Here is a 72,089-nt window from a genome sequence, read left to right as displayed (position 1 = left end):
GTATTAAAGTATTGACACTCTGAGCTCATTGATGAATATATGTTTCTGATATTGTCTTGTTTTTCAATTTATGTATGCATGCAAGTATATGTGATGATATTGAAAATATTTGTGGTCCGTTATGAAGACATTATTGTTGGACATAATGTGTACTTCCTATTAAAGTATCATGTTAGGAAGAAGAGTCAATATAGTAGTACATGGAAGGGACTATGCCGACTTGATAGCATACAACCGCCATGACTCATGTTGATTTTATTTCTAATAATGAATTATGATGACGTCAATGTATGGAACCTTTAGCCTAGTAAATGCGCATTATAGTGAATTTTAATTAAATCATGAAGGGACACCTTATGACATGAGCCAAGTGGGAGAATGTAAAACTATTTGTGTCTCATGTGTAACGTGTGTCAATCGGTTTAATTAAATAATAAAAGAGGCTTTATGGTAATTGACGTTTCGCATTAATGGTAATTGACGTTTTGACGTTTTGCATTATGGTAACGTTTTACATTAATGGTAATTGACGTTTTGACGTTTCGCATTAATGGGAAGTTACAGGGAGTTATTTGAAACTCCGTAACTGGTGACATGGTTCAGTTATATAAAGAGAAAAATGGTGAGTCTCTGTGATTTTATCTCTCAGAATTCTCTCCTTCATGGTCTGCCCATAAAAGTTGTATCAGATCCCTGTCATAGACGATACAAGGAAAGCAGAGGGTAAAGACTCTGAGAAACAATCTTCCATCATCAAAGTTCTTCATCAGAGTTCTTCCGCACTAATGGAGAAAGGTACGCTCTTATGTGAAAATCATGAATTCTAAAGATCCTGTATCATGTTCTTGAATGATCATTGTTGAACATGTATTAATGAATTACTGATGAATAGCTTACAATTTTTTGTCAAAAATTTGATTACTATTTTGGACAAAATATTTTCTATATATAAAATCTATGGGTATTTTGGAGTTTTCTAGCAGTGTCACATTTAAAAAATGATTCACACTTATGTAATTTATAGTTATACATTTAAATGCTAAGGGTATATAAGTAATTTCTAATATTTTCTACCTCAAACCCCCCAAGTTGGGGAACTTTAATTTTAAGAGTGAGAGGATTTTTGAAGTATTTTACAAAAATTCCTAATTCCTTTATCCCATTTTTTTTAAACTTACAAATAAGAGAATATATAAATAAAACCCTCTCCTTTTTTTTTTTTTCTCTCTCTCTCAAAAGTGACTCAACAAGCCCTTAGAAAAAAGTGGAAGACGAGCATGAGTTGAAAAAATTCATCTCACAGCTCTTGAAGATGAAAGTTTGGGGTAAAAGGAAAGATATATAAAAAATTAATAAAATAAAATAGAATATATGTGATCTCAAGTCTTCTTCATATCGTAAAATTTTATTTTAATGTTTTTGTGTTACATATATTTTGGGTCTCCTATTCCTATACCTCCACTTACCCAAGTTTGACCATCTATTAATTTGCGTGATTTTGGGAAAAATGTCCTTTTTATAAAATGAGGAGGGATATTCTAACTACCAAAATTTTCCACTACCAACTTACTATTTATCTAATCACCATTAGATTAACATTTTCTCTATCTTCAAAAACTTTTTAACATTCACTCTCTTTGATCCAATGGTGATGTGATGGGTAGTAAATTAGTAGTAAGAGTTTTTGGTAGTTAGAATATCCTTACTCTTATAAAATTTATACTTCCTCGTAAGAGATAAAGTTTGTCTACATGGTGACTCTAGAAACCAAGTTATACTTAATGAATTTTGAGCTATACCTAATTTAGCAAATGGCATGAAGGTGATCATCGTTGTTATTTAAAAATTGTGTGCTCTATTACAGCAAAAATATAAAGCCTTGGTATTTTTTTTTAAAGTAATTGAACATTTTAAATTCTTGCTATATTAAAAAAATAAAATGTTGAACTAAAATTTTTTATGCAATAAAAACAAAATGTATAAAATTTGATAGTAAAATACATCGGAGATATCCCTCTTACTAAATTAGCTAGCAAGCACCACATTTTAAGAGTTTGTTATAATAATTTAGGGATTAATGTTTTTCAGGAGATAATTTTATTTTTTTGCAAACACATAAAAATGCGTGGGACCCTGTGAAAAGAAAAAAGAGATAAAGAAAATATGGGTCCCACAAAATTTTTATGTATATGTAAAAGATAAAATTATCTCATAGGACATGAGAAATACTAATTCTTATATTTTAACTCAAAATCTTAAAACATTATACTCACAAATCTTTTATTTATATGAACAGTATTGAGTCAATGCCTTTGTAATGTGAAACTTATTTTATTCACAACTGAATTTCTAATCAAAATTAAAAAAAAAATAAAGTTATGTAATAAAAGATTGGAACTGTGTATTTAGTTTTTTTTTTTTTTTTCCAACACTAATAGTCAATAATGTTTGGACCTATATGGTTTAAAGTCAAATAAGCAGGAACAACAGTAATGGTAAGTACCTCTGTCATCTATGGAACCCTTCATAGAATTGGAACCTAGGTCCAGCAGTTCCAACTGTCTATAATTGAAAAAATCTGTGGCAAGGAAACATAAAAAGAAAATGATAATAATAAAATAAAAAATAAAAAATAAAAAGATAGGAAAAAAAGGAAAAATAGAGAGAATAAAATACCCTTTATCATATAGGAAAACAGTCAAGTACTGTGATCCATCGTTGGTAATCACAATAAAAAAATAAAAAATAATAGACTTAAAGATACATGCCTTTAAAATCATCAATATTGTTGTAACCGAGCTTCAAAGTTCTTAGCAATGTCAATCTATTCAAACTTGGCAAGATGCTGTTATTCAGAGAGTTTCCTGAAAGGTCTAGGGTCTCCAAATTGTTCAATCTTGGAAATCCTTCAAAAGAAACAAGGTGTTAGAAATTCAAACATGGTAACAAACATGCTGCGTGATACCCAATCTTTTTCTGCACAACATTTTGTGAAAAAAAATAAAATGTTTCTTTTATTTATTTTTAAATTTGCAATAAAGAAACCAATGTGAAGAAGTATATAAGTATAGAATGGCCCATAGGAAGAAGAAACCTTCATTGCCAATCCAGCCTTCCCAATCGTTGTTAGAGAAGTCGAGGCTGAGCAACTCTTCAAATGGTCCAAATATTGAAACGTTTAACATTCCAAAAGTGTGTAAGTTAGAAAAGTCGAGGTGTGTTACGTGACCAGTTGAGATGTTAGAGCATTTGACTCTGTTCCATTCGCAACAATTGCTGCCTCTGTTATCAACCCATGAATCCAATTCATTGTAATGATCCTGACTACCATGCGCTAGGATGTAGGCCTTGATATGGAGCAGCCCCATTCTCTCCTTCTCTAAGCAGCCGTGACATCTTTGATTTTGAATCAGCAATGCCACAAAATAGAAAAGGGAACTCAATACAAAAGCCAACCTCATTTCTCAGCTATATTAATAATTCAGTTCGGCTGTTATGTGAAGTCCTTAATTTCCTTCACTATTTATAAGTAAATATATGTGATAGAATTCATCTTGGTTTAGTGAAACCTTCAACTTGCGCCGAATACTAATTATCATATTTATTATGATAGGGACCCTATTGGAAGAAACTACTTTCCGAAGCGCAAGAACGACATCAAATGTCATTGGGTATGACTCATACTTTTCATACTGATGAGGGTCCTTGTTGGACGCGTAAACAAAAAGTCAACTAGAGTCTCGCTACCAGGTGAGCGGGTGGGGGTCTAGGGGAGCCATCCCGACAAGGGTGCAGGGGGCAGTGCCTCGGGCCCATAAATGTTTGGTACTGTTGTGGGCCTCTGACTTATTGTTGAGTCATTGTATTTATCTTTTTCTTAGTAGTTTGGGATTGGACCCATGAATAATTGTTAGAAATTTTCTAAATCCTATTTATATTTCATTATAAACCGAGTGACTTTTAACGAGTGTCGGTAAGACGAATATAGTACAGGCAAGCTGGACGTAGTCTACATTGAGTGAACAAGGTAAATCGTTGTGTTCAATTTCTCTTTTTTGTTTTGCAATTTGTGTGTGTCGATTTCCAACATGAAGTTGACTGGAAAATAGGATAAAGAAGTTTAACAAAGACTTGGCTAGAAATTGTTACCTTGGATACAATGCATTGAATTAATCACTTATCTTAAATTATCTATGAGTTGTTGAATTCTGACGAGGATTCATACAATAGCTCCAAGGGCTTTCAAAAATTATGGACTTTATTCATTATAAGGTAAATCCCAACCTTAAATCTAGGGTTGTAAAAAGGTGTTCGGCCCGGCAGGCCGAGTTTTATAACTTGCCAACCCGCTTAGCCCGCAAACCTGTCGGCCGAGATTTTGGGTTTTTGTTAAAAAAAATTTGTTTTTAATGTAAAACATATTCGAGCTGGTAGACAGAGTTTTTCAATATAATCTCAAAAGCAGGGCAGGCCATTCGCTTTGCCACCTCTTTAAACCTCTAAAACCCTAACCTCCCTGAATCATTGCATATAAATCACCCCATTCGATGAACCATTGATGATAAGGATGGGCATAGTTTAGTTCGATTTGATTTTCTTTTTCGAAATAAACTAAACTGGAAATAACAATCTAGTTTGGAGAATTGATATTTTTTTTTAAAGAGGTCAATATAGTTCAGAACTGGTTTTTAAAAATAGTTATGAACCGAAATGACAAGTAGGAAAAGGTTGAGGGAAAAAAGATTAAGAAACAAAAAATGATGAATAATATCAGAAATTAAAAATAAAGTTAAAATAAAAATAATTAATAAAAAAATATAGAAGAGAAAAAGGAAAAAAGTAAAAATAAAATAAAAAAAGATTATAGAAATTAAAATAAAGAAAATATTTAATAAATAAATATAAGAGAAAAAAATAGAGAAAAAAAAGAAAAGAGAAAAAAAAATCAGTTCGATTATTGAATTAATTTTTTACCAATTTAGTTGATGGTTTTTTAAAAAAAGTTAAGTTGAAGTTCAGTTCGTTAACTGGTTTATGCACAACCCTAACAATAGACATGGCTACTTCATAAATCCCATATTAATTAATATTTCTTGGATCCCAACAAATTCAATATTGCATCATAGTCAAATAATATTACAGTTAAAATTAAAGAAAAAAAATAAAATTCCACAGAGTTCTCTTTTTCTATTTTCTCTTTTTGCCCTTATAGGTTTACAGGTTTCCTGGCACAGCACTAAGTGGGTCATTGTGGTGTAATCATAATGTGATTACCATTTGTGAATTTGTGATGCAATGTACAAATTCAGAAGTCTCTTTGCCGTTATACACTCACTCAAAAGTCTGAAGTCATTGCCGTCACTCACGCTCGCGCTTACATATTTGATTTTTTCCGCTCAAACCACTTTACCCCATGCTCAAATGCATTATTCTTCAGTGTAACTAACACGGCTCCAAAAAGAAAATTGAGAAAACTACTCGTCAATCTCAAATGCATTCGAAACTCATTGATTTAGATACAAAAAACTCAGTAGGAAACTTGGGTTTTCAAAACCTTAACAAAATTATCACAATGATTCCAGATATGCCGTGCACAGAAAATTCCATAAAACAATATTTGTATAAACATCAATTAAAATCAATAATTTATATATGCTCAAGCATCTCAAAATTATTCACACAACCACCAATCTGTACCATCTTATATATTGAAGGAAATTCATTCCAATGGTTTCAATAATGTATCTTGATCCCTTCTAATAATTGCAAGATGAAACATTTATTCTAGGATTGTTGACTATGGCAAAGGCCTCAATTTATTTAATTCCTTGAGAAAGATTAATTTTAATACGGAAATAATACAAGAGGAAAAACTAGAACATACAGGAGTTGTTCTTCTAAGTTTAACAGCATGAAAGGAAGTCTGAACAGCTTGAGTTGTAGGGTTCGAAATTACATGAGGCTGGTCTTATTAGAAAGATAAGAGGTGTTAAAATTTTGAGCTAAAAATTTCATAATTTTTACTTAACTGTTTTGGTACCAGTTTTATTTTCAAAACAGGTTAGATTGTATAGAGTTTGGATTCTGAAAGCATGTATTGAAGGCCACAATCACCAAACTAACTTCCCTTCTTGACGGAGGGAAATGAAATGATGCAGAGGAGTGTTGAATAAATAAATAAACTTGATTTAATTAGTTTTTGGTCCATTGGACTTAGTTATTATTTGGCCCAACTTCTAGAATAATCTTTAGGAGTAGTTTAGCCCAAATTCTAGAGTAATCGACTCTAGATTACTCCATGGAAATATCTAGAATAGTTCAACCTAGAAACTACTATGGAAATATCTAGGCTAGGAAAATTGTGGAGAATTCTAGAGAATGATTTGTAGCCATTAGATAAGAATTGTGTTGGCATAATCCTAGCCATTGGTTAAGGAGGTGCCACTAGTATAAATAGATGTATCCTCCATCATTTTGTATCAAGCCAAAAAGCCAAAAAACAAAGAGAGTTGTGTAGTAATAAAAGTGTTCTCTTCCTCTATATCTTTTCAAACCTTTCCTTTTCTCAAATATCCTCCTCCCAACAAGGAGTTATCAAATCAAACTGCAGTGATTGCTTTGATTAGAAATGTTACTCAAGTTTTCTGATATTTGAGAAAGGATTAGTTATAATTCAGGACTTGTTGTATCTGTTTTCTTTGCCCAGTGATCCACTTGTCTAGGGGTGTAAATCAATTAGGCAGCTTGTCATGAGCCTAAAATCTGATTTGGCTTGACTTGTTTTAAGAATATATAATATAGGTTTGAGCTTGTTAAAAGATTTTTTTTAAAATAATTTATTTTAAAAGCCCTGATTTCTAAGCTTTCAACCTCGGCTTATTTTTTTTTTTAATATTATAAGTTGTAATATGTTTTTAATTATTGTTTTATTTTGACTTTCCATTAACTTAAACACATAAAAAAACACGATAGATAAAATAATCATAATGTATAATTTACAAAAAGTAATATATTATTTTTTGAAGGTTTGAGAGGTCAGCTCAAATGTTAAAATTTTTAAAAATAAATCAGGTCAATGCAGACAGTTATATGATAGTGGTACCAATTTTGGCTATCTTATTTTGTTCAATTACTTTATGACTTTCTTTGTTTGCTTTCCTTTTTATTTTTTCTGCACCACCATTCCTGCGGAAATGGCGAGAAGACTCGGAAGACTATGTTTGAGTAAGTCTTCCATGGCAAAGGTGCACGTTCGAGATCCCTTTGAAAATCTGGTGGCAAGTGCAAGTATGTTTGAAGACAAACATGGATCTATTTATATACGGGGTTATATTTTCTTAGAGAACATGAAGTATCTTTTGTTATGCTGCTGATATAAAGTCATGTAGGCCCCATCACTTAGGGAAAAAACAATAAAAAAATGAGAAGACACGTTTTTTTTATATATCAGAAGGAAAAATTTAGCTTCCTTAACAAGAGAGGCATATTACCCTTTATATACATACCTTAATGTAAAGTAAACTTTTAAATAAACTTTCAGATCGCATCAGATTTAAAAGAAGTCAAGTTAGGCCTCTAAAAAAGGGGTATTTCAGTAAATAAGATAGTCTTAAACTTTGTAATGATAAAACAAGTTAGACCCATTTATGGGAAAACATGGTGTAACAGCCCCAAACCCTGTAGCAGGATATTGTCCGTTTTGCCCCGCGCACAAGTACCGTCGAGCTCACGGTTTTACGTTTCGGGTTACCCCAAAAGGCCTCCTACAAGGAAAGGTATCCACACCCTTATATAAGGCATGCTTCGTTCCCTTCTCCAACCGATGTGGGACATTACATCCTCCCCCATTGGGAATACAGCGTCCCCGCTGTACACACCGGTCCAGGGCCAGGCTGTGATACCAAATGTAACAGCCCCAAACCCTGTAGCAGGATATTGTCCGCTTTGCCCCGCGCACAAGTACCGTCGAGCTCACGGTTTTACGTTTCGGGTTACCCCAAAAGGCCTCCTACAAGGAAAGGTATCCACACCCTTATATAAGGCATGCTTCGTTCCCCTCTCCAACCGATGTGGGACATTACATCCTCCCCCACTGGGAATACAGCGTCCCCGCTGTACATACCGGTCCAGGGCCAGGCTGTGATACCAAATGTAACAGCCCCAAATCCTGTAGCAGGATATTGTCCGCTTTGCCCCGCGCACAAGCACCGTCTAGCTCACGGTTTTACGTTTCGGGTTACCCCCAAAAGGCCTCCTACAAGGAAAGGTATCCACACCCTTATATAAGGCATGCTTCGTTCCCCTCTCCAACCGATGTGGGACATTACACATGGACTATTCGGTTTGCACTCCTAAATCACACATTATGACCAGCAGAACAAACAATGCCAAAACAGCAGTTCCTAACATGTAAATGTAGCACTTATATTTACATCATAGTCAAATGATGTTTACAGGTTTCTATGTCTGCCTAGCACATCACTTAGTGGGTCAATTTTCTTGTGATTATCATTTGTGAATTTGTGATGGGATATAGAAACTCACAAGTCTTTGGCGTTAGACTCCGCTACTTTGAAACTAAAATTTCGTTGCCGTTTTATATACTCATACTCAGTAAGCCTTTGCCGTTTTGGTAACACCTCGTTACGTACTGATATGTTATCATTATGTATGATATTAAGCCTAGTTACAATCACATTAGTTTAATTAAAAATATGACTAAATTTTTTCTTTTTAATATTGCTCAATACCAATTAAAATCAGCACCATATTTAAAATAAACCAAAACTGTAATTATAACTGAACGTTGCTGTCCTCAGCAATGTAATAGATTAAAGTCAGAAGCAAAGATTAACTCTGTGAAGAAAAACATGGAACATGAACATCTTAAGAAATCAGATTGCCATGTATGTATAACTCTCTATTAAAAACTTCAAACAATGCTTTTCAGTTGTATCAAGAATTCAGATCCTAACTTGAATATTCCTCACCAGATAAATATACTCTCATCTCTCTAGTGTTTGAGGGTTTCACACTCATTCTATCAGTGTAGCAGTAATTCCATAGGCTTGAATATATTCTCAAATTCCTAAGATTGAGGAACTCATTTGACATGCATAGACTGATCAAAAGGTCTTTGATAGGTTACAACTTGGCCTGGTTTGGGGATAGGAATCTTTTGGACAGAGGCTGATTAATTTGAGAGACTGAAATACAAAGATTTTTGACAATACTTCCTTCTCAATCTTTTAATTCTGCCATATTTCATCAATTCGGGATTCTCATTCCCTTTTTCGCTACCTTTTTCTTTCATTCCCTTGTTTGCAGATGTTTTCTTTCTTTTCTCTTTTGAGCTGCATTTTTGCAGGCTATTCTTCTTTTTCCTTTTCTCTTTTGAGCTGCATTTTTGCAGACTAAACTTCTTTTTCCTTTTCTCATTTGAGTTGCATTTTTGCAGACTAAACTTCTTTTTCCTTTTTAACTTACTTAACTTTTCCTTTTGAGAAGTACCTTGATTCTTTTTCATTGGATCAACATTTCAATCTGTCTCAAGGTGTGTTAAGAGAAACAGGGTTAAGTAATTTTCATCAGGTTTTTGAATAAATTGGTCTTAGGCTCAAAAGGGCTTAACAATGGAAATTCTTTCTAGGTAGGCTGTTTGGCTCTAAGTTAACAAGAACAAACATGCCTTTATCATGTCAGCAATGCATGCAAGCCAGAGAAACAGTTCAAGTTCTAGAAAACTGCTACAGTGAGGCCTCTCTGAAAAATTATTTATATTTAGGCTCAAATCCTCACAGTTATAATTCAAACTAGAATCTAATTTCAAAATTTCACATCAAGCATTATCTAAGAATTTTCACCAAAACAGTTATACAAACGAGCAGTCATCATGCTCCACGGATATTATGCTTCTTATAATTCAATCTAATTACTTACTGAGTAAGCTTTGCAAAATCTAAGAATGATTGTTCAGGAATTCATTATTTTTGTATTTTTTTTTGAAAATTTGAATAAAATTAATTGAATTAAAACAACAAAAAATTAAAATAAACTAAAAAAAATGAAGGTTAAAATATCTCCCCTTTTTTTTTACAGAAAAATTTCTGTTAGACGCCTCTCTATTGTGTAGTTCTGCAGTTAGCAGGTCTCGCATACAGTATGCGACCAATTTCCAGATTTAGAACGTTGTTGTCCTCAGCAACAGACTAAACTAGTCGAGTGAAGCTAATTCTGCGCAGGTGGAACACACACACACTTGTTAAACATCATCAGATAATCATAACTCAGCATATATAAATTAAGGAGACATAATTAAACCCAACTGTCATAACAAAATACTCAAAACATCAAAATAAAATGCTAAGTGAAAATAAAATGGTGAAATGGACTGCATAAAAATCAGGAATCCTCCATGGTGTCATCGGCATCATCAGCTGCAGCCGCTGCATGTGGCTCATCTTGCTCTGGAGGTGGTGAAAACTGCGTCCTATAGATGGTGGTATCAATCCCTCTGTCCAAGCAAATCTGCTCCATCATCCTCATAATATAGTCGTTCTGGACCATCATCCGCTGTGTCCGACGATCAAGTGTCTGGAGAAGGAGAGAATCTGCAGAGGGAACTACCGCTGCTGCTGGTGTTGGCTCATCGTCTGGCTCTGGTGCAACTGGTGGTGGTGGTGGTAGGGCTCCATCAGGTCCATGAGCTGCTTTCCATAGTGCATGCCTGATTGACTCATTCTTCATGGCAATAAAATGGCTCTGGGTCATTTCCTGCGTATACTTTACATCATGAGGCTCTTCTTCATATATCTCCACTCCAGCCCGCAAATATAGCTGCTCAATCAATGAGCTATGGGCTAGGCGAGCTTCCAGCTTGCCTTGAGTGATGACATATACTATCCTATCAGACAGGATAACACTAATGTTGAGATTCTCATCTCCCACGAGGGTATATAGCAATACCGCTCTCTTAACATTTACATCACTCAAATTGGTGGAGGCAATGACAGTAGAATTGATGAAGGTATGCCAGAAAATAGCTTATGGATTAAGATCTAGCCTATCCAGCTTTTCTGGCACGTCCGGTTGCCCACTCTTTGCCTTCCACGCAGAATGTGGATGAGTGATGGCAATCCAGACTCTCTCAGCTATACCCAGCATATCCTCCCAATAAAGGCCTCTTCCTTCAGAAGGTTGCATCCTGTTGAATGTCTGCTGAAATTGGCAGCTCCTGGTAGGGTCATAAGTGGTTTGAAGGAAGCTCTCAATTGCTGCAGCAGTAAAAGAGACTTCCTTCCCCTTTACCCAAGTCTTCCTGATCTCCGCCACAGTCTCCTTGTCAGCATTAGCACAAAACTCTTTTAATATTGTGCTGGAGCTGGGCTCAGGGAATGTCACCAGTGTCTTCCACTTTCTTCTCTCAATTGTTTGCCAGACTGGACCATCCTCATCTAAGGAATAACTTATTGGCCTTTCAGAGATAATCTTCTTGGGCAGGAACCATTTGAAATACCGGTCCTGGGTGTCAGGAACCTGGTACTGTCAAACTGAGAAGATGAAGAGGTCCTAGGCCTCTTTATGCTAGATGTGTTGCCAGTTTTCTTCCCTCATGTGGTCCCCTTCTTGGTATTTTTCACAAGTTCTTTTCCTTGCACACAGAAAAGTCCCAAATCAGAAAATTCAAGCAATGGCATTTATCAATGTGTATATAATACCCTACAGATAATTGGGAATAAAATTCCCAGATTTAATTTTTTTACACCAAGTCAGTTTATAGTGCATTCAACTAAGATATTTTCAATCAAATCAGAAGTGCAATAAAACAATTGAGTCATCTCAATATCATATGCTTACACAAAACACAATAAGCATTGATATGAAATCAATCATCATTTTTTCATCAGTCTTGAGTCTAGTATTCTTCAGTCAACCGTTGATTTATTCATTTATCAAAGAGTGAGGCAAATAGCATAGCAGGCATATGGTATGCAATCAATTTATCAAATAATGAATTTATAATCTTTACTGAATTGAAACTCGGTCTTCAGCACTTCCACACAAATCAATCAATTTATCCTCACAAATGGTCATTCATGGCCCTATATACTCTCTATGTGCCATATATCAACATGTGGTGTTTGCAAAACTCTCATCATAACAATGGACCACTGTATCTGCATTCTACTATGTCATTATAGTCACAATGCATCCAAAACAATTACATGTAAATTGACTGAGACATCATATCAAACAATTGGCATGCATGGTTACAAGTTGCCACCTCCCAAGTTTTATCCATAGCATTTAACCTCAGGTATCTAAATGTTGAGCAATATCAAGAAAACATGGATGTCAACACAATCAAGCAATTCATGTGAGCTAAGAAGACAGATTCCTAAAACATGGATGTCAACACAATCAAGCAATTTCATTCATCCAATTTCAGTTTTCTAATTGCCAACACAATTGAGCAAACAACTGAACCACATATTCATCAGCCTGTTTTAGGAACATAATCCTTTTATCTCTTTCAAGTCTCTAAATGCCAAGAAGATAGATTGCTGCATTCATCATAATTTAAACCACATATAGACTTAATGACTCTTCAAATATCAAAGAACAACCGTATATTAAACATTTTATATTCAATTCATGTTGTTTGATGCTCTATCAATCATGGATGTTGATGGGACAAAAATTCATTCCCATCTAAGCCCATTTTGATGGCAAAATACCATCTGTTCCCTCATCTGATGAGCAACTTTAGCACTAAAAGCACATGTTTAATATCTTTATGACAAAAACACAGTGGGGAACGGATGGTGACGTAAGTCTTTGGAAAATATATAAAAAGGGGAATGGATTAGGAACATTAAATACACCTGCTCCACTCATTTAATATTTCTGACCATTTTGCAGGAAATGTTGGAAAGAAGTTTCCATAAAGCACAAGCGGTGCAGCAATCAAGCAAGAGGAAACGTGCGCAACAGGGAATAAACGATTCTTATTGGCTAAAGAGGAAAGCAAGGCATGGGGATGATCAGAGGGAAAGACAAATCTCAACAATAACTGTCCCATCCAGCCACTTGCGCCCCTCAAAGCACTGTTCACACCGCCCCTTTCATTCAGTCAAGAAAACAACTCCAAGGGAATTACTCACTTTGCCATTCACTCTTCTGTCTATAAATAGGACGTTCCAGCATGAAGAACACATCAAATTCCTTAAGAAGAGATCACTTAGTTTAATTTGTAGTTTTTCTTTTGTATAGTTTTAGCTGTAGTTAAGTGACAACACTTCTTCTCTATTCTGTGTCACCCACTTGAGACTCCTCACGAGCAACAATCATATTCTCCACTTTCTATTTTGTTGTAACATAAGTTATTTCCATTCAAATATAAGTTTTATTTCTCTCCTTTCCACTCGTTATCTCTGAACTGAATCTCGGGTCTATGGGATTTCAGTTCAGAATAATTATGTTTAAAGTAGTAGCCATGGGCTAGACTATCTGTGGAACGAAAAAACTGCAAAGTTCTTAAAGACATATTCTCAAAACTTTCGAACTGAGCTTTTGTATTTCTCTGGTTAAGTAAGCTATATTCATTGTGTATCAATGGAAATTGAACACATACTGAGAAAGGAACTTTCATAAGGAAGGGATTTCAGTCAGCTTAACCAGAGGGGGAAGGTAGTGTTGTGGAAACAACACTGCTGGTTGCCTTAGGAATAAGGGACCACCTCGTTCATTTTAAGGTTCTGTGCTAAGTAACTGCTGGAGTCAAGGGAGCCATAGGAATATGCAAACTTGTGAGCCATTTAGTCCATAAGCTGAGGAATCAGACGTTGGCAGTGAAGAGACTGGAACAAAGACAAAAGTATTAAGTCTTGAGTAGAGAGAATAACTATTTAAGAATGGAACAGTGGATCCGTTCCTTCTGTTAAAACTGTTTCACACCATCCATACTGTTGTCTCTTAAATACTGTTATTACTATTGTTATTTTTCTTTTATTTATTCAATCTTGTATCCATAAATCTCCCATGAATATTGTTTTTCCTTCTCTCAACAAGAAGGGTATCATACATAACAAAGCGATGAACTGTTTGCTTCCAGATTGAACCTACTGTTCTTGAGAAACGTTGTCAAGACAGCAAAAAACGTTTGACCAAACAGGTCGATACTAAATTTTCTTTTCATTTTCATTCTTTATAAAATAGTTTAAGAAATTAATTAGAGTTCTATCCTCGTGGGAACGATAATCTGGGCACTAATAGTCCCTTTATTACTTGATGCGTGCACTTGCGCACTTGGGTTGAAAGTAAGAGAACACAAGTGTTTTCTCTTACTGAACTAGAACGTTCTCCATCATAATATATTTTTCACCCAACAGCTTTTGACCCAACAGATCTCATGAATTATTGCAAGAAAATATTAATACTCATCCATCATAAATTGTTCACAACAATAGGAATCGATTTCAAAACTGACCTTGTCTCCAGCCATGGTGCAATGTGAGCTAAGAATGCTAACTTGTACTGTATAATGAGATCCCCAAAATGATTTTGAACACTATTTTGTACCTACGCACACTGGAACCTTGAACAACTCACCCTTGGTGCAATGGTATGTTAGGGTTAAGGAAAGAGAATGGAAGAATGGAACCGGTGTGGTGGTTGGGTGAGATGAACGGTGATAGTCAAAGGTTTGGGAGAGGAAGAATGGTGGATGTCTGTGTGGAAGGAGGTTCTGGTCCTTAAGGGTGTGGTGAATGGTGGTTCGCGGTGGTGGACAGTTAGGTTTTGTGGTGTTAAGGTGATGGTCTATCGGTGAGGGTTTATGAGTGGAAGAAAGAGTGAGATGATAATGGTAGCTCGATTGTTGGTTCGCGGTGGGGGACGGTGAAGGTTGGCCGCGGTGGTTGATGGTGGCTTGTGTTTGAGAAGAAGAGGGAGAAAGTTTGAGAGAGAAGAAGGGGGGTGGGCTGCGTTAGAAAGCAATTTGGGGGGAGGGGGAAATCAAATTAGAGTTTAAATTTTAAAAATCTGATTTTGGGGGTGGCGCTGACAGCGAGGTTTTCCCGCTGTTAGCGCGAAGCTCTCTGTAAGTTTTGGACTCTTTGGCACTGTATAACACCTCACAATTTTAAATCAAGTAATTAAAATATTAAGTGAGCAATCAAGTGATGGATTAGTGAAAATCCAAAAGATTAGGCCAAAATACAAAGAAAGGGCAAAACGGTAATTAGCCAACACGCAACCCTAGGAAGATAAAAATTGAGTAGAAGGTCTCAGATGGTAAAAATAACCCTGGAAATGGGTTCAGAACGAAAAATTGAGTGGAAAGGCAAGTTTCAGAAAAATCAGTGAATAGTGTATTTCGCGGGTAAAAATACCGCGGTACGATTGCACCGTAAAATGTGCCGATTGAGTTTTGAGCTCTAGGTTTCAAATATGAGTTAAAAATGGTCTAATGAGTTAGGAAATATGATTTCTTATAATATTCGATGAAATTAAGACAGTTTGGGGAAGCGTGCCAATGGCGCGCATAATAGCTTACAACAGTGTTTTCTCCGAACGAATGGAGGACTCTTAATTCATCTGATCAAGCCTAATTAAAGGGGAATAGTTAATGTTAAAAATTTGAGTTTCTAAATAGGTTGTGAATTTACGGACGTTTAGTGGAATCGGAGGAAAATTCGGATTAGTTTTAAATCGCGTGAGGTGGCGGTGGGACCCACCCCACTTAAGTGACTTAAGCCACATGTGCTTGGCACTATTCATGCATCACTTTCCTCCCTCTTTTTGCTCAAACCGCAGCCACCATAGCCCTTCCCCTCCAAGATTTCATTTCACCATAACTTAGCCATTTCTTCACCAAATCCATTGATTCTTGTCTTGAAATTTGATGGAAATGGCCTTCTAAATCCATTGGTGGTACTCCCAAGCCTTGAAAGCCACTAGATTTTGAGAAAAAACCCTCCCCAAAGTTGCGGCCCTTTCCTTTAGATTTGTGAAAATGGTGTTGATTGATGCTCCAATGGTGGAGTATGTTTAGGAGGAGCCTTGTGCCAAGCTTTTGGGTGAGTTTCCTTGTGTTCCAATGGTTTAATTTTGTGGTTGAATTTATGAACCCTAAAGAGGGCTTGTTGGATTGATGTGTTTAGAGAGCTCAATTGGAAAATGTTTGTACATGAATGTGTCTTAGAATGATGTGTAGTAGCCATAAATGCAATAAAAATTATTGATGAAAAATGTGAATTTTTAACTTAGAAAATTTTGAGGTTGTCATGACTTTGAGTTTTGAAAATGTGTTAGGATTGGATTGATGAGTTGTTGTATGATTGTATGTTGATATAATAGGATTGTATGAGGTGTGGAATGATTAAAGTTGTATGGAAATTCCTTGGAATGCCATAGGGTAAAATTCGATTCTTTGAGGAAAGATTGAGGAATTGATGTTGAAAAATGATTTGGATGATGATTTGTGTAGTTATATGGTGCTTAGATGGGTTGTGTTGTGCTTGGAGAGTGTTTGAATCAATGGAAAAAAATGAATTGTGTTAGAGACCTAAATGAGCCCAGAATGAAATATTTCGCAAAACGATGCGTAAATGTCGGAAAACGGAAAAACGACGATTGAACTAGCCTCTAAACAACCTAAGGGAGTGTTATAAAATGAGAAAGAAAATTTAGGAAAATAAATCTCAAATTTACACCTATAATGGCCGAACCATCAAGGGAGGATGGGGAGGATTTTTGTGTTTTTGCGTTTTGATACTATTTGACGAGTACTGATGGATGTACGTTATTGTATAGGTTGCCGTACGTCGACCTGAATCCCGAATCTTGAATCAGTGAATTGTCCTTGGTCCGGGACCAAGTGGATTGAGGTAAGAAATTGGTTCATTGCATGTGTAATTATAAATTAACATGTATGGGTTGAACTGAGAGTGATTGGGAATGTCCTCTGTGTAGGCATTCCGCTGTGTACCGAGTTGAGGGATAAGCTGCTGCGGAGCTTGTGGAAACAATATTTCAGGTAACCTCTTGGTACTGGGGCTTGTTCCCCTTTTCTGTTCCACCTTGCCAGTTGATGGCAACGGTAGGAAGTGTGTATGAATAGTATAGAACACATGAGCATGCATGCATTATTGCTATGGGTACTGCAGTACCGAGTCTCTGGCCAGTAGACAGTTTTATTAGCCTTTGGGCATTTTCGGACTTCCGCTGGATAGGTCTCCAGGAGGGAGTTCCAGTTGACTGCGTGTCATGGTGTGTGATCCGGGTAGGAGCACACTAGGAATGTCTTTGGCGTTTTGGTTGGTTTGGGCATCATGGTTGTGGTTTCTGTGAACACACCTTGGATGATACTCATAGGCTTATATATGCCGAGGGCGTACGTGGAATTGGGGTTACCATCCCGTATCGTCGTATTTTGTTTTCTTTATATTCCCCATTCTCTAAATCCCTTGCTATATCCCGTTTTCAAAGTGGTTGTTGTTTTCTATTGATATGCATCGAAGTGAACCATTGGGTGGAGTTTTCTCCAGAACCTCTTGGTTACTGAGATATATTCGTATATCTCACCCCGTCTCGGGGCATTTATTTCAGGAGGTAGCAGTGGAGCAGGAGCCTCGGGCAAGAGGCCCGCAGAGTGAGCGATGGAGCGTTTCTTATTTTGCATTTTGTTGGCCGTGTGGCCTAGGCTAGACTTAAGGCATGAACATGTCATTTGTATTTATTAGTAGCTTCATTAGCATCTTGTTCATGCCATTTTGCCTAAGTCTAGTAGTGATGTATTTGGTTATATTGTCTTTTAATTAAGTTGAAATTTTAGAAGAATGTAATTTGAAGTTTTAGTTTCAAGTTGTAATTTGTAAAGCCATATTGTAATAGTATTGATGCATGTCTAACTATGATGGAAGGGCCTTAGGCCTGTTTTAGGTTATGATAATATGTATGATGGAAATATGCATGAAAAAGGTGTTAGTGATTGCAACTACTTAAGAATGATTAATATGGACTCTATGTTTAATAACTATAAACTGGATTGGGTTGTAAGTGCCCCAAGGCATTGTTGGTCCTTGTGTGTGCCACCCATTGGATTATTGCTGTATTATCATGTGTTTATTAGGTACAATTGAGGTTAAAGGATCTTTTACAACTTTGGGATTATTGGAAAAACAAAGGAAACTCTGGCGAATTTTCTGTAGAATTGGCAGATTTTAGGCGAACTTCGGGAGAGCATATCTCCCTCCATAGAGGTCCCCTAGGGACGTTCCATATGCCATTTTGAAGGTTGTGATGTCCTCTACCTTGTGTCACAATTTAAGAAAAATCTGGGTTGATCTTCGGCCTGAAACAAATAGAGAAACGCGGACTGCTCATGTGCCACTGCACCTGAGGCAGATTCTGGACCGGATTTGGGAAATTAATTCCCGCTTCGTTTCTCAGTCAAATTGAGTGTGTGATATATCAAAATGAAGTTTGAGATGTCTAGTTTGTAGGATAAAAATTTGAGAGTACTTGGTGGAGGGGATTGAGTGCAGTAATTCGAGCAATGTGAGTGGTTTGGAGCTGTTTTTGGGGTTGTTTGGGCTAATTGCTTATCCAACTTCAAACGGCGATAACCGGAGCAAATGAGCTCCGAATTGAGCGTATGTTAGCTTGTTAAAAAGGGAATTAAGTAACACAAAGATATAATCTGAGAAGAAGGGTTGGTTGCGATCGGTTTGGTCGCAGAAAAACTTAGAGTGAAACATGTTCGAATTGGTAAAAAACGTAAAGTTGGAAATTGGCTAAGTGAGTTTATGGGAACTCCTTAGTAACTTATAATAAGTAACGTAAGTGATAAAAATAGTTTAAATAAGTCTTCCGCAAGAGTTTACGGTTACGGTCACAGCTTTTAATTATTACGCCTTTTTATGTTTTAAATGCTCGCGTAATAATCGGAAAAAAATTTATTCGCGTTTTATAAATGAACTGCTGTGATTGTAACTGCGCTTAATATCATAATTAATGTTAACAATACCGGTACGTAACGGGCTGTTACATTTTATGGTATCAGAGCAGTTTTGTTAGGGAACTCTGATAATGTATATATAGTTGTGTTGTGTGTTGCATAGTTGTATGTAGATTCTTATCGATTACTGCATATGTGATTCCTTAGTGTGGGTCTGATCAACCCATTCCTTTGTGTTACATGCGTAGTCATCGTAAGAAGCCTACGTGGCAACTGTGGAGCACCAAATGTAAGTCTTTAGCCTGATGTTGTGGATGCAGTGTTGACTGCTTCATGGACAAGAGATGGCAGTAAGTAAAATATGAATATTATAGGACTTCAGGGAAACATACTTAAATGTTTTGTCTGACCTTGTAGATGAAATTTATAAAGCTGGATTGTAAGTGAAAGTTGTAAACAAATCTATGATATGTACGGTATTGCATGGATGAACCTTGTAGTACCATGAATAATAAAGATATATAATTGAGATGAGTCCATAGTATGGAAAAGGTATTGGTGAAGCTTCCAAGTATATGTGTTGTATAGTAAAAAACAATTATGTCCAGGTGGACGTGGTGGAGGGACTTCATCAAGGTGGAAGATTAGAACCTGTTGGGTTATTGAAAATGATGAACAGATATGCTTAGGCATGAGTTTGAATATTTTATGTTGACTAGAAGTTATAAGTCCTTGATGGATGATGTACACTTAAACAAATTGAGATGGTTCATGCAGAGAAATAAATAGAATAATTGATGATTAATCCTATGGGATTTGACCACTTGAAATTATAATGCTGGTCAATTGTTAAATTGAGATATATTGAAATATGGGATTTAAACTCATAAGGAGGTAGTGCTGATTAAACATAGGCGAGATGAATTAATTATGTATTATATGTATAAGGAAGAAGTTGAGAGAATCGCCATGGATGGCATTGAACAAGGTTCATTGAGAGTATGATTGTCTGTAACGGAATAATGGTCTAGCTTGACCGATATGCCATGAAGGAAACAAATATGATTATATGTGTGCATTAATGTGTGGAATTCTCCTTGGAAATGGCTACTATGTAGAGATTCAGGTGTTATGAAGCATAAGAGGATTGATCCATGATGGAGGTCCCTTGGAAATCTCAAAGAATGAATATCGTAATTTAAAATGGCCTAGTTACTTGTGGATGTTGTAATGCATTGTGAATAATACCTAATGGCCTGATGGCCAACATACCTATTCTGATGAATAAACGGATGATAATCCAGTGATGGCCTAAGTGCCAGTATACATATATATGTATGTACACCTTGTGATGGCCTGAGCGCCTAATTATCCGTGTTGAGATAAATTATTAAATTTTTTTGTAAAAGGACAATGAGGCCGAATGAAATCCCCGATGATGGGAAGTATCTGAAGAGATTGTATGATTAGAGAATGAGCTAATGTACAACCTGATGGGAAATCATGTGATTAGTGTATGAACTAAGTTACAATAAAGTGTGGAATTATGTGTTTAGCAAAAGAGCTAATGTGTAATGCCAAAACAAAAATGATAAGATTAGTTAATGAGTTGGGGTATAAGTGTTAGTGCAAGGATTGATATAATTTTCCAGTGCACGGATTGAGGTGAAATTAGTCCTCTGTGATAGGACGAATATGCTTAGAAGATCCCTGTGTGATGGGAAGTATATGTGAGATGTGTACAGAACTTTGAGAAAATTCTGGATTCATGGAATAGAGATTATGTTATGAACTATGCCAAGTGAATAGTCAAAGTAAAAGAGAAGATAATTTGTGAGAAGAATAAGCAAGGAAGAGATAATGGACTATGGATTTGAACAGTAACATGACAGAAGGGACTATTGAGAGTTAAGAAATGTGTACGAAATTACGAAGAGAATGTGAATTATTATAATAGTGACTTACATGTAAACTATCAGTGAGAAGAATGAAATGAGAGAGTAAAATGAATTGACTTATATATATAACAGGGGTATATTATACCATTATTACTATGGTTATGGGGATAGCCCCATGTGAATATACCAAAGATATTTTGCTGTTATATACAGAGGTGATACAAACACCAAATGGACTGGGTCCATGTGTGATCTGGAGTGTACGGAGTACCAGTTTTGCCGTTATATACAGATGTGATATAAATATGAACTCCTCTGTGCACTGGGTGCACGTTATGAGACTTGATATTACCATCTCTGTGCGGCCTATGTGCCCGGAGTGTGTAGCCATCTCCGTGCGGATTATGTTCCCGGAGACTATTATTATGTTATACGAGTAATATGAGATGAGGAAGTATCCCGCAGTGATGAGACTGCTATTATAGTTGAATTGATCTACATAAGTGCACAAATAAGAAACGTTGGGAATACTAATAGAACACAGTCAGCAGGTGGTAGGTTATCATTACTGCATGGATTATATGGGTGGATTCTCTGATCGGTGGGTCATTACATCTGGGGCCCTGAGGACAGCAAGAGCTCGAGCGGTTAAAACCTGTGAATGTTGTTACCCACTGTATTGAGAGAGTTCTTCCATGTGATTAACGCAAAAATGAGGTCAGATATTTGTAAATGGACAATAGTATGTCAGAATTGGATACAAGAGGTGAGGCATAGTGTGTAAATTTTTTTTTGAAGTGTGATAGTGAAACACTATTGTGGGTGTAAAGTAAGTTTGATGAAATAATTTCGGCTCCAAGTGAGGTAGTAAATTTGTTGGAATTCTCGTCTTATGATGAAAGAGATAATAACGAGATTGATGTTGACAGATTGAGTGAGTGTCCTTCTAGGAAGGCTGGTAATGATCAAGAGTTCAGGTTAAAACGGTGAATTATTAGCCCTTATAGAAGGTAAATTGTCATGGAATCAAGCGCGAATGTGTAATAATAGTTGGAAACTGGAATTGCGATCGGTTGCCTAAAAGTTGATAGCTTGGTTGTACTGATAGAGTGGATTGAGGAGTGTTATATATAATCGCATATGCCACTTATGGTGGAAAGTGTGTGGAAAATGCACAATGATAATATTGTTTTGGTTAAGTATTAATGAGGTATGACTGAGTGTTTGTGGTAGCTTTGAATATTCTGAGAGATTGAGATACCAATCGGTGGGGAATTGTATAAGTAGTGGCAAGGATGGATTTAGTTTTATGTGACTTGATAATTAAGTTTCAAAGATTCCTATAGAACGAGACTTGCATGTGAGAGACATGGCATTTTAAGGGTCCATCAGTTAGTAGTGAAATGGCTTGGTGTGGTTGATTGATTCGAACAACCAAGATGATTGGTGAAAGTTGGTGAAAACTGTAAGGTGATGTTATATTGAGTTTGACATTCAGGATTAAATGACGATGATTACGAAAAAGTGGTATAAATAAGTTGAACATATGGTTAAGTTGCAACGTCGGAGTGGAATAAAAGTTGAAAATAGTTAGTGGGAGAAAATATTAAGCATGAGGCCTTGATGTGGAGGTCATTGATGAGTGTTGTGTTTAGACTGTGAGAGGTCTAAGTATGGAGTTGAGCTGGTTGAGTTGGTAAAGTTGAGATGGTTAAGCTAATAAAGAGTTTAACAATGAGTGTAAATTATGAATATGAGTTTGTAGATGGAAAAATTTCATGAGTATTTGTGGTCGAAAGGCCTTATAGGGCTAATCGAAAATATAAACTAGTATGGGTATTGCTAGTTTCGTATCACAAAGAGAAAGATATAGTTGTGAGTGCCTAAAAAGAGGTGAAGACACGTGACAAGGAAAAATAAAGTATATGAGTATAGAATTTAATGTGAGTCGTAATTGTAGGACACGACAAAGTGCCTTTGAAACTAGAAAGTATGTGCTTGGGTGAAAGCCAAGAAAACAACGAAATGATAAGAGTAGTAACAGTAATAGAAAGAAATGGTTGTTGGGGTATTGTGAAAACAGTGAGGACAGCGAAAAGAGTTGAGTACTAAAGAACATGTGAGTTGGAAATACTCCAGGAATAACTAGTGAATGTGCATGAGAACGGTTAGAGCCTAGTATGAAAACGATTAGGTGCTTTTGAGAACGACCATGGGTCAGAAGGATGGATAAAGATGAGAATGAGGTAAATTGATACCGACAAATCCGTAATATGGTTATATTATTACCTACAAATCAGCGAAAGAGAAACGGTAAACCAGAGAAAGTTTAAAGTATTGGGAATTAAAATGTCACAGAACCATGAGAGACGAGTAATTATGAAGGATCAAAGGATAATGAGTATCATAAAAAGGAGATCATGCTTGTGATAAAAGTAATATGGTAAAGATACACACTTGAGGATGCTACTTGGGAGCGAGAGGATGAGATTCTCCGGCTGTGTCCTGAGTTAGCGGGTGAGTATGATTTAATTTTGCGGACAAAATTCTAAAGAGTTGGGGTGAATATAACACCTCACAATTTTAAATCAAGTAATTAAAATATTAAGTGAGCAATCAAGTGATGGATTAGTGAAAATCCAAAAGATTAGGCCAAAATACAAAGAAAGGGCAAAACGGTAATTAGCCAACACGCAACCCTAGGAAGATAAAAATTGAGTAGAATGTCTCAGATGGTAAAAATAACCCTGGAAATGGATTCAGAACGAAAAATTGAGTGGAAAGGCAAGTTTCAGAAAAATCAGTGAATAGTGTATTTCGCGGGTAAAAATACCGCGGTACGATTGCACCGTAAAATGTGCCGATTGAGTTTTGAGCTCTAGGTTTCAAATATGAGTTAAAAATGGTCTAATGAGTTAGGAAATATGATTTCTTATAATATTCGATGAAATTAAGACAGTTTGGGGAAGCGTGCCAATGGCGCGCATAATAGCTTAAAACAGTGTTTTCTCCGAACGAATGGAGGACTCTTAATTCATCTGATCAAGCCTAATTAAAGGGGAATAGTTAATGTTAAAAATTTGAGTTTCTAAATAGGTTGTGAATTTACGGACGTTTAGTGGAATCGGAGGAAAATTCGGATTAGTTTTAAATCGCGTGAGGTGGCGGTGGGACCCACCCCACTTAAGTGACTTAAGCCACATGTGCTTGGCACTATTCATGCATCACTTTCCTCCCTCTTTTTGCTCAAACCCGCAGCCACCATAGCCCTTCCCCTCCAAGATTTCATTTCACCATAACTTAGCCATTTCTTCACCAAATCCATTGATTCTTGTCTTGAAATTTGATGGAAATGGCCTTCTAAATCCATTGGTGGTACTCCCAAGCCTTGAAAGCCACTAGATTTTGAGAAAAACCCTCCCCAAAGCTGCGGCCCTTTCCTTTAGATTTGTGAAAATGGTGTTGATTGATGCTCCAATGGTGGAGTATGTTTAGGAGGAGCCTTGTGCCAAGCTTTTGGGTGAGTTTCCTTGTGTTCCAATGGTTTAATTTTGTGGTTGAATTTATGAACCCTAAAGAGGGCTTGTTGGATTGATGTGTTTAGAGAGCTCAATTGGAAAATGTTTGTACATGAATGTGTCTTAGAATGATGTGTAGTAGCCATAAATGCAATAAAAATTATTGATGAAAAATGTGAATTTTTAACTTAGAAAATTTTGAGGTTGTCATGACTTTGAGTTTTGAAAATGTGTTAGGATTGGATTGATGAGTTGTTGTATGATTGTATGTTGATATAATAGGATTGTATGAGGTGTGGAATGATTAAAGTTGTATGGAAATTCCTTGGAATGCCATAGGGTAAAATTCGATTCTTTGAGGAAAGATTGAGGAATTGATGTTGAAAAATGATTTGGATGATGATTTGTGTAGTTATATGGTGCTTAGATGGGTTGTGTTGTGCTTGGAGAGTGTTTGAATCAATGGAAAAAAATGAATTGTGTTAGAGACCTAAATGAGCCCAGAATGAAATATTTCGCAAAACGATGCGTAAATGTCGGAAAACGGAAAAACGACGATTGAACTAGCCTCTAAACAACCTAAGGGAGTGTTATAAAATGAGAAAGAAAATTTAGGAAAATAAATCTCAAATTTACACCTATAATGGCCGAACCATCAAGGGAGGATGGGGAGGATTTTTGTGTTTTTGAGTTTTGATACTATTTGACGAGTACTGATGGATGTACGTTATTGTATAAGTTGTCGTACGTTGACCTGAATCCCGAATCTTGAATCAGTGAATTGTCCTTGGTCCAGGACCAAGTGGATTGAGGTAAGAAATTGGTTCATTGCATGTGTAATTATAAATTAACATGTATGGGTTGAACTGAGAGTGATTGGGAATGTCCTCTGTGTAGGCATTCCGCTGTGTACCGAGTTGAGGGATAAGCTGCTGCGGAGCTTGTGGAAACAATATTTCAGGTAACCTCTTGGTACTGGGGCTTGTTCCCCTTTTCTAAATCCCTTGCTATATCCCGTTTTCAAAGTGGTTGTTGTATTCTATTGATATGCATCGAAGTGAACCATTGGGTGGAGTTTTCTCCAGAACCTCTTGGTTACTGAGATATATTCGTATATCTCACCCCGTCTCGGGGCATTTATTTCAGGAGGTAGCAGTGGAGCAGGAGCCTCGGGCAAGAGGCCCGCAGAGTGAGCGATGGAGCGTTTCTTATTTTGCATTTTGTTGGCCGTGTGGCCTAGGCTAGACTTAAGGCATGAACATGTCATTTGTATTTATTAGTAGCTTCATTAGCATCTTGTTCATGCCATTTTGCCTAAGTCTAGTAGTGATGTATTTGGTTATGTTGTCTTTTAATTAAGTTGAAATTTTAGAAGAATGTAATTTGAAGTTTTAGTTTCAAGTTGTAATTTGTAAAGCCATATTGTAATAGTATTGATGCATGTCTAACTATGATGGAAGGGCCTTAGGCCTGTTTTAGGTTATGATAATATGTATGATGGAAATATGCATGAAAAAGGTGTTAGTGATTGCAACTACTTAAGAATGATTAATATGGACTCTATGTTTAATAACTATAAACTGGATTGGGTTGTAAGTGCCCCAAGGCATTGTTGGTCCTTGTGTGTGCCACCCATTGGATTATTGCTGTATTATCATGTGTTTATTAGGTACAATTGAGGTTAAAGGATCTTTTACAACTTTGGGATTATTGAAAAAACAAAGGAAACTCTGGCGAATTTTCTGTAGAATTGGCAGATTTTAGGCGAACTTCGGGAGAGCATATCTCCCTCCATAGAGGTCCCCTAGGGACGTGCCATACGCCATTTTGAAGGTTGAGATGTCCTCTACGTTGTGTCAAAATTTAAGAAAAATCTGGGTTGATCTTCGGCCTGAAAAAAATAGAGAAACGCGGACTGCTCATGTGCCACTGCACCTGAGGCATATTCTGGACCGGATTTGGGAAATTAATTCCCGCTTCGTTTCTCAGTCAAATTGAGTGTGTGATATATCAAAATGAAGTTTGAGATGTCTAGTTTGTAGGATAAAAATTTGAGAGTACTTGGTTGAGGGGATTGAGTGCAGTAATTCGAGCAATGTGAGTGGTTTGGAGCTGTTTTTGGGGTTGTATGGGCTAATTGCTTATCCAACTTCAAACGGCGATAACCGGAGCAAATGAGCTCCGAATTGAGCGTATGTTAGCTTGTTAAAAAGGGAATTAAGTAACACAAAGATATAATCTGAGAAGAAGGGTTGGTTGCGATCGGTTTGGTCGCAGAAAAACTTAGAGTGAAACATGTTCGAATTGGTAAAAAACGTAAAGTTGGAAATTGGCTAAGTGAGTTTATGGGAACTCCTTAGTAACTTATAATAAGTAACGTAAGTGATAAAAATAGTTTAAATAAGTCTTCCGCAAGAGTTTACGGTTACGGTCACAGCTTTTAATTATTACGCCTTTTTATGTTTTAAATGCTCGCGTAATAATCGGAAAAAAATTTATTCGCGTTTTATAAATGAACTGCTGTGATTGTAACTGCGCTTAATATCATAATTAATGTTAACAATACCGGTACGTAACGGGCTGTTACAATTATCAATCAAACATAAATGCTTAAATCATCAATCAATTAATAATCCAATTAATTACAATTTATCATCTAATATGTATATATATATATATATATATTAATATTATGTTATTATAAATAATCTAAAGTATTACAAAGTATAAAAATTATTTTCCAATAAAACTCATATCGCACAAAATAATTATATCAAAAATAAAATTAATATTCTACTTTGTTATCTATCACCATAAAATTTATACATATATATATATATATATATTTTACTACTAATTTATAATTTATTATTATCATTATTATTATTATTATTTTATTAATAAAAATATGGGGCATTACATTCTACCCTCCTTAAAAGAAGTTTCGTCCTCGAAACTTAAAAGTTTGAGCTCCTCAAATTAACTAAAAGGCATAAGGTTAAAGTTAATAAAAATATGGGGTATTACATTCTACCCTCCTTAAAAGAAGTTTCATCCTCGAAACTTAATTAATTTCTTTTTAAAACCACCTTAAAAAAAAAAGTATGCAAACAACAAATAATCATGCATAACCAAGCAAACAAGACAACATAGAATACAATAAATTTAAAACACTACAAATTAATGAATTGTTAACTTTAACCAAGCTAAAAGAAAAAAGATTTGAAACTGAATATCTTCTTTAAACAAATAGAAATTTTTATTGCATCAGTTTAGATCCTAACCGTTGATTTCTGTCCATCAACGGTTAGAATTTATTGGGTCAAAATTATTAATTAATTAATAATAAATTTGGCCCATTAATTTATTGGATCAAAATTATTAATTAATTAATTAATAATTTATTAAATAATTAATTAATAGATTATAATCGTTGATGGATGAAAATCAACGGTTAGGATCTAAAATGATATAATGTTATATCCTTTGAAAGGATATATGTTTTTCCCGAAAATATATTAAAATTAAATTCTAATTTAAATCCTTCTGGTGATGTAAATTTTTTTAACAAATTGTAAGTGTATTGAAATTAAGTTTATTTTATTTTATTTTTTCAAATAGTTAAAATTAGAAATATATTCATAACAATGATTTTTTTTAAAAAAAATTGACATATTTAAAGATCATAAGTTGATTAAATCAACCTATTAAAATTGAATCTTTATTCAAAATTAGTTGAAAAATATAATACCTTAACGGGTACATAATTAGTTTATAATTTCACTAATTCAATTTCAATTTAATTTTTAAAGTATTGGTTCATAGTTGTTTATATCAATTGATTCAATTCCAATTTAATTTAAATATTTTCAATATTTTCGTTCATTAAAATCCTTTTTATTAAAAGAAGGGGAGGCATTTCCATAAGGGATATATTGGTCTTAGAGTGATTTTTTCTTGTGAATAAACCCTAAATCCGTGTTTTTGTTTACGCCGGTAATAATTCATTTAAACTATTGTATATACTGAATCAAACATGAATCTCTTATAGTTCACACTTCACATCCTTTACATTCTAATTTCTTTTTTTTGTTTAAAATTTCTGTGCTCAACATTTTATTCTATTTTTTATTAAACCACCAATGCTGAAAAAACAAATCTTATTCTTTTTGCATCTTTTAAATTGCAGCTCAAAAAACACAAACTTGATTCTATTTGAAATTCTTTGATAGATATTGTTTATTATATTACTGTAATTAATATTAAATATGTGTAATATTACGAAAGTAGTGTTAGAAATACACTTATTCAAAAGGAATTCTTAATAAATACAGTTTACTATAATCACTTAATTCATGACTTCGTCAAAAAATATGAAGTCTATAACTCTTGAGAGGTACGCGTTCATTGCATAACCGACCTAGGAATCTCTCAGAATAATAGAAGATTTATAATTGATTACCCAACTCTTTAATTTTTAACTAAATAATTCTAGCATTTTTTTTTTATAGAGTACAAATAAATATGCTACAAAAAAAAGTATTCTATAGGAGTGAGAAATTATATGCAGACATTTGTGCATAGAAATGCTTCAAGAAACTCAAAATATTTCGAGAATAAGAAACAAGTAAGAGAAGATAAGTTGGAAAGAGCACAATAAGAATGAACAAACAATTAATTGAAAATTATAAAACAAAATAAGAGCAACTAATTAGTTAATTAAAAAAATTAAAAAATAAAAAGTTTGAAAAATAAACATATCTCATTTTAAGAAGAAAATAAAAAAATCTCGACCACTGATAACTTTTAATTACAAATTTGTAACGGTCAATCATCTAAATGACTCATTTATTCTTCTCTGGTTTACAAGTACAATAATTAAAAACTATATATTTCATTAAGGTAAATCAAGCTTCTATGCAACTCTAACATGAGGATTGATTAATAATGAATGAATAAAATCTTCTCACACCAGAACATAGGTCAAATTCAGATACGAAAAAATTCATTTCCCCGCTTTCCCATAACCCATTAGGCCATTAGGGAGCCACAACGGAATCCACTAGAGAAGACTCCTCCACCAGAACCGCAACATAGGTCCAAAGCCTCACCAAAAATAAAAAATCACCGACATTATTTGATCCAATTTTGGATCATTCATTGATTCTCTACAAGCAACAGGATGGTCCCAGACCACATTCCTTAACCAGAGACCGTAAGTAGAAAAATAATGCCTTCCCCGAGAACAACACCAGGAGTTTTTCATGATTTGCAAGCCCCGAATATAAACAAGTGATGCAGTGCTTTATTATAAGCAGATCAATCTATGCTGAAGTCTAGGCATCAAAGAATAAAAGCAATTACATCCAACGGATACATCATTTTTCTGTCTTCTAATCCCACTAGATTGCTATAGTAGAACTCCAGACTAATGAAAAGGAACGCTCACCTATGATACGAATAAATCTTTGGTGCTACTGTTGCACCAAAGATTCAGTACATCCCACTAATAAAATTATTACATGTCAGCTAAAGTTTTTTTTCTCTGTCAAATTTTTTCTCTCTCCTATGATGTGTAATAATTTCATTGATGGGATGCACTGAATCTTGGTGCAGCAGTAGCACCAAAGATTTATTCCTATGATACATATATAGTGACAAAAAAAAAAAAACTGGACTACTCTTACATAATTCACATATTGACCCGAGAAACTCAACAAGAGTCACACAGCCGCCCGCTGTCTGCCACCATAACTAATTCTAGACTTAGATGGCAAACAAAGATGTTTACTGAAAATACCATTAAATTCTCCATGTTATCATCATCTAATCTTTTATGACAAATATCATAAACTAATTTTCATCTTCAATAATTGTTGTCACAAGTCCAACAGCAATTGTTCTTCTTAATGATCTTAAGGACACCCTTCCAAGTGCTTTGCAACTAGAGAACTCTACTACACAGACTGTCTCGTGCAAAATCACCTGAAATCGGAGACAATAAAAGTCATTTCAAGTTTTTTTGAGTCCGTGGCATCGAAGACGAACAAAATTTCGGGTAAGATTATTTAAAAAGCAAGTTTTGCATTGTTTATTTACCTCAATTACTGCACTTTGCTTTGCAGTAAGACAGCGTGGGGACTTTTTGGTTACCTTACCAGTCTTGGGATCAAGTACTGACAATATTTTTGAAACTCTAGCAGGTTCCTTTGCATGGTGTATATGAAACTCTAACTGCACGTATAGAAAAAGAAAATTGAATTTTTTTCCCCCAATGAATAGAAATTGGATAATAAACTGTAAGAATATCTCATACATATCGTACACACCTGAGAGCCCCCCAATAAGGGACTTGCACCATCCAAGAGAAGTACTTTCAACTCCAAATGCTTTGCAACTGTGACAGGAAAGTCAGGATGGGATAGTACACCTCCTGCCATTACACGACTTCCATCTACACCTAGCAATGTTACAGCTACGTTATCTCCCGCTCTTGCAACCTTGCAGGCATTAGAGTCACGCTCCAATGAGCGTACTGTCCCCACAACAGCTGAAGGCATAACTAAGACCTACAATATATAAATTGTAACACCCTTCCTTGTATGCATCCAAGAGAGTTGTTTGCTAAGCAGATTAGAGTTCTTTAATCATATTTTAGAGACTGAAAATCACTTTTACAATGCCAATTAAAAACTTATAATTGAAATCGGGTTCGTCACAAAAATCAGAGTATACTTTCAAAATTTCTCAACTACTGAAAATATAACTTTCCTGGCAGACCTTTCTGTCTTTAAAAATTCGTATAAAATTCACTTCAACAATTAAAAAAAATATTCTTTGTAATCTAGAAACTAGACCTTCGGGGCTTATAGTTCATATAAAATAATAGTAATTTGGAGGTCGTTTTCCCCTCGAAACATAACTTGTAAGGCGAGAGTTAAAATCAGTGAATTTATATCAAACGACCTGACTTGCAAAAATCATAATAAATCGAGATTTCAGAATTTCGTTGAAAGGTTTATATGTAATGAAACTAGACACCTGGGGCTACGCGTGCATATAAATTATAAGAAAATCAGAGGTCCGTAGCCCCGGGACGCCAACCTACAAAATGCTCGCACAAACAGTTTTAACTTAGCTCTCAAAACGTCATGAATCAGTTTTCGTAAAAACGGTTCTGAAATTCGTTTCAAAACACTTGTTGTTCTTAAAAGTCTTAAAACAGAATGCAAACATAGTTCACTAATAATTTAAACATCCACAATTAGTACAGTCATCCATTAAAATAATTGATTCTCGGTGTTTGACAGTTTGATACTACCGTGTTACCGGAGAATGTGTTGGCCAGACCCATTCCCAGTCACAGCTGGAGTATCATCTCATCAGACACTGGGAATCGTCAAATTCCATACTTCGTTATTTATTCTTCCTTTAGGCAGTACTCAATTACAACCTACTACACATCAGACTTCTCTCTTGAGGAGGTTTCCGTGTCTCATAAATACTAATTCTACTTTCGTAATGTCAAGCAGCGAGTGGATCCAACTCACTACATGACATTCACGACAGTAATCTCAAGATTGAGGCATGGTTCCCACTTCAAGGCAGAATCTCAAACAATCAATTACACATCATACAATTCAAACAACTTAATTCAACTGCAACATAACATAATCAAACAATCCATGTGCACTTTAGTAACAGTAACTATTCAAGTCAAATATTTCAATACATAATACGAACAACACAACCAAACATAGCAGAGAATAAAACAGTACATAGTATTCAACTACTCGAACCACACCTATAAACTCAACTGCAAGGAAGATCAATTCAATTTAACATATCAAGTTCAATTATTTAGCCAGATTACACTTATCATTGAATAACCGAGCTCTACATAACAAGTCAACAACAAGGTAAATCTATACAATACAATCTAGTACATCAGATAATCAAACACTACATCATACCATCATCAAGAATCAAATTGCTCCAAATAAGTTAATTTCAACGGCTGAGCGTAAATAATACCACAAGGGGAGTGCAGTGCATGTCAGGATAATTCTAATATTTCAATTATACTAACTTTCACCATTTAACAGAATAATTCAGCACCTGTCAATCATTATTCAGACAGTTCCTTAATTTAATTCTGACATCCGGCATCCAACAAACAGTTCAACACATGTCACTCATAATTCAAGCAACTCAGGAAATTAATTCTAGTATGCAGCAACCTTCGCAGTTCCATAGCTACTTTCAACAGCAATCAGTTCAGCACTTATTGAACAATTCAACCGTTAAATTTGAACAGCAATGATCACACAACATATACAAACAGCAAGGATTAACAAACAGCAACCAATGCAGCAATCATAACAAACACCCTCCCTTGTATGCATCCAAGAGAGTTGTTCGCTAAGCGGATTAGAGTTCTTTAATCATATTGTAGAGACTGAAAATCACTTTTACAATGCCAATTAAAAACTTATAATTGAAATCGGGTTCGTCACAAAAATCAGAGTATACTTTCAAAATTTCTCAACTACTGAAAATATAACTTTCCTGGCAGACCTTTCTGTCTTTGAAAATTCGTATAAAATTCACTTCAACGATTAAAAAAAATATTCTTTGTAATCTAGAAACTAGACATTCGGGGCTTCTCGTTCATATAAAATAATAGTAATTTGGAGGTCGTTTGCCCCTCGAAACATAACTCGTAAGGCGAGAGTTAAAATCAGTGAATTTATATCAAACGACCTTACTTGCAAAAATCATAATAAATCTAGCTTTCAGAATTTCGTTGAAAGGTTTATATATAATGAAACTAGACACCTGGGGCTACGCGTGCATATAAATTATAAGAAAATCAGAGGTTCGTAGCCCCGGGACGCCAACCTACAAAATGCTCGCACAAACAGTTTTAACTTAGCTCTCAAAACGTCATGAATCAGTTTTCGTAAAAACGGTTCTGAAATTCGTTTCAAAACACTTGTTGTTCTTAAAAGTCTTAAAACAGAATGCAAACATAGTTCACTAATAATTTAAACATCCACAATTAGTACAGTCATCCATGAAAATAATACAATCACAGCAGCATGCCCAATAGTAGAAACCAACAGCAAATATCCAAGTCCTCAAAAGTTTTTACGTCCTCCTGCCATTTTATAAAAATAGCAGCCCCAAAGGGGTGAGAAAAATCCTAGTGGTGTGGCAACAAAACCAATAATGCAACAGTATCAAACTAGGCACAAAATTATAAACAGTCGCTTCAAACATGAAATCCTTTTCATCATATAACCTTTTTCATCATATATCCTTTTCATCATATATCATATTGCGTATATAACGCCTTCATCACGCTCTTAGCACCGTCGTGCGCGTGCCATCACAGTGGAAATTCCATGCACGGCACCATCATTTGGGGAATTCCACTGTGGCCTATGCGGACTGACGTCAACTGTCCCAGTACCCTGATATCAAGGGATGCCTATATGATGCGTGCTCAATCACATGGTCCTATATATATAACTATTCTAAGACTCAAGACTAACATGAATTTGGTACATGCATGCCATGCTATGCTGTCACACACAAACAAAAAGACAAGTGCGGTATGATGTACGGTGCATGCATATATCACCATTTCATAACATATACTTCATGTACATTGGATGCCATACTCCAAGCCATTCTTTCTTTTCATAACATAATTTCCATAATCATAACATTTCCATAGGCAGAATAATTTCATCATTTATGGCAGAATAATCATAAGGCACATGTGAGCAACAATTCACAATTCATACACTAGTCAATAGTCACATCAGGTAATATCGCCTAACACATACCTCGAGTCTTTAACATTTTTAATCAAAACAGCCCCCAAGTCCATCCGGCATCCTTAAGGTTTATGAACCTAATCAAAATACCAAACAGATTTTCTTTACTTCCATTCATTTACAAAACACAAGGTTCCATTTAGAATTTATACTTCCCGTACCAAGTTCATTTTCTGATTTTAAGCTACATTTTCCATGCTTCCATGTACCGATTTACTTTCTAACTTAATTGTTCAAATCTTTTTCTGATTTCACTTTAATTTCTTATAGGTTTAGTCATGGACAAACCAAAGGTTTCTATACATAACATGCACGGTTTTTAGGCCCTTCTTTAGTACATTTATTCGCGGTCAACAAAATACTACTAGCTTGACCTAGGCATAAGCTAATAGACCATTTACATATGATCCATATGATTTTCAGCATTCTGTTTACATACAATAAAACATGCTAGGCTGTTCATTTATTTTTCTAGTTACAAGGGCAGTCCAATAATCTAGATATTTATGTCCATGTTCACAAAATTCAGCATTGAATTAATATGCTTCAAGTCCTATGGCTGTACCAAAATGACAGAATTAAAAGGGGGAAAAGGCCAACATAAATTATCCTACTAATTGCTAGCAAGTAATAAAAGGGTTCCAAAGGCCTACACATGAAATTTCGGTTTGGCCAACAACAAGGTGCTTCACTGCCTACATAATTTTTTTTCTGATTTGTTATTAGTTTACCACACATTGACAATGATAAAAATCAAGTTTTCTAAGACCTGCAAATACGGTTTTGTGCTCTCAACCAGACGCTACTAGCTTATCCTTTACTAAGTATTATCTACAAGGCTTAGTGTATTATAGTGACACTTAAAACATGCAGCCTCTGCCAGTTATAATTACATACAAGGCTCCTCAATTTTCTTAATCCAAGAAGTAGTTCCTAAATTGGTGTGGGGCCATCTACCAAACTCGAATTTCATTTTCTTGCTTACACACAAAAGAAGATCACGTTGATACTTAACAAGGCAGAATGGCAGAGATGAACTGTGACAGAATATTTCCTCCTAAGCTTACCTTCACAGCCGCACATTGAATGGGGGTTGGAGGAGCAATTCACGATTTGTGCCCACTTCAAGTGCCCAATTGTTTCACCATCGTTGAATGGGACAACCACCAAAGGTTCTGCTCTCACTCTCACACTCCTACCACTCAGAAATCGTAACAGAGAACAAAAATAAGAAGACAGACCACACATAACTCATGCGCAGAAGTCAAGGGTGAACAGGATGGATGATACTCACTTGTCTTTGCATGCAAGGAGAAAGAATGGCTCAATCATGGCTGAGTCTTGAGCATGCAGTGGAAAAAACAACAAAACTGAATTAGGACCGATCTAGTAGGAAACAGCCACAAAGAGACAAACGCCTACCTCCTTGCTTGGGAGTTTTCAGCCGAAAGGAGAGGGAGAGAAGTGTGTGAGATTATGTTCCAAATCTCCTTGTTGATTGCTCCACTCAGCCGAAACATGCAGTGGAAAAAGAATAGAAATTTGGATGATCATTTGCCTTCAAGGTAGTTCACGGTTTGTGTACGTGAGAAAAGGGAATGCAATGAAATTCTTTCTTTGAGCTATATTTCTTGTGGCTTGCGGCAGTGAGGAAAAACATGAGAGGCTAATCTGATTCTAAACTAAAGTGGGCAATCCTTTTGCTTGGGAGATCTTCAGCCGTGCATAGAGCAACAAGAGGACAATGTGTGGCTTAATTGAATTCAGGAAAAATTAGATAGAGGCTAACTTGTTGCCTTCAAATTAACGCATAGAGAGGGAAAAGGGGTTGGTCTTAATTCTGATCCAAACAACACAAATAAAACAAATAATAGAATTTCCTTTACCCTCATTGGACGCTAGGTGATGAGGTTGTCATCAACCAATCGGATTGCATGCAAAACAACTTTCTCTCTTCTCATTGGGTGAAATGGACGGCAGGGCAGATTTCTTAGGGTACTTACACCAGTAATTAGAATTTTCTTTAAGATAGTTTAAAGGTTAACAAAGGGTCCGACTAACGTGTCTTAAAGAAAATTGCTTACTATAATTTAGAAATTATCATTTTATATGTCTTCTAGGTATTTTATAAAATTTCGTAGGTTATATTAGTTTAATCCCATTTTTTTAACTAGATTTTTGAATTCTCCAAATATATGTATATATATATAACCACTTATTTACAATTACAATTCGAATAATTTTCCTAACTTACATAAATCCCACTCTAACATAAGTTTAATTCGACTTTCAAGTATGATATCCACTCTTAATTATAATTTATAGAAGTTCCTAATTATGCGGGATGTCACATAAATGATACAGTTATAGAAAGAAAATAGTTTTATTTCATGTCGTGTTAGAAGAGTTTAGGCATGTGATTTCATTCCATGCACTGTTATATTATACAGTAACCACATACAAAAAGGTTAAATTTCCAGGCTATAAAAACAAAATTCAAACTCCAATCACATCAATACTTTCTATCCGAAGACTGAAAAAAATTAAACAAAATTAAAAAGGAGGCCACCATGGTACTCTTTTGCAGCACCATTACCACCTGCAATATTGACCATCGGATCCATTACCTTGTTCATATTTTCACTAAAGCTATTAGAGGTCTTATACGGACCAACAAGTCAAATACAGATTTCACCACAAATAAGATGTATCGTGACTATCTGGGGTTACACAAAACTGAGCAAAGAATGTCCTAAAACTTTGCATGACATTGGGATATTATTTTATATCATATTCAATGGAATGAAGGATGATATTGCACGATACATGCTTAACTAGCATTGTTATGGGCAGTCTTTACTTCAAGAGAAAATTTAGATTTTAGAAAAGAGAGGAAACTATATATGGATTGAGAACTTGGCAAAGTAACGCGAAATACAAGGTTGCACGTGAGGACTTGCATGTGATTTAACCCAGATCGATGCAAGTCAAACAATATTCTGGGTTTCCAAATCAGCATCTTCTTCGTTACATAAAATGCTAAAGCTATTGCTATAATAAAAGGGAAATTAGTGAAGGTAATCAATTTTTTTTTTTGATTTTGGCATAAGTCTGATTTTGTTACATCTTATACTGCTTTATTAAAATTTGTATTTAATGAAATGCATTTCTCTAGTATTTATGTTGGTTGTGTCATAGGGGGAATTAATTGGTAACGAAGAAGATGGAGCAACAGAGATCCATTTGCTGAAGTCGTGTATGAATGAATTCAAATTTCTCTGGCAGACCCGGGATTTTTTATAACAGGGGATAAAAATAAAATTATAAAATTACAAATATTATTAAGACTAATAGGAAATACTAACTACCCGTGATACTTCTTCAATGCATATACTTTTCATAATGATACAAATATGAAATTGAAATATAAAACATAGAAAGCACAAATGAGTTTAAGTTTATCAGCAAGACAACGACACCAAAATATATGTATATACTTTTTTTAGGTAAATGATCGCCTATAATTATATTAACAAAATTTACAGTCTTAGAAAAAAAGAAACAAATGTTTACCTCAGTTCGTGGATTTTTAAAATTTTAAGGTTTCATTCAGAAGGGTTTCACCCCGCTTACGTTACACTTTCATTTTTCATAGATGCAATCACACCAAGAGTGAAAAACACAACAATGCTCTCTCTGGCTTTTCTCTTTCAAGAGTTTTATTTCACCCAAATATTACATTTAATAATCATTACATAGAATACATATAATCTTCTATTACAAATATATCTTATTAATCAATTCGTAACACTATAAACATCACAAGATAACACAAGGAATAATGAACAGAAATATTTTCATTGACCATAATTGATTCCGCCGACAATTATCCTATTACAAAATTTTCTCACATGTCCCCTCACTACTCCAGTCAAATTTTTTTCATTCTCATTTTCACACTTGCATTTTTCTCCAAGTCTTTCCATTTTCTCTCAAATATTTTTTTGAGCTCTGTTGCCATTAAATGAACAGCATTCATAGGAGGATTATATGTCATGGCATTTGAAAAGGTCAATCTAACATCAGCTGCAAATTCCTCAATGCTAAAGTAAATATTTTTTTCCAGCTTGGATTTAATAGTGCCTAAATCCATGGGATGAGATATGACTGTAAAATAATCTGGAATATTCAATGCCACAGGATCCACTGGCTTATTAAAAGCCCAGCCATGTATGTGGGATGTTAGACTCTTCAGAATGGCAGTACACAAAAAAGATGTTTTTCGATCTATCTTCTGCCTTTTCTCTTTATGGCCCTCGATAATACCTTGTGGTCCTCTCTTGATGGAACCTGTCATAGAGGATTTTTCCTTTGAATTAGAGCACTCATTCTCATCAAAGTGAGATCCTATTTCTCTAAATTCATACTTTTTCAATCCAGAATCAACTTCAACCCTTTTGGTAGTAAGTAGTAACTTGAAATTTGATTTCTTACCTTGTATTGTTGTTTTAGTAGCACCCATAACGATGTATTAAAACAAATTGTTTGAGGATAATGTTTTGATTTCCAAATTCTTAGGATCCAGAAGGCACACTTTGCTGCAAAGGCATCAAAGAAACAATACATCAATCACATATTGGATAGCCCAAACAAGGTGGAAAAAAAATATAGCAACAGTCCCAGCAAAAATAATGTAACCCAATTCAACAAGCATAATTAATTTAGGGATAAAATATAGCACCATACGAGGAAAAAAATCAAATATTAAATAACACCATATATCAAACACATTTTTGCGCAAAGTAAATCACATTTTTTATAAATTACCAAAAAAAAAATCACATTTTTTATAACACAAACGCTGGCATGCATATACCAGTGAATTATATTAAAAAAGAAATTGACATCAAAACACCAAATTCGGACAATTTTTTTTTTACAACTTGCATAAACCCAGGCCAAAAAAAACTCAAAACTATCCAAAACCCATATTCCCCGACACCAGAAATAAAAAAATTTGGGAAAAGCTTTAATAATATTCCTACGGTTTGCTTTAAAATCAAAAATACCCTTTAACATTTTTTTAAACAGTAATGGCTCTGTGATATAGAAAATACCCCTACCCTCTTTATCACCATTAATACATTTATGTGTTTCTTTTATTATTGTCCCTGTTTTAACAACAAATATAATCACACTTTGAAGGGTTTAAATAAGAGCAATAATGGAGGTGGGGCACGCAGCTGTTAAGGAAGAGTAGGGTGTTTTCTACACTAGTGATGTTTTTTTATTCAAAAGCAAACTTTAAGAGTAAAATTATTCAAAAAAAAGAGAGAGGAGAAAAGCGAATACACAGAAAGTAACCAAGAAGTCCCTAATCCCGCCCAGTTTGCCATTCATATCGGAACGGAAGGGTTTTTTCTTAAAAAGAAAAAAAAAAACTGAAATTTTGAGTAAGCAATTTTATTGAGAGAAGCAACTTTATGAGAAAAACAAAAAAAAATAAATAATAATTTTTCATGACAAAACTGTATCGTGTATATATTAAAAAAAAGGGCATGTCCGAAATCATTTGTCTGCGGTGAAGAGAAAAAAAAGAAGAGAGAGAAACTATAAATATGATAAATAGACCCCACTCTATTTTTTCTCTTTCGAGGCAGACAAAAAGTTTCTACCTTAAAAAAAATGGGGAGTGGATCCTCTCATGTGTAAAAGTGGTCATGTGGTCATGTTATTTGATCACAATTACTCATTTAAAAATTATATATTTTTCTCTCTCTTATCTCATCATCAATGAATGGTTGTGATCAAATAACATGACCACATGACCACTTTTACACATGAGATGATCCACTCCAAAAAAATGGGTGGAAGGAACTCGTTCTCATTCTTCTTCCTAATTGTATCAGACAATTTTATTGAGAAGTTATATTCCCAGAAAAGAAAAATACGACAAAACAAAACCATCTTACCCGAACAACAGAGAGAGAGAGAGAGACAGAGCGCCGAACCACAGGGAGGGACCACACTTGCAATAGGGTTTTACTCGCAACAGGGTTTTACTCCGAACAGGGTTTTAAGTTTTAACCGTATATATAACCTAATTCAAATTTTTCACTAGTGGAGCATAGATTATAATCTCTACAACCACCTAGAGATTAGAGAAATTTGGGGCAGAGAACCGGTGGGTAACCAGAAGAATATAAAATAAATTAAACTAAGTTTTTGATCTAAGAAGAGAGAATAGTAGATGAGAAATGTTGAAGAGTGAATTGGTTTGGTTAGGTTAGACCTCTATTTATAGTTGAAGTTTTGGGCTCAGATATGGATTTCGTGCATTTATTTCCTTATTCTTTATTGATGTATCTGGCTCAGATTTTGGCTTTATACACTATTTTCCTATTAATTTCTTATGGCTCAGATTACATCTAACTTATTTGCTAACTCAAGGCTGACTCATTATTGACTCATCATATCTAATCAACATTACCAATCAACATTACCAATCAATCATTACCAATCAATCATTACCAATAAAACATTACCAATCAATCATTACCAATTGAACATTACCAATCAATCATTATTAATCAATCATTATCAATCAAACATTATCAATCAAACATAAATGCTTAAATCATCAATCAATTAATAATCCAATTAATTACAATTTATCATCTAATATTTATATATATATATATATATATAAATATATATATTTATATACATATTAATATTATTTTATTATAAATAATCTAGAGTATTACAAAGTATAAAAATTATTTTCCAATAACACTCATATCGCACAAAATAATTTTATCAAAAATAAAATTAATATTCTACTTTGTTATCTATCACCATAAAATTTATATATATATATATATATATATTATTATTACTACTAATTTATAGTTTATTATTATCATTATTATTATTATTATTTTATTAATAAAAATATGGGGCATTACATTCTACCCTCCTTAAAAGAAGTTTCGTCCTCGAAACTTAAAAGTTTGAGCTCCTCAAATTAACTAAAAGGCATAAGGTTAAAGTTAATAAAAATATGGGGTATTACATTCTACCCTCCTTAAAAGAAGTTTCGTCCTCGAAACTTAATTAATTTTTTTTTAAAACCACCTTAAAAAAAAGTATGCAAACAACAAATAATCATGCATAACCAAGCAAACAAGACAACATAGAATACAATAAATTTAAAACACTACAAATTAATGAATTGTTAACTTTAACCAAGCTAAAAGAAAAAAGTTTCAAAACTGAATATCTTCTTTAAACAAATAGAAATTTTTATTGCATCATTTTAGATCCTAACCGTTGATTTCTGTCCATCAACGGTTATAATTTATTGGATCAAAATTATTAATTAATTAATAATAAATTTGGCCCATTAATTTATTGGATCAAAATTATTAATTAATTAATTAATAGATTATTAAATAATTAATTAATAGATTATAACTGTTGATGGATGAAAATCAACGGTTAAGATCTAAAATGATATAAGGTTATATCCTTTGAAAGGATATATGTTTTTCCCAAAAATTTATTAAAATTAAATTCTAATTTAAATCCTTCTGGTGATGTAACTTTTTTTAACAAATTGTAAGTGTATTGAAATTAAGTTTATTTTATTTTATTTTTTCAAATAGTTAAAATTAGAAATATATTCATAACAATGATTTTTTTTAAAAAAAATTAACATATTTATAGATCATAAGTTGATTAAATCAACCTATTAAAATTGAATCTTTATTCAAAATTAGTTGAAAAATATAATACCTTAACGAGTACATAATTAGTTTATAATTTCACTAATTCAATTTCAATTTAATTTTTAAAGTATTGGTTCATAGTTGTTTATATCAATTGATTCAATTCCAAGTTAATTTAAATATTTTCAATATTTTCATTCATTAAAATCCTTTTTATTAAAAGAAGGGGAGGCATTTCAATAAGGGATATATCGGTCTTAGAGTGATTTTTTCTTGTGAATAAACCCTAAATCCGTGTTTTTGTTTACGCCGGTAATAATTCATTTAAACTATTGTATATACTGAATCAAACATGAATCTCTTATAGTTCACACTTCACATCCTTTATATTCTAATTTCTTTTTTGTTTAAAATTTATGTGCTCAACATTTTATTTTATTTTTTATTAAACCACCAATGCTGAAAAAACAAATCTTATTCTTTTTGCATCTTTTAAATTGCAGCTCAAAAAACACAAACTTGATTCTATTTGAAATTCTTTGATAGACATTGTTTATTATATTACTGTAATTATGGGTATTTTAATTCACATTTGGAAAGATCCTTGTGGGAACGATAACTTGGATTCAAAGACCCTATATTACTTGTGATTGCGTATACTTGCGCATTTCTTGTATAAACATTAGCAACACCAACACAAACCACTCAAAACTAATGTGAAGGCAAACCTGTTAGTTTGCTTCTATTCTTACGGAGCACACAGTAATAACAAGCAATTAACATTCAAAAAAGAAAGGTAACCACTATGGGAAATTTTGAGGAGACACACTTTTACAAGTCTCTCTACCAAAGGACCACATTCTGATTACGGCTTGGCGTGCCAGTTACAGAGCTGGCATTGGCCTCTTTAGATGAGAGTTCTATAATCCACAACCAGAATCATAATGCTGTCCATCTGCCTTGTTCATCTTATCAATTAATGAGTGCCTGATATGTGAACCAACCACCCAAGCTTCAGAAATTTTTATCCCAGGAGAGAAACTTATTGTCAAAGGTGAATTTGGGTTGCTCAAAGCATCCTCCTGCAATATATCTCCTATTCTAGACAGTATGCTGAAGGCTAAACTTCCAAGAACTCTGGAATATGCTTCCAAAATGGAATGCCCAATATCCTACAGAAATAGAGTAACGTTACCTCCAAATGTTTGCTATAAATTTCAAATCTTGAATAAGGAGAAACTTCTTGTCCTCAACACCTTAGATACTTTTCGTTATGTTGTCAATTTATCTCTTTTCTCTTTTAGTTGACAAAATAATTTAATATAACACGGAGTTTTCATTTTCTGAGGGGGAAAAAAACATTAATAGCATTGCAAATGAAATTGATAAAACGAAAACATATGTAGAAAACTTTTCCCACTCAGAATGACTATGAAACGTTTACATAAAACTGACCTTGCCATTTTGAACTTTCGCAGCATCCAGAAATGTTTGAGGAAGGTTTGGGTATCTGATTTTAGTCAGCTTTAAAAGTGTTTCTGCACGGTCCAACAATAATCCCATCTTTTCCATACCTCCTAATATGGGGTCCTTCATGAAAGACCATGAAGTTCGAACTGGGGATTTGCCATTATCTTCTCGCATAATTCTCTCTTTCCATGAATACGTAGCAGCTTCCAATTTATTAATGGTCTCTAAAGCACTATGTTCAGATTTCAAATTGAGAGATTTAAGCATTTCTTCTCCAGAACTTGATTCAGCCATCAAAACCTTGTGCAGCTCCTCTCCAAGGCTTGCCTTTCCAGACTACAAGATAGAAATAGATTTCGTTAATGATGCAATAAGGATTGCAATACAAAAAAAAGTCTACCTAGCACTATGATTGCTATATTTCTTTATCCAAGAATGAGAAGAAAAAAAATCCTCAGGATCAGGGTTATCTCAAGATGCAGTTTTCTTGTGCCTGAAACTACACTCAGATTAAGGGCCAATAACATTCCTTAAACTACATCAGATTTCTTTCTATTCGTGATCATACTTCACACCTTTAACCCCACTCAACCATCAGCTTGTATAGACTACATCAGAACTCCTTCGTATTCATCATCATACTTCACAGTTCACACCTTTAACGACACTCTAATGTTGACATGGATTTATCCCATTTTGTTGCTATCTTGTTGCCTGCTAACCATCACTAACGGAGAGCAGTTTCCTTGAGGCTAAAAGGATTTTTTTTTTAAAAAACTAAGATTGAATGTTATCAACCCTCAGAGTTGATCACCTTCAGAAGTGCATCCTTAATTGTTGTTGGCACGGGCATTTCAAGCAACATATTATCATTGATAGCTTTTGCGGCCTTGAATACTTGATGTACTACTCTTCCCTGATGAAGCAGCCTCTTTCTTTCAGCATCAGAAAGCCCAGTTCTTGGTACTTTGGGTGATGGAAGCCACCATCTTTTGCTTTGTCTTCCACTTGTGTTCCTCCCTTCTGCTTGGCTTCCTCCCTCTGCATACCAAAACTCAGTATACCCCATTGAGTCAAGTGTTTCCTGTCAATCAGAATGCCAAAAAGATAAAAATAAAAATAAAAATAGAGTCTACTAAGCAACAGAGAGTTTCATAATCTTTAATGAGAATGAAGAGATGACCTACAATAAGCATAGAGTCCAACTTCTGAAGTGCTGGAAGATTTAGGCAAATGTCTGGACGAGCTTTCGGGGTCATTATCTGTTCAAAGATGATTACTACCTTATTTTACTGCAATGTGATATTTATAAAATATTCCACCCTTTTCTTTCCAGTCCAAATTAAAGATACCTCAATGATCCCACCATTGACACAATTTTGCTTAGCAGGAACTAACTCAACCATGTAGTTGGTAGGAGACAGCAACCAGTCCATTTCTCTTCGCCATTTGCTCTTCCTTTCTTCAGATAGTGGTTCCAATTTCCACAACTCACCAAAAACTGTCACTGCATGTTTCCATCTCACATTTAGTTTGGCTTAAAAACATAACCAGTGAAAGAGCAGAAATGAGCAACGTCACATGTTGCCCCGGAGGTGGAATTCTGGGGATGTATACAGGATTTGAAAAAAAAAATTATTTGCCATTTTTAACATAAAAGCTTTGACAAGGCAGTCCACTTGTAAAGAACCAATTCAACTCAAAAACTTAAGCTATTAGGTGAGGTCACATTAATGGTTTTATATATCTCAATACGCTCCCCTCACACGAGAGTCCACTGGGCTTGAAGGGTGGAGAATGCACATGTCCACTTACCTGTGCGAAGAAAGAAACTCCACTAGAAAGAAAGTGGAGGACGGTGAGGATTGAACCCAGTACACTAAGGCTCTGATACCATGTAAAGAACCAATTTAACCCAAAAACTTAAGTTATTGGGTGAGACCACATTAATGGTTTTATATATCTCAACACCACTTCATTTTTTCAGTGATAAATTTTATAAACTATATGCACTTATTAATGGAACCAAAGTAAAAAAAAAACAAGCACTTATCAATGGAACCAAAGTGAAAAAAAAAAATGCACTCAGAGCCAACCTGCTAGGTTTGTGATGGCATTAGACAACGCTAAAGCTGTATTGACACCCTTAGTTCCTCCTGTAACATCATCACCTAGCAACAGTTTTGCAAACTTTTCTTTAATGGCTTCTACATCTGAATATTGGATGGCATAAGCCGGCTTTTCTTTATCATAAAAATGTTGAGGACTTTGTGAGCGTTCCAATTCTTTCAGTACTTGTTCATATCTTTTCATTGTCAAACATTTTGAAGAGAATGATCCAAAAGCATATTTACTGGATGAACAACTTGAGTCACCATCATTAAATGAATCAGTCATACATCCATCTCCTCTACTAGTTCTGCTTTCATCTTCGTAAGATTGATTATCTAGTGTGCAACTTTCATTATGTGTCATAATCCCTGAAACGTTCCATTATAAATTTATAAACATTATGATTTCCACACTTGCTATGGTTAAATTGAGCAATATAAACCAAATCCTCAACAACAAAATGAATATCTAGCTATAAATTTAGAAATATATTCTCAATGGTGCTGGAAAATAAAGCAATCAAAAGATACAACTAAAGTAGCATATGAAGACATAAAAATAAAACAAAAAATATGTAAGCACCTTGTTTACAATTGAAGCTCTACCATAAAAATGACTTTAGTACATGATTACAATTAGTTGCTGTTATTCAAGGGAAAACTTGTACGTTTTCTCCTACGTACTAACACAAACACAAGTTGCATCGGAAATATAACTGAACTGCACAGCTTCATCTTATGAAGTTATTGGCAAGCTTCTTTAACAAACCTATAAATGTGAGTCATAAATACTCGAGATCTTCAGAAGTAGTTAGTTATTCTATCATTCGCATTAATCATGAATAATTATCATTTGAGATTCCACTTTTCTCCTTCATGGATGTTCTGATAAATTTTATGACGCTTTCCAACAACAAGGTCAAACACCTCTGCTGTTCGTCTTAATAAATTGATTGGACCTAATGGCTAATGCAATATTAACAAGAATACATGTTAGACTTGCCAATGTTAAAATTATTTTTATGTCTTAATGACTTTTAAAGTATATCCGTGTGTCTGACATACTGATTGTTGATAAACCAATGTGTTGTTTGGACAAAAGAATCTATTGCTTTGCTGTCCTAGGAAGTACTTCCATAAAGACATGTCAGATAACGCACCAACAACACCACCCCAGGTTCACAGCAGAAAGAAGGGCATAACCGTCGATCAAATTTGTCCACATTGTAGATGTAGCACACGTAGTCACATGCAAGTGTCACAAGGCAATTTGTTTATTTCTTTTATTTTTTGACCTGTGTTGCGAGGCATAGAAGTAGAAAGGCACGAGAGTTCCACCTCCTTTCTCCTTTGTGTGTAACAATAATAAGGACAAGAGACAAGAGAGAGGCCTGGAGCAGAGAAGAGAATCCTTCACACGGGTCCCATCGAAATAGAAAGAAAAGATTTCCATGTTAAAGGACCAAGACCAATCACAGGCGGGGGTGCGTCCCCACACCTGATGATGAAGCCTTTCATGAGACCGAGGGTCCACCAACATGTTTTGGCTCTTGATGGATAACACATTTGATCGAAGAAGAAAGTTCAATTAAAAAAACAAATCAAATCTTGTAAACTTGAATAACTACTATCGTTATTCTTTTTGAATAGGATGTCACTGGCATGACCATATTCTTCTAATTGTTATTCTTTTAAAAAAAAAAATTAAAAAAAAAAATTCCTGACTCATGAAGCATGTAGGTAATTAACTCTTTTATAATCAACAATATTTTTTTTGAGGGTAATTGATTTTAATTCTCCCATCCTTTTATGGATGTATTGATAAATAATAGTTTTGCTACAAAAAAAAGTAGAGGTTGCCGGATCCGCCGCTAACCCGCAAAAAATAGTGCTACATGAGTGGGTTCGTCTCTTAAAAATGAGTAGAAAATATCAATTCGTAACTTTTTATGGCGGGTTGGTGGATTTGAGAGTCAATCCATTTAAAAAATAAAAATTTAAAAAATAAAAATTTGAAAAATGTAAAAAAAATTATTTCATAAGACTTTTTTTTTAATTATAATGGGAATTGAACACTACAAAACACTGTACTACACACACATTTAACACTCACACCTCACACGATTAGGTTAATCCTAATGGTTATTTATATATATCTGATAAATTTTTCATATTAAGATAAATTTTTCATATTAAGATAAATTTTGTGGATATCATAAAGAATTAATATGATAAATAAAATACTACTTGGTACTAAAAATAATTTAATCAGACGGGTCAACTCACTCTCGGACGACCCACTGTGCCGGGGGCAGGCTCAGGCGGGTTCATGGGTTGGGATTTCCAACTCAAGGAGTTTCGAGCCAACCCACTGTTTACATCCGTACTTTGTCACCTCTTCAAAGAGAGAGATTACATACACAAGAATAAAAATTGGGAGTATGGACTTACTGTCTTGCTCATTAAAATCAATGCTAATTTTGGTTTCCCTTGTGCAGCAAGTTAGTCTTTTTACCATCTGCATGGTCCTTTCCTCTCTGATGCCCCTCCACTGCTTTAGTTTGAATTCGAACTTCACTGAAAGGTCTCTGTTATTTCAATAACTCCCATTCTGTGTCCTATACCAACAAAATCCCAATATTGTTATATAATAAACTTTTTTCTCTAACACATATACATATATTTTCCAATAAAATACAAAATAAGGTCCTCATAAAACCAAACTATATTCTCAAAACAAAATAAGGCTACAGAAGGTACGATACGCAATTATTGCACCTAACAAACTATATAATATTTGAATAATATAATATTTAAATCAGAAAAGTATTTGTCATTTTAAATAATATAAAGTTATGTCATTTTAAGAAAAATAGACATAAAATAATAATTTTTTATTTAAAATTTAAATTAAAAAAAATTTATTTACTTTCTCTCCCATGATTTTCATTCTTTGTATTTATTAAAAGAACAAATATCTAATCCTATTTAAAAATCGAAACAAGGCTACACATGTATCGTGTTATGTGAAACGGGGGAACAGTAATCAAAATGTCACTGTTCATTAATTTTTTTACTTAAATGCCACGCGAACAATCTTATTTTCCAATCTGTCACGGAAGTTTGCTGACGTGTCACGTTTCTAGTGGACACCAAGTTTGCTACTTTATGTAACGACCTTCGAACCTTTTTTTTTAATTTGGTACTTGTTATCCACTACAAATGTGACATGACAGCAAACCGAGTTCACTACACCGAGTAGCAAACTTACCCCCCGTGACAGATTGAAAAACCCGTGACAGATTAAAAAATAAGACTGTTCGTGTGATATTTAGATAAAAAAATTGATAAATAATAGCACTTTAGTTCGTGGAACAGGAGGGAAAAAAGTGAAAAAAAAGTTAAATAAAAAATAACACAGCTTGAGCAAAAGGTATTACTTATGGTAACTTTTTGAAAGCATGGTTGAAATGTGTAAGAGAAGAAAGGTGTCTGATGCAGCATGTGTCACGCAGATTCAACCTTTTCGTCTACTCATTTTTCGAGATAGTTACTGTTGAATGAATGGTTTTTTATTTTTATTTTTATTTTTTAATATTTTAAACGGAAAAGTATGAAGATCCAATCAAAAAAGACAATTTGGATTTAAAATAATTAAGAGAAGACATTAATTTTTTAAATTTTTTTTTTAGAAATTAATCCTAATTATCTTTTTGAGTCAAATTAAAAATCTCTGATATTTTCACGGATTTGATTTTTTGAGCCGTCTATGAAGCTAATCTAGAATTCGGATACGAATCTAAAGATTATGATATTTATGTCCCTCCCCAGATAATGTTAATAGAATTCGAATCGAAATCCTCAATGAGGATCAGTCTCTACGCTACCAAATGAGCCACTGCAAGAAGTTAATTTTTTTTTTTCTAGCTCAAACTTCAAACTTCTAATTTCAAATTTGTGGATGGAAACGCAATAATGAAATCAGTTGCGGCGGTTTTAGTAGGTCAAACAAAGCCAAAGCCACAGTATATCGCAGGGTCCCAAAGTGAATGAGCAGAAAAATTGAAGAAAGAAAGTATAAAATAGAGAGTAGAATAGAGAAAATACCTGAGCTACTCGGAATGATGGATCGAGCTGTGTTGCACAGGTTTGTTTCAAGCTTCAGTGGCATAGTGAAGTTGTTAAATTTCAGGTTAGCTTTTGTGGAAATAAACAAAGAGAAGAAGAAGAATGAATGAATGAACAAATTGAACAATGCAGTAACGGTGATATGGGTGTGCATTTAATACGAGAAAATTGATTAAGCATAGAATTGAATAGAATGATTGATACTAGAAGCGCATTTGGCCATGAAGACAGCAATGAGGCTCTTCTCTCAACAGCGCAACGTTACTGAATCTGGACCGTTCGATGAAGCGGGATCCGGTGCATTTGGTTGCTCTGGATTGCGCTAACGGTCACGATGCCAACGTGATAAAATGGTTAAGGATTTTTTATTTTCATTTTTTTTGGAAGAAGTGGGCCCAAAGATGTTTGGGTTGGGGGCCCAATGATAGCGCCGTATTCTGATATCGAAATAAATTACTTGTTTTTAGATGCGATTTCGAATTTCAAAATTAATACTTTGCTCAATAAGTGCCATCTGTCCAAGGGAGTTGTACTTGTACATCATTTAGTTAACCGTCCAAGGTAATCAATACATTACAATTTTTCTTGTCAGAATTTGAATTTAAAATTTTTGCTAATAAATGTTATTATTTGTCATTCTCCAATAGGTTACTAATGATTTTTCATAGTTGGAATTTAAATGAGAACGTTAGGATGAATTTAGATAAAGATTTTTTAATGAGGCAATTTTATTTTATTTTTTAGTATATGAAGAGACAATTTTTAAGTATAAAGCAGAGAGATAAAGTGATGGGACAAAAATTCGTTCTCATCTAAGCTCATTTTGATGGTAAAATTTCATTTGTTCCTTCATCTAGTGAACAATTTTTGCATTAAAAACACATGTTTAGATCTTTATAACAAAAACACAGTAAGGAATGAATGATAAAGTAATCATTTGAGAAATATAGGAAAAAAAGGAACAGATTGATTCATTAAATACATCTGCTCCACTAACTCAATCTCTCTGACCACTTTGCAAGAAACGTTGAAAAAAAGCTTCCAAAAAGCAGAAAGAAATGTGCGCAGCAGAGAATAAAGAGTTACCATTGGGTGAGAGGAAAAGCAAGTATGGGAAGTGCAGAAAGAAAGACAAATCTCAACAATTAGTGTCTCATCCAGCAATTTGCCTCTCAAAAGAACATTGTTCACACCGCCCCTTTCATGCAGTCAAGAAAGCAACTCAAATGAAATTACAAGCTTTTCCATCCACTCTTCTAGCCTATAAATAGGACGTTCCAACACGAAGAAAACATCGAATTCCTTAAGAAGAGATCACTTAGTTTCAGTTTTAGTTTATACTATTCAGTTGTATACTTTTTAGCAATAGTTAAGTGACAGCAACCTTTCCTCTATTCTATACCTTCCATTTGAGACTCCTCACGAGCAACCTCCATATTTCTCCATTTTATTTTCTTGTAACCTAATCTTGTCTATTAATATAAGTTGTTATTTCTTTTCTCTTCCAATTGTTATCTCTGAACTGAATCTCGGGTCTATGGGACTTCAGTTTGGAATAATTATGTTTATAGTAATAGTCATGGGCTAAGTTATTTGTGAAATGGAAAAGCTGTAAAGTTCTTAAAGATCTATATTCAAAACTTTTTCATTGAAGCTTTTGTATTTTTGTGATTAAGTGGGCTTTATTATTTGTGTATCAATGAAAATTGAACTCATACTGATAAAGGAACTTTCATAAAGAAGGGATTTCAGGCAACTTAATCAGAGGAGGAAGGTAGTGTTGTGAAAACAACCCTGCTGGTTGCCTTAGGAATAAGGAACCACCTGGTTCACTGAAGGTAACTTAGTAACTGTTGGAGTCAAGGGAACCATAGGTATATGGAAACTTGTGAGCCATTAAAGTCCATGAGCTGAGAAATCAGAGTTGGCAGTAAAAAGACCTGAACAAATTTAGAAGGTTAAGTCTTAGGTTGAGAATATAGCTATTTAAGAAATGTTTTTATCCACTCATATTGTTGTCTCTTAAATATTGTTATCTTGTAGTTATTTTCTTTCATAAATCTTGTGACTATAAAACCAAAACTCCAATGAATATTGTCGTTCCTTCTCCCATCAAGAAGGATTTGATATATAACGACGCGAGGAGTTGTTTGAAGTCAGACTAAACTTACTATCTTTGAGGAACGTTTTTCAAGATAGTAGGGAACGAATGAACAAACAGTTCAAATACTGTCTTTTCTTTTCATTTTAATACTTTGTAAAACATTTCAAGGTATTATTTAAAGTTCTATCCTCGTGGGAACGATAATCTGGGCATTAATAACCTCATTTATTACTTGATGCGTGCACTTGCGCACTTGGGTTGAAATCAAGAGGAAACAAATGCATTTCTTCTTTATGAACTAAATACAGGAAACATCCTTAAAAGAACATCTAAGCAACCAACAAGTTCACACCCAACATAAAGCAACATGGATATTAATGAAAAAAAGATAAAATATAATGTGAATATTGATTATCTAAACTCTTGATGTTTTTTATAATTATTTTGGATACAAAGGAAAAAAAAACAGACTAACTAGAGAGTTACAATTATGGGGAAAACAATACCCCTAAAATCACTACACAATCTATCTCTATAGCCATTAGGAATCTCCTTGAAGACTTTGGTTTCCCAGCCATGTAAGTGGGCTTGGGATGCAAGCCAATCAGCAACATTATTCCCTTCTCTATAGGTGTGAGTAACTTTGATTTCCCAACTCTTCTTCATAAGCTCTTGGGTCCTAAAGATTAGATTGGACAGAGGGTGATTGGATTGGACACCCTTATGAAGGAAATCCAAAGCAACTTTTGAATCACTTTCTAGGTGTATTTTCCTAAACCCTTGGTCCCACGCTAGTAAAAGGCCAGCAAGGATTCCCCATAATTCAGCCTTGGCTGAGTAGCCTGTACCAAGGTTTCTAGAAAAACCAAGCTTCCATCTTTTCTCTTCATATCTGAAGACACCTTCGTACCCTGTAACATTGCCATTCTTGGTGCTAGATCCATCTACATTCAGTTTTATCCAATCAGGTGCAGGGCAAAGCCTTTAACTTGAATTTTGGCTTTGCTATTTTGATGGAGGTTAGCTTTATGTAAATTTTGTGCCTCTACATGGTTGCGTAGGAAAGTCTTGGCATTCTTGACCACACCTTCTTCGGAGAAGCTTTTGTTAGAGAAAACAAGGTTGTTTATTTCATTCCAAATCATCCGGCAATTTATACCAAATAGCTGAGGCCAATCTGTATTACCATAATACTTAGGATTATGACCTAAATTCTGATGGAGCCAGTTGGACATGTTGGAAGAAATGAAAACAACCCAGTAGTTCAGGTTGATTAGTCTCTACCAAACTCTTCTGCTCCAATGATAGTCTCTAATCATGTGAATGGTATCTTCAGCATGGAAAAGGCATCGAGGACATTGGTTAGAGTCAGCCATGTGTCTTTGAACTCTATGATAGTTTGTTAGAAGATTATCTCCCATGAGAAGTCAAAGAAAATTTCTAATTCTTTGGGGTCCGTCCCAATTCCAGACAATGTTCCAGTTAAATTAGGGGGCAAAGGAAATAGTCTCGAAAAGATTGTGATAAGCAGAGCTGATTGTGAAGGACCCATCACTAGAGTTTTCCCAAATAGCTTTATCCAGACCAATCGGGGGGAGGGGGGAGAATCCCAGCTATGGCTCTAGTAGCTTCAGGAATGATCAAATGTTCAAATTTGTTCCATGCCAATAAATTGTTGTCACTACCCATCTCTCCGACTTTCCACTCTAGAAGGTCCGGAGATAAGGGCTCTGTAGAATAATTAATGAGGGGGGAAAATTGGAGACCCAATTATCAAGCCAAAACATAGTATTCTGGCCATCCCCTATCATAATTATGGTGTTTTTGACAATCATAGGCCAGACTTTAGAAACACCTTTTCATAAATTAGAAGAATTTTGGATAGGTTTCAAGGAGGGAATCATTTTATTCTCTACCTTGTATTTGCTCCTAAGCACTCTAGCCCGTAAGGCATCTAGATTAATGATGATTCCATGACCAATCTTCATAACATAGGCCTGTTTTAGCTTTCTCATAGATCTGAATCCTAGCCCACCTTCTGTTTTGGTCTGCAAATAGAGTTTCAAGGGAAAGCATGTACTTTTCTTGACCCCTAGCAAGAATCCCAAACGAAGCCTCTAATTTTCTTTTCCAAATCTTCACAAGTATCACTTGGAAGATAAGAATTCTGCATTGTGTAGGTTGGGATAGCAGCCACCACTGCCTTAGCTAAAGTTACTCGACCAGCCATAGCTAAAGAAGATTGGTTCCAAGCATTGAGTCTTTTGTTTTCTCTAGCCTGAGGCTTCACAAAAATGGTTCAAGACTCGCTCAACTACCATGGCTGATAAACCCTTGGTTCATCAGGTTTTTAAGCATGAATTAATATCAAATTGTGTGATTAAATGGATGGAAAAGAGGTTAATGTCCTGGAAATCTCTCAAATACAAGTTCTGAAGCTTATGTTGAAAATTTACATTGTTTTTGTAGGGAAATGAAGCTCAAGAAGCAAAAGAGAGAAGGAAGAAGATTCTTAAGAATGAGAAAATTCTAAGTGTTGGGCGCTAAAACGCCCAAAGTCAAGAGTTTTAGCGCCCTGCTGCAAAATGAAGCCAAAAAGTGCTGTGCTGAGCGCTAAAACGGCCAAGTCAAGCGTTTTAGCGCTCTGATTTGCAAAAAGGTTCTGGTCGTGAGCGCTAAAACGCCCAAATCGAACATTTTAGCGCCCAAGACAGTTGGGCATCCGTCAAAGTTGGACGCTAAAACGCCCATAAGTGAACGTTTTAGCGCCCAAGTCAGTTTTTAGTTGTAATTTGTAAACTATAAAAGGACAAGGGGCCTTCATACTCTGACATACAATCCAATCCTATCATATCTCATTCTGACTTTTCCCATCACACTAGGAGAAGGGAGATCAGATCAGGTCTTTCATAGATCTGATCTGACTCCTCATTTTCTCTGACTTCCCAAATTCTTAGGACTTAGTATTGTAATAGTTAGTATACTTTCATGTAATTGTACTTGAAGATTGAAGACTCAACTATCATGACAATGGAGTTTGATCTATCTTCTTCTTCTCTTGTTATTATTTGTATTATGTCTCAGTAGAGTCCTTTGTAGTCTGATTCAATGGAACTCAAGTTTGAATTTATGAATGGTTAATTAGATGTTTTGTTTATCTATTATATGATTGTATGAAGTTGTCTTGATTAATTCTTCATGTTGAGGAATAGTGTAGAACAGACATGTTTACATTGTTTCTCTATTTTTGACAACTTCATCATCAGTGTTCTAGTAGTCAAGGGATTGATGCTAGGATTCTGATGTGATCTTAAGACCTTAGTAATTAATGCATGATAAGAAAAAGGTTGATCAACATCACATAGTAGATAATTCATAATGGAAATTAGTTCATCTATAAATTCATGTTTGAGGGAAAATGACATCTGACTACTTGTTTATATTATAATTTACATTTTATTTGATTATCAAGTTTAATTCAATTCAGTGTAGTTTCTGGTGACAAGAAATCTATGCAATCTATGAACTTTTGTTTGATTCAACTCAAGTACATATGGTTAGTCAGTGCTTGATACAAATCCTCGTGGGAACGATCTTTACTCATCATTTTATTACTTGTACGACTAGTACACTTGCTAGATCCGCAACAAGTTTTTTGCGCCGTTGCCGGGGATTTGTTCTTCAACATTGACAGACACCATTGATATTTGAGATTGAATCTTTTATTTTTCAGCAATTTAAATTTATGTGTGAATTTTTGTTCTTTCTGGTCCAGAGCGCTAAAAGGTTCAGACGTGACCGTTTTAGCGCGATGCGACGCACATCAATGTGCACATGTCTCTGGAGACGAGCGCTAAAACGCTTGATTTCAACGTTTTAGCGCTGGTCCACTCATATGAGTTACATGTTTCTGGGTAGTTTTCTCTTAGTTTTATTTTGCTATTAGTTTAGTTTTGTAATTCAGTTAAGTACATTGGGATATTCACTGTTTTTGCATGATGCACATTATGATAGTACTGATGCTATTGGTTTATAAATGAATGTGTTTCAGTGATCCATTGCTGTTTCAGATTTGAATTAGTTGCTGGGGACATCAACGTTTAAATCTGGGAATTGGGTGTGAATGAATGTCATGCAAACATCATGGAGATGTCACACAAATTGATGAGCCAAAACAGGGAAATATCTCAATCTTTTTCTTTTTGTTTTTAAGTTTTCTGTGTGATTTAGATTTTAGCTGTAATATTGAATTTGGATTTCATTTGTGATATGGAATTTCATGAGGATTTGACTGATCAAAGCTTTATATGATTGATCAAATTAAGGATACAATCTTATACCTTGCATGTTGAGCTTAAATGAAATGATTGCATGACTCATTCAATGTGTAAGAGTAGAAAGATTAGTTTTGCTGCATATAGAGAAAGTCAAGCATGCACTCTGAACTATGAGGAAATTGAGCCTATACAGAAAATTTTGTTTAGAGAGCACTTCACTGCATGAATAGCTCTAGAACTTGCCCTGTTTCTTGCTAAAAATGGTTGATGATGTGTAGGGTAGAGGCATTTCCTTCTTGAACCAGAAAGTCAAATGGCCAACCTTTAAGTTCCAATTGCATGAAACACTTAGCCTGTTGTCTATCAAGCCAAGAACTACATCTATTCCAATCCTTCATATTAAAAGTTTCAGATAAGTGATAAGGGATGGAGTGTTCTGTGGGGAGGAAAGTGTTTTTGCAATAAGTGAATGCAAGGTGTTGGAAACATAAGAAAGAAAGAAGGAAAAGAAAGAAAAGGTTGTGAAACACAAACTGTTTGGAAGAGACAGAGGGAAGTATTAAAGACACAAAGTGTCTGAAAGAAAAAGAAAGAAAAAGAAAAAGAAAAATTTTGTTAAAGACACAAAGTGTCAGGAAGAAAAGGAGGAAGAAAGGTTCAAAGGAAAGAACAAGGAATGAAAAGGAAGAAAGTTGAGGGAATTAGGAAGAAATTGATTAATTACTGTGAATTCCCTCTTATCTGAATCTGATTCATTTGATCTGAACTTCGCCTTTCACAGAAATCCTTACCTCTAGTCAAGCCACACACCAAGCCTCATTGCTAATCATACCAAAACCTTTTTGATCTACCTTATGGATCATTGTTACTATGAATAGTGAGAAGATGGGCAAGCCTATGGTAGTTTAAGTGCAGTGAAGAGTGAGTGATAAGTACATCCATAAACACTAGTGTGCAAGAGTGTTAAAATTCTCATAATTTTTGAGAAGTTCCTAGTGAGGGGGTGTTGTTGTTTGGAAGTCTCTGTATATCATCTCTACTGATCTGTTGAAAAGTCACAAATGATGTTGGGCAAATCATAGGAAATAAGAGATTGCATGGTTATAAGCTTGTATCATAAAATGTTGATCTTTTGTTAATTGAAGTCCATCCTCATGAATTTCATTTGTAAAGAATCTCAATTTCTTCTCTGTTTTTAATTCATTGCTGAGGACAACAATGTTCAAATCTGGGAATTGTGATCAACCCTTGGTTCATCAGGTTTTTAAGCATGAATTAATATCAAATTGTGTGATTAAATGGATGGAAAAGAGGTTAATGTCCTGGAAATCTCTCAAATACAAGTTCTGAAGCTTATGTTGAAAATTTACATTGTTTTTGTAGAGAAATGAAGCTCAAGAAGCAAAAGAGAGAAGGAAGAAGATTCTGAAGAATGGGAAAATTCTAAGTGTTGGGCGCTAAAACGCCCAAAGTCAAGAGTTTTAGCGCCCTGCTGCAAAATGAAACCAAAAAGTGCTGTGCTGAGCGCTAAAACAGCCAAGTCAAGCGTTTTAGCGCTCTGATTTGTAAAAAGGTTCTGGTCGTGAGCGCTAAAACGCCCAAATCGAACATTTTAGCGCCCAAGACAGTTGAAAGCAGTTGGGCATCCGTCAAAGTTGGACGCTAAAACGCCCATAAGTGAACGTTGTAGCGCCCAAGTCAGTTTTTAGTTGTAATTTGTAAACTATAAAAGGACAAGGGGCCTTCATACTCTGACATACAATCCAATCCTATCATATCTCATTCTGACTTTTCCCATCACACTAGGAGAAGGGAGATCATATCAGGTCTTTCATAGATCTGATCTGACTCCTCATTTTCTCTGACTTCCCAAATTCTTAGGACCTAGTATTGTAATAGTTAGTATACTTTCATGTAATTGTACTTGAAGATTGAAGACTCAACTATCATGACAATGGAGTTTGATCTTTCTTCTTCTTCTCTTGTTATTATTTGTATTATGTCTGAGTAGAGTCCTTTGTAGTCTGATTCAATGGAACTCAAGTTTGAATTTATGAATGGTTAATTAGATGTTTTGTTTATCTATTATATGATTGTATGAAGTTGTCTTGATTAATTCTTCATGTTGAGGAAGAGTGTAGAACATACATGTTTACATTGTTTCTCTATTTTTGACAACTTCATCATCAGTGTTCTAGTAGTCAAGGGATTGATGCTAGGATTCTGATGTGATCTTAAGACTTTAGTAATTAATGCATGTATTAAGAAAGGAATCACCAAGGGATTGAGGTTTCTTATTAATGTGTCTATCAGGGTAGTAAGGGATTACATCTTGAGATGATAAGAAAAAGGTTGATCAACATCACATAGTAGATAATTCATAATGGTAATTGGTTCATCTATAAATTCATGTTTGAGGGAAAATGACATCTGACTACTTGTTTATATTATAATTTATATTTTATTTAATTATCAAGTTTAATTCAATTCAGTGTAGTTTCTGGTGACAAGAAATCTATGCAATCTATGAACTTTTGTTTGATTCAACTCAAGTACATATGGTTAGTCAGTGCTTGACACAAATCCTCGTGGGAACGATCTTTACTCATCATTTTATTACTTGTACGACTAGTACACTTGCTAGATCCGCAACAATGGCTTGATCTAGAGATGCCTCACAATATAGAAGAAGGTCATCAGCAAAGAACAGGTGGGAGATGGGGGGACCTTGCTTGCTAAGGATGACTGGCTTCCAAATTTTCTGAGAGGTTGCTTCAAAGATAAGTTGGGCTAGCCTTTCTATACACAACACAAAAAGGTAAGGTGATAGTGGGCCTCCCTGCCTTAAACCTCTAGATGGTTTAAACTCTATAGTTTTTTCCCGTTCCATAAGATATTCATAGTGTTGGAGGAGACACATTGCATAATAAGGCTTATGAGATCATTCGACAGTTTTAGATTCAAGAGTGTCTTGAAGAAAGTTCCACCCAATTCTGTCATAGGCTTTTTCAAGGTCTACTTTATCACCATCTAGCCATTGTTTTTTCCATTTTTCCCCACATGGAATGAATTATGTCCTAGGCTATTGTAATAACCGAAAAATCTTGTACTCGAAATTAGCCTAATGAAACGAAATGAAAAGGGATCAAGTCCATATTCAGTGAACGAGTAGCTTTGAATAAGTAACATTAGTCCTAAGTTAGAACCCACTTTAAATAAGATAATTAATAACTTAGTCCAATGTGGTTTAAAGCCCAAATAAAGTTAAAGCCCAACCTACTTAAGAATATAACTAAGTTAAAGGATTCAAGCCCAAAGAAATGCAAGCCCATTTTATAAGAAATGGCCCAATTAGCATCTAGACCAAGATCCAAGCCCACACCACCTAGCGTTGACCCAATTACAAAGGGTCAAACACTTATTAACCTAATGGGCCAAGACACTCACCAAGCCCAACCCAATTCAAAGGAACAACCCTAGATGAGGTGTCACCACATGATTGGAGGAATTTGAATGAGCTCCACCTCCCTTGGAATAGCAAACTCGGCCATGACAAGAAGAAAAGGGAGTGGTGTTGCTTTCCACACTCCCTAGGCGCCACTTAAGGAAAGAATGGACAAGTAAGAGCTTGAGTAAGACACACTCCAAGCCTTAACCATGCATGTGATTTCCTTCCTCCAAAAGCAACTCTACTTTCCATACCCACCTTGGATGACGCAAAATGATGGAGAAAGGAAGATTGCTTCTTCCACACTCCAAGCCTTAACCATGCATGTGATTTCCTTCCTCCAAAAGCAACTCTACTTTCCATACCCACCTTGGATGACGCAAAATGATGGAGAAAGGAAGATTTCTTCTTCCACACTCCAAGCCTTAACCATGCATGTGATGATCTTCTCCAAAAAGCAACTCACATTTTCTCCTTACACACCTTGGAGGGCGCACTCATGACAAGGAAAAGGGAAACTTTCTTCTCCCACACTCCAAGCCATGCATGACACATCAAAGACTCATGAACCCAATACTTTCCTTATTCATGATTAAAAATGTAGATCCACTTTTCCCCTCCCCCTAGGCGAAATTGTCATCATGAAAGGAGTCAAGAGCATGACTTGTCTTACACACTCTATATTGAGTGTTGCACACTCAAAGCTACCTTATTCAACCTCCCTGCATTGGGAAGAACACCATGACACCTTAAGCTCCCACCCTGCCTCTTTATGCGAACCCCTCATCACTTGGTGCATGACATGGAGCTTGCTTGTTTTACACACCACACATTGAGTACCCTACACAACCATGACACACGCTAACCAATGATCTTATTGGTGAATCAAAGTTGAACCTTGCTTTCTCTACCCTAGGCGTGAGATGCAAGAAGGAAACACTCAAAATCCCTCCCTCCCCTAGATCCACGTGAAAGACTTCATGAAAAGGAGATGGAGTATAGAACACTCAAGCATGACTACCTCTCCTCCCCATGCGCACACCTCCCCAAAGGACCAAGGAGAATAAGTGACTTATATGACACCTTGAGTGTCCTACACTCTACACACTCTCATTACCCCCCCATGCTTATGACAACCTTGAACAATGTGAGGAGACTTGCTTACCCCACACTCAACCAAGACCTAGCCTATCCTATCCTAGGCATGATGATTAGGGAGACTTGAATAAAAAGGTGTACAAACAAAGATCTCTCCCCTTCCTAGCCGTACACTACCTAAAGAACCAAAGCAAGGACACACTCCCTCACTTCTAGCGTCGGCCACCCACTCATAAACAAGAAACAAGTGAACCAACACCTCTCCTCTCCTCTTAGACTTACGTAAAGAGAGATTAAGAAGTGGTTGGAAGCAACTCTCAATCCTAGAAGACTACTTGAAGATCAAGTTGGAGTTATACTTTAGACATCATCTTTGAGGTAAGATTTCATGAGCCCTTCATCCCTTCAAGTGAGTAAAATAAACTCTAACTAGTTTATATGACTAGATCTTGGACTAATAAAGCCATGCATGCATCTTTCATCTTTAAAATCACCTCTTAAGTATATCATCTCTAAATGGCCGAACCTCAATGGTATGCATGCACCCTCTAAATATTCACAATATTTACTAAGCAACCTAACCCTAAATGACTGAATCTATATGTACCCGACTAGATATTGAATATGTTCTTTAAGGAAATATGAAAAGTGTTGAAGTAGATGTTTTAAACAACATGTAGGAAAGCATTACTTGAAGAATCACCACCTAAATGGCATTAACCCTAAATGGCCGAACTTGATGAGTATTAGACCCATGAACATGTTGTCAAAATTATCTGTAACACCCCAAATGTAAATACATATAGGGTGCACCTTCATCATGCATTCAACGCGCGGAAGTCTAAATTTAAACTTTACGAATGTAAATATCAGAGTGCGGAATGGAAACACATAACCATACTTATTCCATATAAAATTAAAAGCGTTAAAACGTCAATACAAAATAAATAACACTAAACATTATTTAATGTAATCCTGAAAAGATTAACTAATCATAAATAAAAACATAATTTATGCCGCATCATAAGCCCAGTCATAATGTGGTTGTGGTTCCTCTAGCCATTGTGTACTTAGTGCTTCATCGAAATCATAATGTGGAAAAGCTTCTATTAATAATTTCATAGCCTCAGTCCATAGGCCTCTATCTGTTAGATCCTTTAATTTCTCTTCCCAGGTAGGTGGAGTTTCTTCTTCTTTACGTACCAGTCTCTTACCCTTTTTCCCACATAACTTTCTTATTACTTTCTTTCATCTTTTCCTGAAATGGGTGGTCAAGGGGGGTGAGATTTTGGGGAAAATCTCAGTAAGGTTCACAGCTGGAGCATTCTCCAACTATGACGCTTACTCCTGCAACAGTTTATAATAACAATACAAAATGGAACATTTAACATCATCATATAAAAATATCATGCCATCATCATCATCATCATATTCCTGCCGGCTTTTACGGACTTACGGAGATACCCAGAGTCCTCGTCAGGTTGCAACTGGAGTATCAGTGCACAGGCCAACATTTAATAGCATGGTTTTAAGTTTCAAAAATATCATAATCACATAATGTAAAGCACTATAAACATATTGCAGTCAGACCATAACTTATCATAGTTTCATAATGGTGGCATACATAGAGAGATTACTTCAACAACTGTAAACACTTACTGTACTTGTCGTTCTTTACTTGTATACTTTCAACTTTTGATCTCTTTACTTGCCTGTTTGCTCCCTTGACTCCCTAACATCATCATATCATCTTTTAGTAACTTATATAACATTCAACATTTGTGTTTTATCCATGTATAGGTCTCGGCTTTGCAGGTTTAATTACCTAGAGGAGTTGTTTTGCTTACTTACCCACTTGTGTAGGTTTTAGGACATTATTAGGTCATCATAACACTTAATAGAATTATTAAAGATTTCATTCTAGGCATGTATAGGTTCGGCCACCATAGATAAACATCTAGGAATATAATTTTTAAAACATGCTTTCAATTATATTATTAACTTAACATGGTTAGATCCTTTCAACATTAATCAAATAAAACCTCTTTTAGCTACATACCATTCGGCCTTATTGCCCTAAAATACCTAAGGGATTACTTCTAAAACATGCTTCTAACATTATTGATAATTTATCATATTTAAATCCTAGAGCATCATTCAAAACATCATCTTATATATTCGGCCAACTAAGGTTATGATCATGCAAAATTGATTTAGAACCTAGGCTACTAAACATGCCAATCTAACATCATCATTTCATCATCTTTCATATCATTTAAACATCTCTTCATGCTTATAATTATCATACATGGTTCGGCCTTCTAGGGATCATATACTTAGGACATCACTTTCATGCTTTTACATGTCATTCCTAACCAAGAAGGTTCATAGGCTTACCTTTGATGATGATCAACGACTTAAGGAAACACTTCTTGACCTTTGACTACTTTGAATCTTCTTGAATGAACTTCCTTCCTCCTTGAACATACAAGGCCGCAAGCTTAAAGAGAGGGGAAGAGGGATTTTCTTGCTTAGAGATGAAGGGTTCTTTGGTGGAATTGTTAGGAAGAAGGACTAAGATCCAGGCTTGTATCTGATCTTGGAACAATTAGGTATTTCTCACTAACACACTCACCATTTCGAAGCATTCATGGACTTCACAAAATGAACTAAACTCTTTGTTCTTTCCTTTGGTAGTGCCGCGGTTATAGAGGGAAAAAGGAGAGACTAAAGCTTGTTCAAATAGGCAACCTAGAAGCCTTGTCATTACTTGATTGCTGGTAGGTTTCGATCACATTAAATGAGAGTAAGGTGGTGATTTGTTGTCATAGGTTAGATTGCTTAATTTAGGGACAAGAACATGATGTCAATTTCCTTGTTTAAGGAAATTTAGTGATTGCTTGATTTAAGGAATTGATGATGTGTGACTAATCGTCATTAAAAGTTGCTCCCTTGATTTAAGGGATTGATGAGGTGTGACTAATCGTCATAAAGGTTGCTTCCTTGATTTAAGAAACAGAATTATTTGATTGATTGACATATTGTCATCAATTTGCTTGATTTAGGGAAAGTGATTGACTACTAATCATCATAATCCTAACTTCCTTGTTTAAAGGAATTTGACTGGCTTGACTTAAGGAAATTCGATTTGCATTTAATGGCTTGAAAATCAAATAAAATCAAATTCATTTCCTACACCTAGGCCGCGGATTTTAAATGCTTGGAAGGAAAAGATTTCCTTTAATTTTGGACCATGATTTATTCCTTAAGATTATGGACCTTTAACCTATTAACCTGACCTAATTTGTGCCTATTTTTCCATGATTTTATGACACTTTAAATTGACTTCTTAGAGCTTGTTTTCTCTAGTAAAACCGTGGGCTTCTTGCTTGTAGGGAAAGAATTCTAATTTAATTCCTAGTCATATAGTACTTCTTTAGGTTTATTATGTCATGGCCTTACTTTGGGCTTTAACTTGATTTGGGTTTCATTTACCTTATTGGACTTTACTTTATCATATAGAGCTTTTCTTTGTATCACTTGGACTTGTCCACATTAAATGGAATTAAAACTTCCTTTGTTGGGTTATACTTTGATCCATGAATTCATTGGATCCCTAATGCTTATGTCTTTGGTCCATTGGACCCATACTTCTAATTTACTTAATCATAAACTATTTCATCTGAAATGTCTCGTTTATTAATTATCATAATTCTTCATCATTAATCATGATACAATATTTAGGGTTGTTATATCCTCCCCCACTAATAAAATTTTCGTCCCGAAAATTACTATAACTTGGGGTACTTCTGTCTAATCTCATCTTCTCGCTCCCAAGTTGCTTCTTCGGGAGTCTTTCCTTGCCATTGCACTTTTACCATGGGTATCACCTTGCTGCGAAGCTGCTTCTCTTCTCTATCCAGAATCTTGATTGGTACCACCGGGATCTTCAAATTAGGTCGTACTTCCACTTCATCCGGTAATACAACATGTGAGGGATCGGCTACATATTTCTTCAATTGGCTAACATGAAATACATCGTGAAGATTTGCCAAATTTGGAGGTAATGCCAACTGATAAGCTACCGGCCCCACCCTTTTCAGAATCTGATAAGGACCGATATAACGCGGACTTAACTTTCTTACACCGAGTGCTCTTCCAATACCTGTAATAGGAGAGAGCTTAACAAATACATGTTCCCCTACTTCAAAGTCTAGGGGTCGGTGCTTCAAATCATAATAACTCTTTTGTCTGTCCTGAGCCTTCTGCATCCTGTCACGAATCATCTTTATCTGCTTAGTTGTTTCGTTCACCATATCTGGCCCAAACATTTCTTTATCGCCCACTTCTTCCCAGCATACAGGTGTTCGACACCTTCTTCCATACAGAGCTTCGTACGGGGCCATTCCTATACTTGCATGATGACTGTTGTTGTAAGAAAATTCTGCCAAAGGCAGATACTGATCCCAACAACCTTCTCTTTCTAAAGCGCAAGCTCTTAACATGTCTTCCAGTGTCTGTATTGTTCTTTCAGTCTGTCCGTCTGTCTGCGGATGGTACGCCGTACTCAATCGTAATTGAGTTCCGAACGCCTGCTGTAATGAATACCAGAATCGGGATGTAAACTTAGGATCCCGATCACTGATTATACTTTCTGGTACTCCGTGCAGTCTTACAATCTCCTTCACATAAATTTGAGCCAGCTTCTCTGTCGTGTACGTTCCTTTCACCGGTATAAAGTGTGCTGACTTGGTCAATCTGTCGACCACTACCCAGATGGCATCGTAGCCTGCTTGAGTTCTGGGTAGACTGGTTACAAAGTCCATATAAATACTTTGCCATTTCCATTCGGGAATATGCAAGGGCTGTAGGGTGCCCGCTGGTCGTTGATGCTCTATCTTTACTTTCTGGCACACCATACATTTGCTTACGAATCTTCCAACATCTCTCTTCATTCCTTTCCACCAGAAATTATTCTTCATGTCTGCGTACATTTTGGTGGCTCCTGGGTGAATCGAGTACTGACTCTTGTGGACTATTTCCATCACTTCATCTCTCAAGAGTCGTGTAGGGACGACAATTTTCCCTTGAAAGGTAATTATACCTTGTTGATTTAAACTAACTCCAGGTTGATTTCTTAACCGTTTCAAACAATCTACGGCTTGTTGGGCTTCCTTGATCCTCTCTAAGAGTTCATCTTGGATTTGTATTGCGTAATATTCCTGTCCGCATTCACTGTTTACCACTGCGAGATTTAAATCTCGGAAATCTTCAATCAATTGTTGTTCGGCTATCATCATACTTGCAATTCCTCTGACTTTTCTGCTCAAGGCATCAGCAACTACATTCGCCTTGCCGGGATGATACTTTAGTTCAAAGTCATAATCTTTCAGGAATTCCATCCATCGGCGATGTCTCATGTTCAGCTCCTTCTGATCAAATAAGTACTTGAGGCTTTTGTGGTCACTATATACTGTCGTAGTAGCACCGTATAAGTGATGACGCCATATCTTCAAAGCAAATACGATTGCTGCCAACTCAAGATCATGAGTGGGATAATTCTCTTCATGTGACTTCAACTGTCGAGATGCGTACGCGACTGGTCTGCCATTTTGCATAAGCACACATCCCAAACCCATCTTTGAGGCATCACAATAAACTTCAAATGGTTCTTCAGGGTTTGGTAATGTCAGCACTGGGGCTGTCGTCAGCATCTTCTTTAACTCCGGAAAGCAAACTTCGCATTCATCAGTCCACACAAAAGGGACTTCCTTCCTTGTCAATCGGGTGAGTGGTAACACCCGCTTCGAGAATCCTTCAATAAATCTTCTATAATACCCTGCCAATCCAAGAAAGCTTCTTATCTCTGTGACCGTCTTGGGTCGCTCCCAGTCAACTACTGCTTTGATTTTACTGGGGTCCACCGTTACTCCTTTATCTGATATCACATGCCCAAGGAATTGAATCTCGGGCAACCAAAATTCACATTTGGATGGTTTGGCGTATAGCTGTTTCTCCCGTAATATTTGCAGTACGATTCTCAGATGCTCCTCCTTGCTCTTTGAGTATATCAATATGTCATCGATAAACACGACAACAAATTGATCCAGATAAGGTTTGAATATTTGATTCATATACCCCATGAACACTGCTGGGGCATTTGTCAGTCCGAAAGGAATGACCAGGTACTCGTAGTGCCCATATCTTGATCTGAATGCTGTCTTCGGAACGTCTTCCGGCTTGATCCGGATCTGATGATATCCTGATCGGAGATCGATCTTTGAAAATACTCTTGCACCTCTCAGCTGATCAATTAAGTCCTCAATACGAGGCAGTGGGTACTTGTTCTTCACAGTAACCTTGTTGAGCTGTCGGTAATCCGTGCATAGTCTCATTGACCCGTCCTTCTTCTTCACAAATAATATTGGCGCTCCCCATGGAGACACACTGGGTCTGATAAAATTTTTCTTTATTAAGTCTTCCAATTGCTTCTTTAATTCCACAAGTTCAAGTGGTGACATACGGTAGGGCGCAATTGAAATTGGCCCAGTTCCCGGTACTAGCTCAATTGAAAATTGTACCTCTCGTTCTGGAGGGAAATTGGTGATATCATCGGGAAAAACATCCTCAAACTCCTTAAACACTAGAATGTTGGACAGTGGTATCTCTTCTTCTCCTACAAGAGTTCCCATCATCATCATGGAGCATTCTCCTGTTTCAGGCGCTGAGTTTTCTTCCGCTCCTTCTTTGCCGATAATCAAACTGCGATTGCTGCAGTCAATCACCACTCGCTGCTTGGCGAGCCAGTCCATCCCTAGAATCACATTGATCTTCTCTAGTGGGAGGGCTATGAAGTCCTGTTTGTACTTCTTTCCTTCATAGATAAATGCGACGTCTCTACATAGTAGGTACGCCTTAGCAACTTTTCCCGTCGCGGTCATGATCCGCATAGGTACTTGCAGTCTATCAGTAAATAAATCGTACGCTTTCGCCACATAATCGGCGACAAAAGAATTCGTAGCACCAGAATCAAATAGTACATCTAAATTTTCATGGCAAATATAGATCGTACCTTTGACCAGTTCAGCTGCCTGGTCTGCCGTGTGTTGATCGAGGGTGTAAACTCTGCCCATCCTTGGTGCTTCTTCTGTTGCTTGTTGGTTTCCCCATAGTGGACAGTTCTTGACATAGTGTCCTTCTTTTCCACACTTGTAGCAGTTTGGGGTTCCACTTAGACAGTTACCGTAATGGGGCTTCTTGCATTTTGGACAGTTCGGAGGTTTGTTGTTGTGGCTGTTGTTTCCCCGGTAGTTTCCGGGTCTCTTGAACTTGTTGTCATCTCGCCTGGGCTGCCAGGGCTTTCCTCCGTTGTTTCCTCGCCATGGTCCAGTCTTTCCTTTATAACCATTCCCGCTAGCTTCCACGGGTTTCTTCTGTTGGCTAATAGCTTCCACTCTTCTGCATCGATTGATTAGGGTTGCAAAATCACATGGGTCGTTGCCGGCTACTAGCTTAGCAATTCTGGGATTCAGACCCCTTTGAAACTTCGCCATCAGAAAGTCTGGTAAAGGCATTGCTCCTCTGTACGTTGCCAATCTTAGTAACTCATTAAACTTAGCATGATACTGGTCCACCGTCATCGTTCCTTGAACCAGTCTGTCAAATTCTCCTTGTTTACTATCCCGGATTGACATCGGAAAGTATTTCTCCAAGAACATTTCCTCGAACACGGCCCAAGTTATAACCGCATTCTGCATTTCCAACGGTTGGGACGCATTCGCCCACCAGTGGTGAGCATCTCCTTCCAGCATGTACGTTGAGAATAGCACCTTCTGATCGTCGGTGCATTGGATAACTCGAAAAATCTTGTCCATTGCTTGCAGCCATTGTACAGCTGCCATTGAGTCAGGACTTCCTTGAAAGGAGGGTGGTTTGTGCTTTCTAAACGTCAACAGTAGTCTTTGGTTATCTTGACCTGCCGCACCATTTCCTGGAGGAGGTCGAGGTCCTTCACCATGACCCCCGGCTCCTGTTCCCGAGCCGCTTGCTCCGTTATTGTTTGCATTAGCATTTGGGTTCCTTCTGATCTCATTCATTATATTCTGAAACATATCTCCCGTGTTGGTTTGTAATTGGGTGATGGTGTCCCGCAACGTGTTAATTTGTCCTTGTATATCTTGCGTAGGGGTTCTTCGTGGAGGCATCTTGCTGTACATAGATACAGCAAATGGTTAGTGTTCCATCCTAATCCGAAATTTTGCTCTGATACCATAAATGTAACACCCCAAATGTAAATACATATAGGGTGCACCTTCATCATGCATTCAACGCGCGGAAGTCTAAATTTAAACTTTACGAATGTAAATATCAGAGTGCGGAATGGAAACACATAACCATACTTATTCCATATAAAATTAAAAGCGTTAAAACGTCAATACAAAATAAATAACACTAAACCTTATTTAATGTAATCCCGAAAAGATTAACTAATCATAAATAAAAACATAATTTATGCCGCATCATAAGCCCAGTCATAATGTGGTTGTGGTTCCTCTAGCCATTGTGTACTTAGTGCTTCATCGAAATCATAATGTGGAAAAGCTTCTATTAATAATTTCATAGCCTCAGTCCATAGGCCTCTATCTGTTAGATCCTTTAATTTCTCTTCCCAGGTAGGTGGAGTTTCTTCTTCTTTACGTACCAGTCTCTTACCCTTTCTTTCCCACATAACTTTCTTATTACATTCTTTCATCTTTTCCTGAAATGGGTGGTCAAGGGGGGTGAGATTTTGGGGAAAATCTCAGTAAGGTTCACAGCTGGAGCATTCTCCAACTATGACGCTTACTCCTGCAACAGTTTATAATAACAATACAAAATGGAACATTTAACATCATCATATAAAAATATCATGCCATCATCATCATCATCATATTCCTGCCGGCTTTTACGGACTTACGGAGATACCCAGAGTCCTTGTCAGGTTGCAACTGGAGTATCAGTGCACAGGCCAACATTTAATAGCATGGTTTTAAGTTTCAAAAATATCATAATCACATAATGTAAAGCACTATAAACATATTGCAGTCAGACCATAACTTATCATAGTTTCATAATGGTGGCATACATAGAGAGATTACTTCAACAACTGTAAACACTTACTGTACTTGTCGTTCTTTACTTGTATACTTTCAACTTTTGATCTCTTTACTTGCCTGTTTGCTCCCTTGACTCCCTAACATCATCATATCATCTTTTAGTAACTTATATAACATTCAACATTTGTGTTTTATCCATGTATAGGTCTCGGCTTTGCAGGTTTAATTACCTAGAGGAGTTGTTTTGCTTACTTACCCACTTGTGTAGGTTTTAGGACATTATTAGGTCATCATAACACTTAATAGAATTATTAAAGATTTCATTCTAGGCATGTATAGGTTCGGCCACCATAGATAAACATCTAGGAATATAATTTTTAAAACATGCTTTCAATTATATTATTAACTTAACATGGTTAGATCCTTTCAACATTAATCAAATAAAACCTCTTTTAGCTACATACCATTCGGCCTTATTGCCCTAAAATACCTAAGGGATTACTTCTAAAACATGCTTCTAACATTATTGATAATTTATCATATTTAAATCCTAGAGCATCATTCAAAACATCATCTTATATATTCGGCCAACTAAGGTTATGATCATGCAAAATTGATTTAGAACCTAGGCTACTAAACATGCCAATCTAACATCATCATTTCATCATCTTTCATATCATTTAAACATCTCTTCATGCTTATAATTATCATACATGGTTCGGCCTTCTAGGGATCATATACTTAGGACATCACTTTCATGCTTTTACATGTCATTCCTAACCAAGAAGGTTCATAGGCTTACCTTTGATGATGATCAACGACTTAAGGAAACACTTCTTGACCTTTGACTACTTTGAATCTTCTTGAATGAACTTCCTTCCCCCTTGAACATACAAGGCCGCAAGCTTAAAGAGAGGGGAAGAGGGATTTTCTTGCTTAGAGATGAAGGGTTCTTTGGTGGAATTGTTAGGAAGAAGGACTAAGATCCAGGCTTGTATTTGATCTTGGAACAATTAGGTATTTCTCACTAACACACTCACCATTTCGAAGCATTCATGGACTTCACAAAATGAACTAAACTCTTTGTTCTTTCCTTTGGTAGTGCCGCGGTTATAGAGGGAAAAAGGAGACACTAAAGCTTGTCCAAATAGGCAACCTAGAAGCCTTGCCATTACTTGATTGCTGGTAGGTTTCGATCACATTAAATGAGAGTAAGGTGGTGATTTGTTGTCATAGGTTAGATTGCTTAATTTAGGGACAAGAACATGATGTCAATTTCCTTGATTAAGGAAATTTAGTGATTGCTTGATTTAAGGAATTGATGATGTGTGACTAATCGTCATTAAAAGTTGCTCCCTTGATTTAAGGGATTGATGAGGTGTGACTAATCGTCATAAATGTTGCTTCCTTGATTTAAGAAACAGAATTATTTGATTGATTGACATATTGTCATCAATTTGCTTGATTTAGGGAAAGTGATTGACTACTAATCATCATAATCCTAACTTCCTTGTTTAAAGGAATTTGACTGGCTTGACTTAAGGAAATTCGATTTGCATTTATTGGCTTGAAAATCAAATAAAATCAAATTCATTTCCTACACCTAGGCCGCGGATTTTAAATGCTTGGAAGGAAAAGATTTCCTTTAATTTTGGACCATGATTTATTCCTTAAGATTATGGACCTTTAACCTATTAACCTGACCTAATTTGTGCCTATTTTTCCATGATTTTATGACACTTTAAATTGACTTCTTAGAGCTTGTTTTCTCTAGTAAAACCGTGGGCTTCTTGCTTGTAGGGAAAGAATTCTAATTTAATTCCTAGTCATATAGTACTTCTTTAGGTTTATTATGTCATGGCCTTACTTTGGGCTTTAACTTGATTTGGGTTTCATTTACCTTATTGGACTTTACTTTATCATATAGAGCTTTTCTTTGTATCACTTGGACTTGTCCACATTAAATGGAATTAAAACTTCCTTTGTTGGGTTATACTTTGATCCATGAATTCATTGGATCCCTAATGCTTATGTCTTTGGTCCATTGGACCCATACTTCTAATTTACTTAATCATAAACTATTTCATCTGAAATGTCTCGTTTATTAATTATCATAATTCTTCATTAATCATGATACAATATTTAGGGTTGTTATATTATCCCTAGGCATGCACCCTCTAAATGGCCGAACCCTAATAGGCCTAAAAGGGAAATATATGAAGGTTTTCTTAATACCATGATGTATGGCCGAAATGTATGCCATAGAATATGACTTATGCATGAAAACAATTAGTAAAAATTATCTCCTAGGCTTTTTCATCCTTAGAGAGCCGAACCTATGACATGAAGAATATTAAAGTTTAGATCTTTTAATTTTAGAACCATGTACTAAGGTTGAATATGTGG

At 35.5% G+C, this 72,089-nt stretch overlaps 2 protein-coding genes and 1 pseudogene across 5 annotated transcripts; all 3 read right to left on the bottom strand.

The window, feature by feature from the left end:
* Window positions 1-29,250: 29,250 nt before the first annotated feature.
* On the bottom strand, window positions 29,251-36,019 carry LOC133303305 (uncharacterized). Of its 4 annotated transcripts, none has more exons than XM_061503197.1 (6): window positions 35,645-36,019; window positions 35,517-35,562; window positions 35,290-35,417; window positions 30,707-30,837; window positions 30,477-30,611; window positions 29,251-30,362 (listed from the first exon to the last, which is right to left on the bottom strand). In XM_061503197.1, exons 2-6 carry the CDS (start codon window positions 35,552-35,554, stop codon window positions 30,231-30,233), a joined length of 564 nt encoding a protein of 187 aa, XP_061359181.1. In that variant the 5' UTR covers window positions 35,555-35,562; window positions 35,645-36,019; the 3' UTR covers window positions 29,251-30,230. The 4 variants fall into 4 exon arrangements, with proteins under 4 accessions (XP_061359181.1, XP_061359182.1, XP_061359183.1 ...); XM_061503198.1 differs by having other exon boundaries at window positions 35,517-35,556; XM_061503199.1 differs by adding an exon at window positions 34,232-34,299 and having other exon boundaries at window positions 29,253-30,362; window positions 30,707-30,946; window positions 35,517-36,019.
* A 2,134-nt stretch (window positions 36,020-38,153) lies between these two features.
* On the bottom strand, window positions 38,154-38,744 carry LOC133303303 (transcription factor GTE12-like). The gene has a single exon (XM_061503194.1). The coding sequence runs from the start codon at window positions 38,742-38,744 to the stop codon at window positions 38,154-38,156; it is 591 nt and encodes a 196-aa protein (XP_061359178.1).
* Window positions 38,745-42,569: 3,825 nt separating this feature from the next.
* On the bottom strand, window positions 42,570-49,772 carry LOC133303306 (rop guanine nucleotide exchange factor 14-like; annotated as a pseudogene).
* Between the last annotated feature and the right edge of the window lie 22,317 nt (window positions 49,773-72,089).

The sequence above is a fragment of the Gastrolobium bilobum genome, unplaced genomic scaffold (genome assembly GCF_033153095.1).
Source record: "Gastrolobium bilobum isolate Gb01-03AN ecotype WA unplaced genomic scaffold, APGP_CSIRO_Gbil_v1 utg21165, whole genome shotgun sequence".
Taxonomy (NCBI): domain Eukaryota; kingdom Viridiplantae; phylum Streptophyta; class Magnoliopsida; order Fabales; family Fabaceae; genus Gastrolobium; species Gastrolobium bilobum.
This window is presented reverse-complemented; position numbering and strand designations above follow the sequence as displayed.

Bases quoted from the DNA above. Each gene is read 5' to 3' on its own strand.
- LOC133303305 (XM_061503197.1), bottom strand. From the start codon at position 35,554: ATGATTGAGCCATTCTTTCTCCTTGCATGCAAAGACAA. The intron at 35,418-35,516 runs GTGAGTATCATC...TCTGAGTGGTAG, and splicing joins CTCCTTGCATGCAAAGACAA to GAGTGTGAGAGTGAGAGCAG. The intron at 30,363-30,476 runs GTAAATAAACAA...CTCCGATTTCAG, and splicing joins AGCAAAGTGCAGTAATTGAG to GTGATTTTGCACGAGACAGT.
- LOC133303303 (XM_061503194.1), bottom strand. From the start codon at position 38,744: ATGGGTGCTACTAAAACAACAATACAAGGTAAGAAATCAAATTTCAAG.